This window comes from Callorhinus ursinus, unplaced genomic scaffold, assembly GCF_003265705.2.
Source record: "Callorhinus ursinus isolate GAN/ISIS: 27379988/994484 unplaced genomic scaffold, GSC_fseal_2.0 scaffold18, whole genome shotgun sequence".
NCBI classification, from domain to species: domain Eukaryota; kingdom Metazoa; phylum Chordata; class Mammalia; order Carnivora; family Otariidae; genus Callorhinus; species Callorhinus ursinus.
Genome location: NW_027397080.1, coordinates 30551871 through 30623216, shown reverse-complemented (window position 1 = coordinate 30623216; position 71346 = coordinate 30551871). Strand labels below are relative to the sequence as shown.

At 47.1% G+C, this 71346-nt stretch overlaps 2 protein-coding genes across 2 annotated transcripts; one reads left to right on the top strand and one right to left on the bottom strand.

The window, feature by feature from the left end:
- Positions 1–34193: 34193 nt before the first annotated feature.
- Positions 34194–55507, top strand: CA6 (carbonic anhydrase 6). Its single transcript, XM_025856631.1, has 8 exons — positions 34194–34272; positions 36199–36378; positions 43651–43799; positions 44464–44556; positions 48144–48213; positions 51958–52115; positions 53317–53440; positions 55398–55507. The coding sequence occupies exons 1-8, from the start codon at positions 34194–34196 to the stop codon at positions 55505–55507; spliced, it is 963 nt and encodes a 320-aa protein (XP_025712416.1).
- A 2234-nt stretch (positions 55508–57741) lies between these two features.
- Positions 57742–58241, bottom strand: LOC112812194 (large ribosomal subunit protein eL21-like). The gene has a single exon (XM_073903629.1). The coding sequence runs from the start codon at positions 58222–58224 to the stop codon at positions 57742–57744; it is 483 nt and encodes a 160-aa protein (XP_073759730.1). The 5' UTR covers positions 58225–58241.
- Between the last annotated feature and the right edge of the window lie 13105 nt (positions 58242–71346).

Genomic DNA, 71346 nt, shown 5'->3' with positions numbered 1-71346 from the left:
TGACAGGTCCCTGGGGCACTTTTCTTTTTATCCCTCTCTGTCCCCACCCTCTTCTTCTCCCAGTTCTTAAGGTTGTCACTGGAAGGGAGGCCCAGGCAGCTGTAGCCTTGGCCGAGAAACCCTGTTTGTGTGGCCAGCACCGAGGGCGCCTACCTGTTAGCTGGGCCGGTGGCATTTCTAGAGGCGAGGAGTGTAGGCCCACTCCGAGCTGCCAGTCCCTGCAAAAGAGAGGTCCGAGGACGCGGTGTGAGCTCCCGATGGAAAAGCAGGAGCTGAGTTCTTCCTTCGGAAGGGAGTGGCCCCCTCGTGATTCACCAGGAGTAGGGTTTCCGTGGGGCTTTACAAGGACCGCAAGATAATGAGGAAGTCGCCCTCACCTGCCAGGTGTAGCCCATTTCCCTGTCAACAAGACCACGAACAGGTTCCGTGTGATCATGTCCATGATCAAAGCACGGGGAGGCTGGCTGACTTGCCCGAGCCCGCAGCTAGTGAATAGAGGCACCGAGGGGTTCAGCTCTTCCCCCGACCACTTGGCATCCTGTTCCTCCAAAAGGAAGTTCACCTTGTCCTTGGATTTTAACGAACTGCCGCAACACTGTACTTAGTCCAAGGAGGTTATCTACCCAGGACTATAACTCCCTCATGGAATTTAACTGTAACAGCTTCACATTGAGAAACAAGACTCATGAAGTCTTCCTTATCCGCTAGATACTGTAATTCTCTCCAGAAAGAGTCTGGAGCCGGAAGGAGAAGGCAGCTTGCAGAATCGGAGCACCTGTGACATTGTATTGCAGTTTGAGTTCCAATTACAAGATGTCCCCAACCCCATACTCATGGTGGCATTTGCTGGCATTTTCTAAACAAAAGGGTAGAAACTCTCTCCGATTTTCCACAGACCCTTTACAGTTCTCTTGGAAAGCCAAGTCCCTGGACCTCCCATACTGGAATCCCCTGGCTACTCTTTCTATTCTTTGTGTGATTGCTTCCTGATGGTCAGGAAAGTGGACAGAATGGATTTCAGCACACAGTTGTCAGAGCCTGTCAGGATAGTCTTATGGCTAGAAAGGCGGTGCAGACTGTGTCGATTTATAACTGGCTGACTGGGTCTCCTGAGGGGCTGATCCCAAACTGAAGGCTCGGTTCTTGATGAGGGTGGCGAGGACATGCGGCTAAAAAGTCACAGGTCATCAGAGCTGGGCCGGACAGCTGTGTGAGTGAATGGCTGACTCAGGATTTGCCCCAGACAGGCCAACGCAAGATGCAGGGCTGATAAACTGCCCCCTCCTGAGGAGCTTCTGAGTGCCTGCCATGCCCACAACGCCCATGGAAGGATTTCTCAGATAGGGCAGGTCGTTACCACCGCATGCAGCCAGCTGGAGCGAGGATTAGCACCAGAAGTGGCCAGTGAGCTGGCCTGGCCGGAGAACTCTGCCCGGTAGGAGCATGTCATGATGGCCCGTGGGTGACTGGCCAGCCAAGTTTGAACTCAGGATATGCAAAGAGAATGATCTGATGGTAGAAAGACACAGAACAGACCATAAGCAGAAGCCGTGAGGCTGGAAAGTCCATGAGGAAACAGACTCCATGAGGTGGTAAGAAGTAGTATGGTGTCTGTTGGTTTAAGTCCCACCCTAATCTACTATGACCTCATCTTAACTTTTTTTTTAAGATTTTATTTATTTATTCATGAGAGACAGAGACAGAGAGAGAGAGAGAGAGAGAGAGAGAGAGAGAGGCAGAGGGAGAAGCAGGCCCCCCAAGGAGCAGGGAGCCCGATGCGGGACTCGATCCCAGGACCCTGGGATCATGACCTGAGCCAAAGGCAGACGCTTAACCATCTGAGCCACCCAGGCGCCCTGACCTCATCTTTTTTTTTTTTTTAAGGAAGTTGAGGATTTTTTTTTAATTTTATTTATTTATTTGAGAGAGAGAGAATGAGAGAGAGAGAGAGCATATGAGAGGGGGAAGGGTCAGAGGGAGAAGCAGACTCCCCGCTGAGCAGGGAGCCCGATGCGGGACTCGATCCTGAGACTCCAGGATCATGACCCGAGCCGAAAGCAGCTGCCCAACCAACTGAGCCACCCAGGCGCCCTGCCCTGACCTCATCTTAACTTGATTGCATGTGTAAAGACCCTGTTTCCCCATAGGTCATGTTCATAGGTTTCAGGGGGACATGACGTTTTGGGGGACACTATTCAACAAAGTAGAGCCTCCCATCTTGCGGGGTGTCTCCCTATAGCCTCTCATCATTCCATAGTCGAGCCCAGTGGTTGACAAACTGGCTCACGGACAAAATCTGTTTTTGTAAACAAAGTTTTACTGGTCACAGCCATGGCCCTTTGTTTACGTATTGTCAGTGGCGGCTTTCAAGACGCAAGGGCCAAGTTGAGTAGTTTTAACAGAGACCATAAGGCCCACAGAGCCTAACCTAACCCTTTATAGAGAAAGCTTGCCTCCAACCGCGTCTGTTCCATGTTCTCACATGGCGGCTGTAGCCCAGGAAGCAGCCATCCAAAAGGACAAGAGCTGATGGAGACACTTCTTGCTGATGTCCCATTGGCCGAGGTCACATGCTCAAGCCCAGCATCATTGTGGGTGGGGCTACCCGCAGGCGTGGCTCCCGAAAGGCCTGCTCGTGGGGACCTCAAAGAAACAGCCACAGAGGGCAGGCCAGAAACGGGGAGGCTTGGTGAGGGGACTCTTGCCTGTCCAGGGGACAGACCATGGTGCGTGGTGGCTGCGTAGGTCCCCAGGGTGATAGCAAAGGATGCGTGAGAAGTGATTGGTTCCAGATATATTTGCAAACACAGCTGACGCTTTTGGCGGATGGACTGGATGTGGGCACAGCACACAATTATTTATTCTACCTCACCTACTTCCAAAAAGGACCTGAGAGATTCCTTGAAGAAAGCTGTGTGCAATAAAATCAATGCATACTAAATCAAGATGAGAAAGATTCATACCAAACGGTCAAGAGAATGGGCAAGCAGCCACTGGGGAGGGAAAAGCTTGGCAGCAATGGCTGCCTTGGCCCAGAGGATACTTGTTCCTTGAGACATTTTGCTTCCATCTTAGGAATCAATATGGTTATAATAAAAATACAAAAATGTCAAAAGAAGAAAGTTGGCCACAGTGGGAATGGTGCCCCTTTAGAGGCAGCACCCCTGGATGGTGCATCCTCTGACCGCATGTGTCCAGTGGTCCTGCTTGGGCACTGAGTGGGCTGTAAGCATGGGGGGTGTGATTGGTCACGGTAATACTGAATATATTACAGAAGATTTTGAAAAGACTTACTGATAAGTTCCCCTCTGCTAAAGCTGGGAAAGTAAGATTATATTTGATTTTTGGGGGAGGTATAAGTAGAATATTTACAATTAAAATAACGTGAATTTTAATACACTTAATTTTTCAGTTTTTTAAAAGATTTTATTTATTTGAGAGAGAGAGAGAGCACAAGCAGGGGAAGGGGCAGAGTTGAGAGGGAGAAGCAGACTCCCCGCTTGGCAAGGAGCCCGACACAGGGCTCGATCCCAGGACCCCAGGATCCTGACCTAAGCCAAAGGCAGATGCTTAACCGACCGAGACACCCACGTGCCCCTTACTTTTCAATTTTTATTTTTTTAAGGATTTTATTTATTTATTCATGAGAGACAGAGAGAGAGAGAGAGAGACAGAGGGAGAAGCAGGCTCCCAAGGAGCAGGGAGCCCGACGCGGGACTCGATCCCAGGATCCTGGGATCATGACCTGAGCTGAGGGCAGACACTTAACCATCTGAGCCACCCAGGCGCCCCGACTTTTCAATTTTTAAATAATTCCTCAACCACTTTAATGTCCTGGGGGGAAAAATCAACTATTAAAAAATACATAAACACATGTATTTGGGGGCATACGTTTTTCCTCCTGTGCTGGGCTCCAGTATTGCAGGTCCTCTTATTTAAAATTGTGATATTTGGGTAACTAGCTGGCTCAGTCAGTGGAGCCTGGGATTGACTAAGTTTGAGCCCCACGTTTTGTGTAGAGATTACTTGAAATCTCTGTGTGCAACAAAATAAGATTGTGATATTTTGCTCGTCGTGGATTTTGGTGTCAATTTTGATGTTTTAAGATATGATTTCTCTACATTATTGAAGTTTGAGCCCCCCCCCTTGAATTGTGTGCCCCAGACGAGCGCCTGCTTGTCTCCCCCTAATTCCTGAGGTCCAGGGTGTTACGGTGGCTAATGCTAAAGCAGCGTCGATTGAAGATTCTTTTTTTTTTTAAGATTTTTTTTCATTTTATTCATTTGAGACACAGAGATTACACAGAGAGAGAGAGAGAGAGCATGAGCAGGGGGAGAGGCAGAGGGAGAAGCAGGCTCCCTGCTGAGCCAGGAGCCCCAATGTGGGACTTGATCCCAGGAGACCCTGGGATCATGACCTGAGTCGAAGGCAGACGCTTAACCATCTGGGCCACCCAGGCGCCCCGTCAATAGAAGATTCTTGTCCAGACCACAGAGGACCCTGCTAGGGAGGCAGCATGGGGGGCAGGCAGGACCACCCCACCCCCAGGAGCAGAGCAGACTTCAGGGGCTTGAGACCTGAGAGTCTCGGGGAGACTGGGGAGTCTCCTACAGCTGGATGTAGGAGAAAAATAGGAGGCAACATTTCCAGATGACATGTGGTTCCACTCCTGGGGGCTAGCTGTGCAGGGAGACTCTCCCCAGACTCTGCCATTGCTCTCTTGGCTCCGAAAGGCATGTATGCATACATATTTAAGGCGAATAAATATTAATTTACTGTCAACACTTTTGAGATTTTTAGAAGATCTTTAAGATGATTTGTGAACACTCGGGATTAAAACAAAAAAGAAGAAAACAAACAAAACCCCCAAGGCTGAGAACGAACACCCGCCACGGATTCCATTCATAACAAATGGATTTTTGGATCTAGGAAAGACAGAGATGCTTCTGCAAAGACAAAGACGCTTCTGTAACTTTCCAATTAAAGTGTCCCATTTGGATGCCTTCCTGGGCCTCGCTAATGGGATGCTTGTGCACAGACTCCCGGCAGGGGAAGGGCCCCCGCCGGCCGTGCCAAGGTCCTTCTCTTGGTCCCATCCTAATGGTGTCCTTGGGCTCACTCTAGACAGAAGCTTTTACTCCTGCTGCCAGACCCACAGATACCAGCTCCCCAGGCAGGAGCCTATATCTTGCCAGTGCTTCTTATACTCTGAGTTTAATTTATTCTCATTTACCCAAAGAGTCAATATATAGACTATGTCCCATTTACTGGAACATTTTACCTGAAATACAAAGTCTGGCATTTTGCCCGAAATACAAAATCAGGAGCCTCGCTCAGCATCTTGGTGGGGTTGGGGCAGGCAAGAGGCACCCACCTTAGCAGGCAGCATTACCCCCTGCCAGGAGCAATGCCTTGGGCCAAAATCTATGATAAATATGCCAGGAGAAGAGGGTCAGAAGGGGGGGGGAGGCATCCATTTCTAGCACTCATATTGATAATTTTTTTTTTTTACCTTTTAGAGAGGGTTACATATCCTTTTGGGGTTTGAGGTTCTTGCCCAATAAAAAAATGTACATTTATGTGTTGATTCACACAGTTTTGGGTGTTCTTCGACTTAGCTGGGGAGAAAGCACCACCTTCTTGTTTGCCTTCTGTGTGAGCGATTTTGAAAAGCTCTGCACGCAGCAACGGTTATTAAATGCCTTCCGGGCACCAACTCAGCGCTGGGGGTGGATTCCAAGGTGAGTCAGATGCAGTTCCTGCCTCTGAGGCCCGGGGGCGGGCTGGGCAGGACAGAACACACACAGCTACAATGCAAAATTAAATGTTGAAGGGGTCTGCAATGTGGAGTATGGCACGAGAATTGTTTTGAGCTGAAGGCATTTGAGAATGGGATTTTTTTGTTGCTGTTCTGTCTCCTTTATCTGTCTAAAAGAAGAACCTCTTAAAGGAACTCAAGTTGTCATAAGGAGCAACCAGGGAAGATGGACTCTTACGATAGACATTGTCACAAAATTCCCATCTATTCTCCACAGGGCCCTTCACGCCTCCCTTCCTCTGTCAAGTTCTAATCTCCTTAGTCATGTTTCTCTGTGAACTCCACTACATCCAAAAATGAAAATCTGTCTTTTTTTTTTTTAAGTTTCAGGTATATAATAGAATGATTCAACAATTATGTTACAAAATTTGTCTTTTCTCTGGCTGATCTGTCTTCTGTCAGTTTAATTTGCAGGCCCCCAATGACTAAACACAAGAGAGTAGAGGAACAATCTTTCCTCTCTGACAAGGTCATACCTCTGGTTTCTGATTTGTATTGAAATCCGATTCAGATTACGCACCCTAAAGTTACCTTGCTATTCCTCTGCTGGTTAAGGTTCATTCAGCAAATATTTATTGAGGGACTACTATATGGGTAGGTACTGTTTTAGGAGCTGGATATGGAATAGAGAGCCAGGTAAAGTTCGCGCTCTCATGGCACTTACACCTTGATGTAGGGAACAAGCCATAAGCAAGTAGGACAAAGATAGTCAGTTGGTGGTAAATGCTGTGAAGATCCTTAAAGCAGGAAAGGGAGTTGGAAAGGGAGTACAGGTGGGGAATGGATGATCAGGGTGCTGTGTGATCCATATAAATCAATTTATTAATATAAAATTCTAGCAGTTTATATCTCTAGAGACTCTCCCAGTTCTTAAAATAGGGCAGAAAAAGAAGCAGTTGAGTTTTTTTTAATTAATTAATTTATTTATTTCAGAGAGAGAGAGAGAGCACAAGAGGGAAGAGGGTCCGAGGGAGAAGCAGACTCCCCGCCGAGCAGGGAGCCCGATGCGGGACTCGATCCCGGGACTCCGGGACCATGACCTGAGCCGAAGGCAGTCGCTCAACCAACTGAGCCACCCAGGCGCCCAGCAGTTGCGTTTTTACCACTTCCTTCTAAAACTCCAAAAGTACTCTATACTAGTTATTAAATAATTCAAGCAAAACAGAAGCATACTCATTTCCCATTCCTATTTCAATTGCACTGTTAACAGTCTGGTGTGTGACCCTCCAGATTTTTTCTGTGTATGTTCCGAGAAACATATAGAGATGTGTAAATACTTTTTAAAAAGTCTAAATTGGAATAATACTAGATGTATATATTTGTACCATTTGCTTTCCTCCCCACCCCATTATATCATGTGTATATTTCTCAGTTCATCTGTCCTTGCTCTTCTTAAGGCAACATTGAACATCAGAGTTTAAATATCACACGTGATTTAATTAGTGTCCTGCTGGTGGACATTTAGGTTGTTTCCAAATTTTCACTCTTTTTTTTAAAGACAGGGAGAGAGGGTGGGGGAGGGGCAGAGGGAGAGGGAGAATCTTAAGCAAGCTCCCCGCCCAGCATGGAACCAGACCCAGGACTCAATCTCACAATCCTGAGATCATGACCTGAGCCGAAATCAAGAGTCGGAGGCTTCACCAACTGCGCCACCCAGGCGCCCCCATGCAAGTATTTCTGTAGGACAGTTTCTACAATTTGAACTGAACAAGAATTGGAATTTCTAGAATTTGAACAAATGGCAGGAATTTATACCATTTTCATAGATATTGCTAAAGTGACCATACCAAGACCATACATTGCTGCCCTGTCAGCAGAAGAGAACTCTCCTGTCTCTGCATCTCTCCCAACGTTCAATAACAGCAGTATTTTAATCTTTGCTAGTCTGTGAGGTGAAAAGCATTAACTTGCTTTAATTGGCATTTTTAGGAGCATTGGCTAAATTGAGCTTCTTTTCCTGTCTACTCCTCAGCACTCCAGTCCTCTGAGCAGAGAATGGGGCAAAGAAATTTGAGACTTGCTCTTCTGTCCGCAGGGCAGCCTCCCCTTTCACGGGCTGGGCAGGGATTCCCTTACGCTAATGGAGATGAGCTCCAAAATGTAAGCAAACTTAGTCTATTCTCCAGATGCAGATGTCATTTCTCCACATCCTATCTTCTGGGAAAGAAACGTGGAGCAAGAGGAAGAAGAGAAAGAAACAGCAGGTTCTGGGGGTCTGCTAACCACTCAGGGACGGGGCCACAGAATTCCCTCAGGAGGGGTGGGAATTCTGCACTCAGCGGGAATTATCCAGGGATGAACCTTCTCTCCTTGCATGAGGATAACTTCCTTTCGGGATCCCCCAAACCGCACTCAGGGCCTATCTCCTTCCTTCGAAGAAGGTCTCTTGGCAGCTTCTCTGCATGACTGGAATTCAGATCCCTGTGGTCTTGCTGTACCTAAGCCAGACCCGGGCACTTTCATGGAGCAAAAGCAGGAGCCAAGGGATGTGAAGCGGAAGAGACAGTGGCCGTCCACCCAGAAGGACACCTGTCCGACACCATCCCACTCACCGGTCCTCTGAAGATTCTCCTCGGCTCCGGTGTCTTCCATCCCAGTCACAGCCAGGCCTGCAGGACCTGCTTTCCCGCTGCTTCCTTCCAGGGGGTCTGGAAGAATCTGTGCCCATTGCTGAGGACCCCTGCCTTAAGCCATTCAGCTTCTGGTTTGGCTTCATGTCTGAAGTCTGTGAGGGGCGTGACAATTTTGGGATTTGGTTCAGAAATCTCAGGAACACCAGAGACAGATGCCACATATTTTCGGCTATTATCTCCAATCTAATGGAGGCTTCAAACATAACTGCAAAGTTCAGAGTCCGTGATTTCATCAGAGAACGAAACACCTCCTTAAAATGAGAAGGCCTAATCCTCAATTTCGCTTCAAACGTTCCTTTTTCTTTGTATGAACTAACGTTAGCAATTTCAATTCTGTGTGTTCCAGTTCCTCAGTGGTAAGCTAACTTACTGTATGTATTTACGTCAGAATTCTTCTGTTTGTTTGTCGTTTGTTTTTTTAGAGATTTTATTTATTTATTTGACAGAGAGAGATAGAGCACAAGCAGGGGGAGTAGCAGAGGGAGAGGGAGAAGCAGGCTCCCGCTGAGCAGGGAGCCCAATGCGGGCCTCCACCCGAGGACCCTGGGATCGTGACCGGAGCCGAAGGCAGACGCTTGACTGACTGAGCCACCCCAGGACCCTGGGATCGTGACCGGAGCCGAAGGCAGACACATAACCGACTGAGCCACCGAGACGTCCCATCGCCGTATTTTTTTTAATAACTATCATTTCATAATTTCATCTTGTTTAATATGAAGCTTCCTGGGATTATGTCCTATATGTTTTCACTTTCTGATTAATTTTATGTGAAATTCGCCTGTGATTTTAGATCTGTAAGTTCTGACAGAATGTGCTAGAATGTATACACATTTTATAAGTGAGTCAGATACTTAGTAGGCACTCCATATTTATTAAAATGGTTCATAAATATAGGTTTACTTCGGGCAAAAAGTAATTATTGGAATAATCAACCACTTTCTTCAAAACGTATCCGAATCGTGGTGTAACTTAATCCCAAATGTTTGTTTTATGTTTTAGTGATTCTCAGCATATTTTACAACTTTCATGGTGTTTCTTTATTCCGAAATGAAGAGGTTTTCTTGTTTGTTTAGCTTTTCTTCTCTCTTTTCTTTCTTTCTTTCTTTCTTTTTTGCATCTAAGGGATGGATTACAGCCTTTGCATTCTGTGTAAGAGTAGGAGCAATATATTAATAACAATAAATTTCTCTAATGTCATTTAAATGCTCATTCATAAAACTTTTCATTAGAGCTTTTATGATTGATTGTAATGAATTTTCTGCCCAGTCTTACTGCCATAAAACACATGACAATGGTTCAAAATGCTTGTTTTTCGTGGGCACGCAGTTGCAATTTAAAATTGCAGCTATACAGTAGGATTCCTTTTTATACTTGGAACATCTGTTTTATTCAGAATTTGAGGGGTTAAATTTTCTCTTACTCTTGTTTTGCAACTCCATAACAATGTGCTTCCCTTTTAATGGTAGTTTCCACAACATTAGCTAATTGTGTTTCTGTTTTTCACCTAGGTACTCTATTTTTCGATGAGTTTTCAACTCAGTGCATTTTAAGACAAAATGGGGTTTAATTCAAGTTTGAATCAGCCATCTGTCTATCGTCAGTAAAATTATGTATGTATTTGTCTGTATGTTACCCATGCTTTGTTCATGACTTACCTTGTTCATTTCTTTTGTTGATCAGAGGTCAATGGTTGTGTTATCCTGTCTGGGTGAGTTGTCATAAAACTAGAATTAATTTCATCGTCTATTTATTGATAAATTTATATTCTCTTTGTGTGAGAGAAACACTTTTTTGAATTGAAGGTAATTTTTATAAACTTTTGTACCTCTATTATCCACTTTAATTATTATACTTTATTCTTAACTGTGGTCAAAACACATGACATAAAATTTACCGTCTTAACCAAACAAAAGCGAAAACAAAAATAACTCTCCCCCCCAAAATAAGGACCACCAAACCGCAAGATCACCATTAGTTAGCGCTATTAAACCTGCATGCATTTTTAGAATTAGCTAGAATAATGTCATGTAAACTTCAAACTTAAAAAAAATACTATCAAGGCATCTATTCAAGTCATTAAGTGCGAATCTCTGAAGTTAGCTTCGGATGGAGGTGGAGACCTATGTGCCCAGTGAGCTTTAGGACAAGTCGAAATGAGATTTCGTGGCAAAGAGAGTGTATAGTAAGGCCCAGTAGGACCTAGATAAATGTTTGTTGACTGGTATTAAGTGAAACAAAAAATTCCCTTGTTTTCTGAAAGCAGATGGAGCTTGCGAACCAAGGTCAGAACAAAAGGAACAAAGCTGAGGGGCGCCTGGGTGGCTCAGTTGGTTAAGCAACTGCCTTCAGCTCAGGTCATGATCCTGGAGTCCCGGGATCGAGTCCCACATCGGGCTCCCTGCTCGGCGGGGAGTCTGCTTCTCCCTCTGACCCTCTTCCTTCTCGTGCTCTCTATCTCTCATTCTCTCTCTCTCAAATAAATAAATAAAATCTTTAAAAAAAAAAGGAACAAAGCTGAAATATTCGTATGCATCGTCACTGGAAAACATAATCTTTTAAAAATAGTCCTCATTTTACAAATGTAGTCAAGTTTAGAAAGTACACATGAAAAGAAGCAAATAAAACCCATGCATACATCCACTCATAAACGAGCCTACTAACAACTTGGGGTTTATTTTTTCTCTCCTTGACAACTTTATTGAGATAGAATTTACATAATATAGAATCCACTCATTCAAAGTATACAATTAAAAAATGTCTTACTATGTTCACAGCATTGTACCACCAGCACAATCTCATGTTAGGGCATTTTACCTTCCCTGAAAAAAATCCCCACCCGTTAGCAGATCATTCCTGCTCTCCCCAGCCCTAAGCGCCCGCTAATCTATTTTCTATCTCTGACAAAATTTGCCTATTCTGGATACTTCATACAAATAGCCTTATACGATACGTGATATTTCGTGTTTGGCTTCTTTCACTTACCATAATCTTTCCAAAGATTGTTGTAATATGTGCCAATACTTCTTGTTTTTACGGAATAATATTTTATTCTGGAGACATGCCACATTTTAAAAACATTTTATTTATTAATTTTAAGTAATCTCTATACCCAATGTGGGGCTCAAACCCACAACCCCGAGATTAAGTGTCTCATTCTCCACCGACTGAGCCAGCTGGGCACCCCACATAGACCACATTTTTAATCCATTCAACAGTCGGTGGACTTTTGGGTTGTTTCTACCTTTTGGCTGTTATGAATAATACTTCTATGACCATTCACGCCCATGTTTTTGTGTTTTAAACACATTTCTCTTGTGTTTAAACCTAGAAGTGAAACTCTTGGATCACATTCATCGTTTTTCCTTTACTTATATATTGATATAGGGCCCTCCTCCCCAACAAATGGACTAATTTTGAACATACTGTTAAGTTTAGCTTGCTCCTACCCCCCAACTTAAAAACATACTCTGAGACATCTTTTCATATCATTAAGTATTTCTAACCTATAATCTGAGAAACGAATTAGTGTTTTAGGCAAAATACAGCCTAAGCCTGGAAAATGATATTTAAGGGGTGGAATTGAGGGCAGTTCTCCAGGTGTGCCCGCCCCAAACTATCTGGAAGGTTCTAGTATTATTTTAACAGTAAAGTCAATGCACAAGCAGCCTATGTGGAGCGATGCACAACTTTTAAATATTAACAATCCAATAATAAGGGGGAATCAGGAGTCCTTTTGCCTGGGAGTTTGGGCTACTTATTTCCACTTGGATACCTTCAGCCCCAGGATTCCTTCCCCAACAGAGGCACCGCAGGGAGCCCTGAAGTGTGTGGCTAGTGAGGGGCCACTTGGGGGCTTCCCACTGTCCTCGCGCCTGGGTGACCACTGACCCCCCTGCCCGTGCCAGAGAGGCCTGAACCGGCAACAGAGCCGACTTCCTGAGAGACATGTTTTAGGGATTTCTCAATTCAATTTGTAAATACGGTCACTTTGGGTATGAAAATGTCTAATACCAAGTACATAAAAAGTACCTATGGACGCCTGGGTGGCTCAGCTGGTGAAGTGTCTGCCTTAATTAAGGTCAGGTCATGATCCCAGGGTCCTGGGATCGAGCCCCACATCCGGCTCCCTGCTCCGCGGGAAGGCTGCTTCTCCCTCTCCCGCTCCCCCTGCTTGTGTTCCCTCTCTCGCTGTGTCTCTCTCTGTCAAAATAAATAAATAAAATCTTAAAAAAAAGGACCTAAAATGAAGTGCTGTGATTAAAAATGATTAAAAATAAAAACATTCTACTGGGGTGTAATGCAAGAGACTCGTGCTTCCGCACCAGCCAGTTTGCTCTTGTCCCAAGTGAGGAGGCAAAGACAAGAGATGGAAAGAGGCAGGAGCGGCAAAGTTGTCTGCAGAGACCTAGGCACATCTCTTATTTTTCATTGTTTTGAGTAAATTTTGATCAGAAACAAAATGATATTTTAAAGGTCAGTTACTGTTGAGTGCTGGGAGGACCACCCGGCAGGAGAGAAAGCATGGGGTGGTTCTCGGTGACGACCCCTGGGCCCCCTGCACCCCCATTCCACCCACTCCTTGTCCCCTCCCAGGACCCCAGCGTCCTGAGCTGTGTTTAACCTTCTCTGTACCTTCCTTTTCTTTCCTTCTTCCTTCCTTCCTTCCTTCCTTCCTTCCTTCCTTCCTTCCTTCCCTCCTTCCTTCTTTCCTTCCTTTCTTTCTTTTAAGATTTTGTTTATTTATTTTGACAGAGAGAGAGAGCACGCACAAGCAGGGGGAGCAGCAGAGAGAGAGGGAGAAGTAGACTCCTCACTGACTGGGAGCCCCACGTGGGGCTCGATCCCAGGACCCCTGAGATCATGACCTGAGCCAAAAGCAGATGCTTAACCATCTGAGCCACCCAGGCGCCCCGAGAATAATTTTTTCTAAAGGAAAAGGATTATCACATGACTTCATAACTTAACAACCTGTTTGGCTCACTACCTTTAACACCCATTTCAGATCTATTCCCCTTCTCATCTCCTGGGGCACTTAACAGTTTCCACGGTGTCAGACCGTGTGGCATTTTATCATATCTCATTCACTGCTTTTCCATTTTGTGGCTGACTCGGCTGCATGTCACTCCTCTCTGGAGGAAAGCACCCCCAATTTAGCCCTCAGGGTTATACCAAGTTCAACGAAAGACAAACTCATGAGACATGATTTGCAAACATATAAGGAAACAAGCCACCATGAGTGAGAGTCAGCAGAAACTATGAACAACAGACTAAGGCCAGTGGAAGATTTCAGACTGTGGAATGATCAGATACAGATTACTAGATACCCAGGTATGACAAAAAGAAAAAAAAAAGAGTTAAAAGTTGAGCAACAGAAGAGACTTCCAAAAATGACCAGATGGGGGCGCTTGACTGGCTCAGTCAGAAAAGCAACCTACTATTGATATATAGGTTGAAGGAAAAAGTCCATATGATGATCTCAATATACATGGAAGAGGCATTTGAGAAAAGTCAACAATCATTTATGGTAAGAATGCTTACCAAGGTAGGCATGAAAGGGAAATTCCTTAATCTGAGTGCATTAGTTTGCTAGGGCTGCGATCATGTGGTACCACTGATTAGGTGACTTACACAGGAGAAAAGTATATCTTCCCAATTCTGGAGACTGGAAGTCTGAGATCAAGGTGTTGGCAGGGTAGGGTCCTTCTGAGGCTGTGAGGGAGAATCTGCTCCAGGCCTCTCTCCTTGGCTTGTAGATGACCATCTCCCATATGCCTTTTCCCAGCATCTTCCCTCTGTGTGGCTAACTTTCCCCTTTTTATACGGACACCAAGTCATATTGGATTAAGCCCCACCCCAATGACCTCACTAAAAAAAATTTTTTTTAAAGATTTTATTTATTTATTAGAGAGAGAGAGGACAAGCCGGGGGAGCTGCAGGCAGAGGGAGAAGCAGACTCCCTGTAGAGCAGGGAATCCAGGACCCTGGGATCATGACCTGAGCCGAAGGCAGACACTTAACTGACTGAGCCACCCAGGCGCCCCTAAAAGAATTTTTTAAAAGTAATCTCTACCCCCAACATGGGGCTTGAACTCATGACCCTGAGATCAAGAGTCACGTGCTCTACTGACTGAGCCAGCCAGCCCCCCCGCCCCTCCCCAGTGACCTCATTTTAACTGCATATTATCTCTCTAAAAACCCTGTCCTCATATTGGTCACATTTGGAGGTTGCTGGGGGTTAGGACCTCAACATATAAATTGAGGGGAAGGGGACAATGTAGCCATAACGTAAGCTAGGAAATTCCTTAATCTGAGAAACCATCCTTTTGAGTCAGAAACATAACAATGATCCTCACCATTACCGATTTTTACTTAGTATTAAAGAGGAGGTCTTAGCTAATGCAGTAAGACAAGAAAAATAAATGAAATGTAGAATTGGAAGAAAACCAAACTGTCATCATTTGAAGTTGACATGACTGTCTGCCTATATTCTTGCTGCCCAACAGAACTATAACATGAGCCACATATCCCATTAAAAATTGGTAGTAGGTACATTAAACAAAGTAAAAAGAAGCAGGTGAAATTAATTTTTGTACTGTATTTTATTTAACTCAGTAGATCCAAAATGTCATTTCAATATGTGGTCAATATTAAACGTATTCATCAGATATTTCCATTCCTTTCCTTGGGCTAAGTCTTTGGAATCCAATGTATATCTTAAGCAAACAGCACATCTCACTTTACCCACATTTCTGGTGCTCCATACCCATGTGTGGCTCTTTCTTTAGCAGGAAGGTGCTTCAGAAGTGAAGCAGCAGGACACCTGGGCAGCTGAGTCGGTCGAATGTCCAGCTCTTGATTTCAGCTCAGGTCATTATCTCAGGGTCATGAGATTGAGCCCAGCATCAGGCTCCGTGCTGGGTGTGGAACCTGCCCTAGATTCTCTCCCTCTCCTTCTGCCCTTCCCTCCCACAGCCACCCCCTCCATTCTCTGTCTCTCTCTCTCTCTAAGAAAAAGAAAAAGTGAAGCAGCAGATGTGTTTCTGCTGGTGGGAAGGTCTGTGTTAGGTCAGGCTCTGTGGCAGCTCATACATGTTGCTGATCATTGGCTCACCTCTTTGGAGCGGAGCCGTAGGTTAGCCAAGGCAACGCCAGGTCCTGCCAGATCTCCTCCAGCCAGGTTTGTGTGTGGCTCTGCGGGGAAGGCACTGACTTCTCTTGCAGGTCACCCACACCACTGAAGGCTTTGAAGTGGTGATAGACTAACATGGGTCTGGCTCGTCCTTGTGGGTTCCAGTTACCCTTCCTTTCCCCATTTCACGCCCATCTTTCCTGTTCAACGGCCTGCCTACACAGAAACACAACCACACAGGAACTATGTAATCAGCTCCCCCAGTTACCCAAGGTCAAAGTCACAAAAGAATCCTTTCTTCTGTAGTTGATTCCTGGTGATTCTGATAAATTCTAATGGATACGGGAAGAATAGGAGGAGATGATTGTAGTTAATTCTAGCGTAATAAACGTATGAAAATCCACAAGTCAATGATACCCAAGAGGGAAAAGCTAAAAACAAACAACAACAGCAACAACCAACCCAACTCACTTGTTACCATCGAAAATGACTATAATGCAACCTCCCTTCTGTCAGAACTGGTACTTGAAGGAAAAGAATTAGAGCATTTATCCCAGTATAATATACTCTATATTTCATAGTAACCAAGTAGGCTCAACTGATGAGGGAAAGCTCTATTTAACACAAGAATCCCAGCTAATAAATGTAGAATGAATGGTAGAATTAAAAAATAAACCTTTTCGGGGTAGCTGGGTGGCTCAGTCTTTAAGCATCTGCCTTCAGCTCAGGTCATGATCTCAGGGTCCTGGGATCGAGCCCCGCATTGAGCTCCCTGCTTGGCGGGAAGCCTGCTTCTCCCTCTCCCACTCCCCCTGCTTGTGTTCCCTCTCTTGCTGTGTCTCTCTGTCAAATAAATAAAATCTTAAAAAAAAATTTTTTTAATAAAATAAAAAAACAAGACTTTTCTCTTACCAATGCCCACATGCTTGATCTTCCAGCAGGCCAAAAAGTGTTCTTCCAGCCCCCAAGCCTGGGAATGGACAGTCACTGACTTCGGATAATCAGCCGGTCTTCGATCAATTTCCAGATCTGCAGACCGGAGTTGGCATTGGCGATTTCCTTGGTTTCACTGGGGTCCAACCAGACCTTCTTTTTGCCAAAGCCAAGAACACTGGAGGCAAGCCTCTTCTTCTTCTTCTTTTTTTTTAAAGATTTATTTATTTATTTGACAGAGAGAGAGAGCACAAGCAGGGGAAGCAGCAGAGGGAGAGGGAGAAGCAGGGAGCCCGCTGAGCAGGGATCCCGACTCCGGGCTTGATCCCAGGACCCCGGGATCATGACCTGAGCTGAAGGCAGACACTTCACCGACTGAGACACCCAGGTGCCCCGAGGTGACCCTCTTCTGAAGCCTGAGCCTACTCACGGCTGTGGCCACAGTGGCGAAAGGAAAGGAGAGGTTGTATTTCGAGTGGCGGAGCTGGCCGAGCCCCGAGGAGGGGACCCGCCAACGTTGCGAGGGGAAGCAGAAGAAAGCAAATGTGTGCTGTCCTCCTCTGCATAACATATGGGGCATCCATTCAGTGGAACGGGCCTCCACCATGAACAGAATGATCTACAGTGTATACGTGATGCGGGGAAGGTGTCCACTGTATAGTAAGGGGAAAAGAATCAAAGCTCTGGGCCACACGTGTCACACGAACCCAACTGTGTGTGTGCGTGCATGTGTGCATCCGGAGAATGTCTAGAAGGACACACACCATATGGCTAACAGTGGCGACCCCTGGGGAGGGGTTGAGGGGAGGAAGGAAATGGATTTATTTTTACTCCTCTACACATTGCTGGGATATTTTATTTATTCCTTTATTTTATTTGTTTCGTTTTGTTTACAACAAGCATTACTCCCTGTGGTGTACAATTTTTGGAGCCCACACGTGTTTGCTTCTGGCTGGGACTCAGATCAGGTACAATAAGGGGTGGCTGGGGCAAGAGGGGGTGACATGCCGTGTGTCCCTGGGGCTGGCTACAGGAGGGGAATGACCGGGGGAAGGGAAGAGGAGGCAAAGCAGCCAGCCTAGGTCCTGCTTTTTTTTTTTTAAGATTTTTATTTATTTATTTGAGAGAGAGCAAATGAGAGAGAGAGAGAGAGAACATGAGAGGGGGGAGGGTCAGAGGGAGAAGCAGATGCGACTTCTCAAGGATCATGACCTGAACTGAAGGCGGTGGCTTAACCAGTTGAGCCACCCAGGAGCCCCGATCCAGCTGGGTTTTTATCTTCACTTCCTCCCCGCCCCCAACTGGGTTATGAGGGACAAGCTGGATAGATCCCTTGGTGGCCCCCCCAGCCCCCAAGGCCCACTGTGGTCCTAGGCCATTTGTTTGTTCGAAGATGAGTTTTCCTGCTATGCACAGCTTTCCCTGGGCTCCAGATGTAAATAAAAGTGATCTGTTGCTTTCTTCCCCTCTTTTTGCTTCGTCTTCCCTGGTGGGGTGTTAAGGACAGGCCAGGACCTGTTTTTAAAAGTCCCTTTAATTATTTAGAAAAAGTCCTACATAATTTAACCAGAGGGACCCCAGGAATCGAATGCATCCTTGCCACAGGATGCATTGAACAGAAAGTTCAAATTTAGGGAACAGGGCTGTTTTGATTCACGAACTGCCCAGATCTCCCTGGAAGGGATATCTAAAAGACAGGTAATGCCTTTGCTGGTCCTGGAGGGCCCCTCGGGTCTTGGGTGAGTCCACGCCCCGTGGGGGCCGGCAGTGCCAACCCGGCAGACCGAGTGATCAGGCGACTGGGTCAGGGCTGACTCCCCGGTGACCCCTGGCCTGCTGGCTGGCCAAGCTGAGAAGTTTGCTGTTGTGATTTTTGAGGTTGGGCTGATGGAAAGTGATACAAAGATCCACGGTGACTAAGATCTCTTGAGGGTTTGCCATTTTCAGGGTACTTTGAAGATACATTTTATTAGTTGGGGGACTCCGGAAATCAAGCCGATGCTATTGTTGATTTGTGTGTCTCTGTAGGTCTGTGTGCTCTAAAACTGCAGAGAGTTTACCACCCCCCACCCTGTTTGTTTTCCTAATGAGCTCGTATTGCCTAGCTTCTAAAGACCAAGTGGTCAGCAATGCAGGGCACCCCACCCTCTTTGCAGTTAGCTCATAACGAGAAAAGCATTTCTTCTTCTTCTTCTTTTTTTTTTTTTTAAGATTTTACTTTTTAAGTAATCTCTACACCCGACATGGGGCTCGAACTTACAACCCCGCGATCAAGAGTCACACGCTCTACCGACTGGGCCAGCCAGGCGCCTCAAGAGAGGGGTGTATCTAAGGAGGGGCTTTGGAGTCCTGGGGTCTAAGACTGGTTCCCTTTGAAACACGACAGAGGTTGCCTGGGGAGTCTCTGCGGAGAGATGCGCCGTGGCTGTGAGGAGGGCAGGCCCCGGCACGGGGAGAAGGTGAGCCCAGTGTGGCTGCAACTGAGGCCTGTTCTGTGAGAAAGCTCTGGTCTGAAATTGAGACCGGAGGGCTGGGTCTTTGCATCCCTGCGTCAGCAGGTGGAATATGGGTGCCTGCCCCAAAGAGGGGATCTAAGTGTGACTGTATTACCTCCTACCTCTGGCCCTGACAACTGCATATCACCTGAGAAAGTTACTTCAGATCTCCACGCCTCAGTTTGCTCCTCTGTAAAATGGGTCAAAATACCCTAACTTCCAAGGTTGCTTTAAGGATTAGAGATATAAAATACACCTGGAGCTTCCAGCGCAGTGCTGGTATGGCTAGTAATATGCAAAATACACACTCGATTTCCGAGACTCAGTACAAGAAAAATAACGTACAATATCTCATAAATATCTTAAATATCAATTACATGCTGAAATGATGTCTTGGATATATTGGATTAAATAAATTTATTATTCAAATTAATTTCACCTGCTTTTACTTTTTTTAAACGTGGCTACTAGAAAGTTAAAATCACACACAGGGCTCATCGGATACACACACATTGCTCATACGCTGGCAGGAGTGTCTAGAGTCTAGATTCTAGACAATATTCTTGGCTATTCCACCGATCCATCAGTGAAAACTTATTCTTAGCACACATTATGCTGATTAGCAAACCATCTGGTGTTGATTGGAGATAAAGAGAGTCGAGTGGGCTTTCGACAAGTCTTTCAAACGTAGGTTCTAACTATCTCTGGAGTTTTGCATTTCTGATTGATCAGAGCAGGCTGTTCCCGGGACGTAGACTGAAATTAAGTCACATGTACAAACGGCACTGAAGGATTTTAGAGTAAATTGCAGGCACGCAAGCACCCTTTCGAAGCCCTTCGCTCTCGAGAAGACCACCGTGTTGTCGCTCCAACTGGGCCCGACAAATATGTTCATAATCATATTCAGAATCTTCTGTTTAAGAAGACAGGAAATCGAGTGCTATTTCAGAAAGCAATTTCATCCAAAATTGTTAACGTATTTATAATGGGGGCTTACGGGAACATTCATTTACGCCAAGCAGCTCTTTCTCCACTGTTGTTAAGTCAAGACTATTTTACCGTAGAGGGCGCCAAATACATCCCCCTCATTGTTTTCTCCTTTTAAAGAAAACATGACAAATTAGTGACCCGGAAGATTTGAATAAAAAACACACCAGGGAAATCATTGTTTTGAGAGTTATTTTCAGCTTAATTAATTCACTTTGGCTGTCCAAACTCATTTTAGGTCTGCAGGCTATTTTCGAACAAAATGTTATGACAGAGCTCATACGAAAGATTTGGGGCAAGGATTTCCGTTTGCTGAACTGTCACCTCAAGCTAAACAAATGTCAACAGAGTATCCTTAGGCAAATTAACTTTCCCCTGAATGGGTTCTTTTATCTCATCCATCTGCATTCATTCCCGTGGGTACTTTCAGGCTGGGCTAACGTCTTTAGAAACAAATGAATGATGGAAACTTTAAAAAAAAAAAAAATCAATGGGTCATTTGGGAAAAGTTGGTCCTGGTTTAAATAAATAAAATTCTTCCTCTATCAATTTCAAAGAGTCTAAAAAAAATCTATTTCAATTTCTTCTATTGATTTCAAGGATTCTAAAATTTTTTTCTTCCAAGAGTTAATTAGAATGACCATGTGACCTAGGGATTCCACTCCTAGGTCTATGCCTCAAAGAATCGAAATCAGGTGTTGAAACAAATACTCATACACAGATGTTCACAGCAGCACCGTGAGCAGTGGCCGAATGGTGGGAATAGCTGAAATGTCCATCAACAGATGAATTTGATAAATATACCAAATGTGATATATTTATATAGTAGAATATTACTCAGGCCTAAAAAGGAATGAAATGCTAATATGATGCTATAAATGGATGAACCTCCAACAATTATGCTAAGTGAAAGAAGCCAGACACAAAAGTCAAATATAGGATGGTTCCATGTATATGAAATAACCAGAATGGGTAAATCCACAGAGAGAGAAAGCAGACTGGGGGTCGCCAGGGAGTGAAGGAAGGAGGGAATGGGGGGTGACTGTTTAATGGGTACAGGATTTTCTTGGGGGTGATGAAAATGTTTTGGAACTAGACAGAGGTTGGTGGCTGTACAACATTGTGAATGTACTAAATGCCACTGAATTGTACTCTTCAGAAAGGTTAATTTTACGTTATGTAAATTTCACCTCAATTTAAAAAAATTAAATTTTTTTTTCACTCTTTCTGTAACCGTGTATTGGATGGTGTGGGGAATGGAATTTTCTAAATAGCCAAACGACCTTTTATGGGCATCCGTCAAATAGGTTTCCCGGGTCAGCCTGGACTCTTGCTAACCTTGCAGCAGGGAGACACCAAACTCATTCCTCTTTCATTGTGGATCCTTTATTCCTCTACAGAGCAAGTGTTTGCAATTGCACCGAGGATCGTGTATGAAACTAAGATAAATAGATAAAAACTCTGCACAGTATTTTTCTGACCACTGGATGTCATGAGCGCACAGTATATACCTCAGCTAGAAAAACTGCACTCAGAGGAACTCAGCTTCATTCAACAAGGCGGTGGTCCTCCGTATGTCTGAGCAGAGGGCATGGGGCACGGGATGAGCTGTAAAAGTTTTGTTTGTGCAAGCATGACACTGAGAGGCATTAAGAGTACCTTTTGGCCTTAGACGGTACAGAGCTTCACTCATTCAGCAAATTAAAATAAGGACAAGTAGATGCTTGTCACTATCTTATTTCCCTTTGAATGGTCTTTAAAATTTTTTTTTTTAATTTATTCTTTTTAAGTAGGCTCCATGCCCACCACAGGGTTCAACCTCACAACCCTGAAATCAAGAGTGGCATGTCCTACTGAGTGCACCAGCCAGGTCTCCCCCCTACACACCTCCCCATTGAATAGTCTTTGATTCCTCTAGAGAGTAACTTCTGTGTAAATCATCCTGAGTGCGGTTGATCCCACTTCAGAATCTTACAGCTATGGAATGTTCAGATATACCCAGCTTTGATATCAGTATTTCCTCATTTATGAAAGTACTCTTGTTCCTTCTCTAAGCTAGGGCAGTTAGGGAGGCCTGAGTGTGCCAACCAGCAGCTCTAATTATGCCTCTTGGTTGTGGGAAATCATCTGTGTCAATAACATTGCTAACATTTTTTTTTTAATTAGGAAGGAAGGTCAATGAATTAAGTAGGAAATAAATTTGGGCTCTTGATAGTTTAAATCTCATACTTCCAAGGACACCAGGTTTCCCGCCCCCTCCACAGGTGGGTCTGTCTGAAAATTATAAGGATTTGAATGGTTTGTTAAAAGCCAATTCAGGGGCGCCTGGGTGGCTCAGTTGGTTAAGCGACTGCCTTCGGCTCAGGTCATGATCCTGGAGTCCTGGGATCGAGTCCCGCATCGGGCTCCCTGCTCAGCAGGGAGTCTGCTTCTCCCTCTGACCCTCCCCCGTCTCATGCTCTCTCTCTCTATCTCATTCTCTCTGTCAAATAAATAAATAAAATATTTTTTTAAAAAAAGCCAATTCAGGTTCATGAAGATGGAAGTGTTGAAATCTGGGCTTAGAGAAATTGGAAACAGGGGGCTGGAAACAAACAATATATCCACAAAATTAGATAAGACATCTAAAAAATACATTTTTCTTCCTTTCTTGTTTTAAAGATTATTTATTTGGGAGAGAGAGAGAGAGCGTGCAAATGGGGGGAGGGGCAGAGGGGGAGAGAGAGAGAGAGAGAGAGAGAGAGAGAGAGAGAGAATCCCAAGCAGACTCCCTGCTGAGCGAGAAGCTGGACACGGGGCTCAATCCCAGGACCAATGAGCTCGTGACCTGAGCGGAAACCATGAGTTGGATGCTTAACTGACTGAGCCACCGAGGCACCCCTACATTTTTATTTCTATGAGGTATTCAATAGTAGGTGATGTAAAGTAGCAGCCCAGCACCTTAGCAAACCCAGGAGTGAAGGAAGGGAAGCTTATACTTTAAAAATGCACTTAAATTCTCCCCATCCTTGACACTAACAACTTCTAGTATGGAATAAAGATCAGATTCAGAACTTAAAAAGAAAATCTGATCATTCTTTAGAATGATGGTGCAAGAAGAAATAGGAAGGACCTGGAGTGACAGGTGTATGTTTTGGGATGAGTGGCCAGAGTTACCTTCTCTTAAGAGTTACTCTCCACCAGTAACCTGAATGGGATGAGGGAGGAGTCATATGAATATTTAGGGAAGGAGCTGTCCACACAGAGAAACAGCAGGTGCAAAAGCCCTGTGGTGAGAGCACATTTTATAGGAGAAAAGCAGGAAAGGGGGACAGAGTGGTAGGAGATGGTGTTAACCTGAGTGCGACCAAAGCCATTGGATGGCTTTGAGCAAGGATTGCCCTGAGCTGGTTCATGTTCTAGAAGGTTCTCTACGGCCACTTGAAGAACAGACTATAAGGGAGGACCTGAGTAGAAGTAGGAGACCAGTGGAGACCACTACAGGTATCCAAGCAAGGGAGCTGGTCCCTTAGACCAGACTGGTAGCAATGTGCGGGGGGAAAAAGGTGGTCAGAAATATTTTGAAGGTAGACTTGACAGGGTCTGTTAATGGACTGGGTGTTGGGAGGCCTTCACACTTACTGTGTTTCTTCCCACCTTTGGGTTTTTGCTGATTGCTCTGCCAGGAACAACCCCCCCCCCTCAGCATTTTACTTGGCTCCTTCTTCTCAGTCAGGCCTCAGCTCAAATGTCACCTCAGAGAGCCTTCCCCGACCACCCTGTCTGATGTCCTCCTTCCCTTATCCTCTGCGCCATTATGTTACTTTATCTTCTTAATAAATTTATCGCTATTTGAAATAAAAAGTTTGAATTTTTTTTTTTAAGTAGACTCCATGCCCAGCATGGAGCCCAACATGGGGTTTGAACTCACGACCCTGAGATCGAGACCTGAGCTAAGGGTAGGGACACTCAACAGACTGAGCCACCCAGGAGCCCCTAAGATTTTATTTCTAAGTACTCCCTACACCCAATGTGGGCTTGAACCACAACCCTGAGATCAACAGTGGCATGCTCCACCAACTGAGCCAGCCAGGTGCCCCAATTTTTATTTATTTTCTATTTATTTATTTAATTTATTTTTAATATTGGTTTCCTCCAACCAGAATGTAAGCTCTGTGAAAGCATAGCTTAGAAAAGTGACAGAAATATTGCATATTTGTGGCTGTATCTCTTCGGAATGCTTTCAAATGCACGTGACGGAACTCCCAACTACCAGAGACTCAGACCAAAAGGGGTTATTTGCTCGGATAACAAGAAGTCTAGAGGCAGTTTCCGGCAGTGCCTCAGCTGCTCTATGAAGCCTTTGAGGACCCAAATTCTTCCTCTCATTCTGCTCTGCCATCATTAACATGCTGGCTTTTTACCTTTGTGGTCACAAGATAGCTGCCACAGCTCCATGCATTAGCCCTGAATTTTCGGGCCAAAGAAAGAGGAAGAAACAATTTTGGCAAGATCTTCTCTCTTCTTGCCTGTTTTTGTAAGAAAACAAGAGCTTTGGGGCGCCTGGGTGACCCAGTCGGTTAAGCGTCTGCCTTTGGCTCAGGTCATGATCCCAGGGTCCTGGGATTGAGCCCCACATTAGGCTCTCTGCTCAGCGGGGAGCCCGCTTCTCCCTCTCCCTCTGCTGCTCCCCCTGCTTGTGCTCTCACTCTCTCTCTCTGTCAAATAAATAAAATCTTAAAAAGAAAAAAAGAAACTGTTATTAAAAAAAAAAAAAAGAAAGCAAGAGCTTTCCTAGAAGTCTCCCCAGCCGATTTCATTTTATGTCTCATTGGCCAAAAGTGAGTGGTGTGGCTACTATTAGCCGCAAGAGGGGCTGGGACGTGGGCAAAGGAAAAGGGACGGTTAGTCAGCAACGCTGCCTTCCACGGTTGAGTAAATGAACTAAAAGAGATTGATCAGTAACAAAATGACACTCACATAAGGAACCAAACAGGCCCAGGGAATGCAGACCGAAAACTCAGAAAGTCTTAGGAAGCTTGTTTGTTCACTCGTTAGTTAGTTCATTCTTTCATTCATTCATTCACTCATTCATTCATTCCTGTTTTGTTTCGGGTTTCTGTATCTAAATTCATGAGTGATATTATAATTTTTCCTTATTATGCTGTCCTTGTTAGATTTTGGTGCCAAGGATATACTAACCTTATAAATGAGTTGGAGAGAGTTCTCTTTTATTGGCAAATGTTTTCTGTAAAGGGCCAGATAGTAAACACACTAGGCTTTGCAGATTCTATGGTCTCTGGTGCAACTACTCAGCATGCTAGTCAGTGTTTGAGAGTGGCCACAGACGACAGTAGAACAGACAGGGCCAAATTCAGCCCACAAACTGTGGTTTACCTATCCCTGTTCTAGGCTATGTTTTGTGTCAGTTTAGAATTATTTGTGTCTTAAAATGCTTGAGAAAACACTCTTGTAATACCTCATGGGCCTGCTTTTGATTTGTGAAGATGTGTTTAAACTGTTGATTCAATTTCTTTAAACATTATAATTCTGCTTGTCTCTTTCTAAGAGACATTACATTACATTACATTATATTCTTGTAGAGAGTTGTCCATTTGATCTATGTTTTCACACCAATGGACAAAGAATTGTTCATAATTAACTTGTTAAATTGTGGTTATAAATATATATATAATATTATTATATATGTAAATTTTACTATATCTTACTCTCTATAGAGTAAAATTTACCATTCTAACCACCAAAAAGTAAAAAATTTAATTGTGGTAAAATATTCATGACATAAAACTTACCATCTTAGCCATTTTAATTTTTTAATTTTATTTATTTTTTAAAATATTTTATTTATTTATTTGAGAGACAGCGCGAGCACAAACGGGGGGAGGGGCAGAGGGAGAGGGAGATGCAGACTCCCTGATGAGCAGGGAGCCCGACACGGGACTCGATCCCAAGACCCATGAGATCATGACCTGAGCTGAAGGTGCAGAAGTGACCACTGGAACCATTTTTAAGTGTACAGTTTGGTGGCATTAAGCACATTTACACTGTAGAAGTAGTCTTTCTCCAGAAGTTTTCCGTCTTTCCAAGTAGAAACCGGACCCACTCAACAGGCCCTGGTAACTTCTATTCTAGTTTCTGTGTCTATGAATCTGCCTACACCAGGTACCTCACGGAAGTGGAATCATACAGTACGTGTCCCTTTGTGTCTGGCTTCTTTTACTTGGCACGTTTTCCGGGTTCATCCTGGTTGCAGTGTGTATCTGTCAGAATTTCATTCCTAGCTCCCACTATGGTGGTAATGATTTCGTGATATATACATATATCAAGTTAATACACTGTCCACCTTAAATTTACACAATGTTAGATGTCAGTTTTATCTCAATAAAACTGGAAAAATAAATAAATAAGAATACTTTCCTTCCTTTTAAAGGCTGAATAAATAATATGGCATTGTATATATATGTGCCACATTTGGTTTATCCATTCATCCGTCAAAGGACATTTGGGCTGTTTGCACTTTTTGGCTATGATGAATAACGCTGCTGTGAACATGGGTGTGCAAGTATCTGTCTGAGTCCCAGCTTTCAATTTTTTGGGGTGTGTATCAAGAAGCAGAGGGGCTCCTGGCTCAGTCAGAAGAGCATGAGATGTTTGGTCTCCGGGTGGTGAGTTCGAGCCCCACGTTGGGTTTAGAGATTACTTGAATGAATGAATAAATAAATAAAAACTTTAAAAAAAAATGGAATTGCTGGGGCGCCTGGGTGGCTCAGTTGGTTAAGCAACTGCCTTCGGCTCAGGTCATGATCCCGGAGTCCCGGGATCGAGTCCCACATCGGGCTCCCTGCTCGGCGAGGAGCCTGCTTCTCCCTCTGGCCCTCACCCCCCTCATGTACTCTGTCTCTCATTCTCGCTCTCTCAAATAAATAAGTAAATCTTTAAAAAAAAATGGAATCGCTGGATCAGACAGTAATTCTATGTTTAGCTTGTTTGAGGAATTGCCAAACGGTTTTCCTTCATTATTAACTGTTTGATTGAAGTTTTATGCATCGGTGACTGCATAAATCAGACATGCACACTTCACTCAATCATCTCAAATCAATGCCCAGGTCAGAATCCTTGCTGGCTCTCCAGGAGGCTCCTTGTGTTCCCTTCCAGTCACCCCCACCACCGGAGTTTAGTTTTGCTTGCTTTGGAACTTTATATAAATAGAATCATTTTTCATTTATTCTTCTGTGATTGCCTTCTTTCATTTAACATATTGTGAGCTTCCTCCATGTAGTTGCCTGTAGCAGTAGCTAATTCGTTCCCCTGTATAATTACACCATCACTGGGGCGCCTGGCTGGCTCATTCGGTAGAGTGTGCGACTCTCCATCTCAGGGTTGTGAGTTTGAGCCCCATGCTGGGTGTGGAGTTCACTTAAAAATGTTTTTAAAGTTTCATTTTCTGTTTGTTGCTGTTATATAGAAACACAATTGCATTCTGTATACTGTCCTTGTATACATCCACTTTGTATACTCACTTATTAACTGTAATAATATACTTGTTGATATTTTGGATTTTCTATGTACTTAGTTATGTCATCTGCGAATAAGACAGTTGTATTTCTGCCTTTCTAATCCCGAAAACTTTCCCTACTTTATTGCACTGGCCTGGACTTCCAGGTAAATTTTAAATTTTAAGCTGGGGTAGCAAGTATCCTAGTCTCTTTCATAATGTCAGAGGAAAACTTCCAATGTTTGACCAATAAGTATGATGCTTGCTCTAGAATTTTTTGCAGTTATTCTCAATCAGATTGAGAAAATCCCCCTTTCCCCTAGCTTCCTAAGAGGCTTTTCAAAAAAATCATAAGTGGATTTTGATTTTCTCTTTTGGATGGTGAATTTTATTGATTGATTTTCTCTGCATACGCTGAAATGTGTTTAATATCTTTTTCTCCTATTTTTTGTTACATTGATTTTCGGATGTTAAACTCATCTTGCATTCCTGGGACAAACCCAACCTCTGGTGACATATTATCCTGTTTATATATATCCCTGTCTTGGTGAGCTCTGATGTTTTCCAAGAGGTTTTTAAAAAAACTAATTTGCCCTCGGGGCGCCTGGCTGGCTCAGTCAGAGGAGTGCGTGACTCTTGGTCTTGGGGTTGTGAGTTCCCGCCCCTCGTTGGGTGCAGAAATTACTTAAAAATAAAATATTAAAAAAAACTAATTTGTCCAGCATTTCTAGTTTTCTTGGTGGAAGTATTGGTAAAAAAAAATAAGTTAGGCTTCCTTTGCTGAAGTGGAAAAATGTTAAAGATTTTAAATTTCAGTCTATCTGTTCCACTCCCCTTTTCACGCTTAGATGGATATCGCAGAGGTGTGTGTAAGCACAAGGCAAAGGACACTCTATTTCTGATGCAGAGGCTGTCCCTCTACGCCAGACTGTGACTCAGGCCAAAAGGTGGCTCCTCTGTCCCTCTTGATGCACATCAAGGGGTGCTGGTCCTGCCCGCTCCTGGAAGATGACCACACTGGGTCTTTGACACCCTCTCCTAAAGTGCTACTGACACTTTTTCAGGTTACCGGGTTGCTGTACCGGTCCAACCAGCTGACCCTGGTCATACCATGGTGACCGTTAAGAGCTCAGAGAAGTGCCCAGCAATAGGTACTCTCCCCACAGATCAGCCCTGGTCCATCTTGCTCCCCCACAGCCCCTGTGGGGGGACACACATTCCTGGCGTGTTTCGTGACATTGAGTCTAAATCCAGTTTTCAGTGGCTCAAAGTTTCATTTAGCTTGGTGAGTCCCTACCTCCTTCCTTGTGGTAGGCTGAATCTTGCCCCCTGCCCCAAATGACCATTTCCTATTCCCCGGAACCTGTGACTGTCACAAGAGACTTGCAGATGTGATTAAGGACCTTGAGATGGGGAGATTATCCTGGATTTTGGGGGTGGATCCTACATGCAATCTTAAGGATCCTCATAAGAGGGAAGCAAGAAGACCCAAGGGGGACGTAGGAGGTGTGATGGTTGAAACGAGATGGGAGGGATTCTGGGAGGGAGGCCAGTGGCTGCAGGAGTTTGGAAGGGTGAGGGAATGGATTTTCCCCTCGAGCCTCCAGAAGGAACCAGCCCTGCCAACACCCCAACTTGAGCCCAGTGAAACTGATTTTGGATTTCTGAGCTCCAGATCTGTAGGAGAGTACGTTATGTTGTTTTGTGGCAGTTTGTTGTAGCAGGAACAGGAAACTGATACAGTCTACTTCCATAACCATTCTCTTGGGGGTAAGGGGAGTGTCAGGACTCAGTATAGATTTGGAATTGTTTACTCACTGATTTCGGGGTGGAGCTGAAAGGCATGTACCTGTCCTCCAGAAGGCAAGTGGGCATGGTGTACGTGAAAGGGATATAAGCAAGACTCTGGCCTGCTCCCAAGAAGTAGAAGATCCATCCAGCAGGGGCAAAAGGGATGACCGATTCCAACAGCAGGTCCTATGGTGAGTTTACACAGATAAGAGGCTCAGAATGTTGACGGCAGGCTGGGCTGCAAATGTTGTTAGGAATTTGATTCCAGTTTTGTTAATACCTAAACTAATAATAGAGAAGAGAATTTCGGGCGCCTGGGTGGCTCAGATGGTTGGGCGTCTGCCTGCGGCTCAGGTCATGATCCCGGGGTCCTGGGATCGAGTCCCGCATCGGGCTCCCTGCTCCTTGGGAGCCTGCTTCTCTCTCTGCCTCTCTCTCTCTCTGTCTCTCATGAATAAATAAATAAAAATTAAAAAATTAAAAAAAAACAGTTTCCACACTCAGAGAAGAGAATTTCCACCAGGATTTTGGTCTGGGTGTTTTTTTGATGTGGGTTACTGGAAGAAGGGTAGATATGATGGAGGAACATGCCTGCTGGTAGACACCCTAAGTGCTGAATTCTAGGGGAACAGATGAGTTGGAAGATACCCTGTAAAACCGGGTCTCTTCCCAGGGAGGCTGGTGAGAGAAAGCATGAGCATCCTCACTGATTGTGGGTGCATATGGCTGAATATGCTGCAAGCAGATTATTTAACATGACAATTTAGTTATGTTAATGCTTCACTTATATGGACATAGCTGAAAGTCAGAAAGGAAATAAAAATCTTTTGGGTAGTCAAAAAAGATGTTTCAGGGGTGCCTGGCTGGCTCAGTTGGTCAAGCATACGACTCTTGACCTCAGGTTGTGAGTTCAAGCCCCATGTTGGGTGTAGAGCTTTCTTAAAAAAATAAAATAAAATAAAAGATACACTAAAAAAAAAGATGTTTCAGGGTTTGCATATTTTGGTTTTAGTACACTCTGTGGGCTCTCAGTTCAGCTCTATCCATTCTTCTTGTGCATGTAATTCTAAGATGTGTAGTCATCTGATTTCTGGCCAAACAGATAAAAAAACAGTACTTCTTAGGAAGCCAGAAGATAAGGGCAGGCAAACAGACGACCCTAAGAGGAAACAGTTGGCAACCTGTGTGAGCAATGCTAACTGCAAAAAGTAAACATATACACAGTGGTATCTCCAGACACTCTTGTTGCCCAGCCCTGCTCCAGCCTCACAATCTCCATACAGTCCACCAACGAAAGGGTTAACTCCTGGCAAAGCCCGGGGCTTCCAGACCTTGCTATAGCACCAAGTATCACTTCTGTCCTGATTGGTCATGCCTTGGCCCTATCGATGTTAATAATTAGAATATCACTCAGGAACATCCAATGTATATTGCTTTAATAATTAAGCTAGCTAACTTTCCCCCCTCAGTATCTAAGAAATCCAAAAATAAAACAGTTAGGGGTTGTTTCATGTAGGGAGAACAGTCTTATATAGTTATAGGCCCATGGGCATTTAATATATGACAATGCAGGATAATTGATTTTTGTATCAGCGAGCCTCAGTCATTAAGAAAAACTTAATTACATTAGCTTAATCTGTTTAGGAAACAGGCATGAGTGTGATACATTTGAGAAGTTAATTTTAATCCAAAAGAGACTGTGTATTGGTACTTATATAGAATTGAGCCTTTAACCATCTAGAAAGTTCACTTGTCCAGAATGATTCATTCTTCAGGATTCCAGAGCTAGCACTCCTGAATGAAACAAAATGATGGCCCGTCTGTATTACCACAACCAGAATGTGCATATTCTTGGGTAGCCAGATCCATTCTTCTATGCTAGTCTTTTTTTTTTTAAGATTTTATTTATTTATTTGAGAGAGAGAGTGAGCGAGAGAGAGAGAGAGCACAAGCCAGAGAAGAGACAGAGGGAGGGAGAAGCAGACTCCCCACTGAGCAGGGAGCCCGATGCGGGGTCCTGGGTCCTGGGATCATGATGCAAGGATCATGGGATCACGATGCACGGTCCTGGGTCCTGGGATCCAGGGTCCTGGGATCATGACCCGAGCTAAAGGCAGATGCTTACCTGACTGAACCACCCAGGCATCTTATGCAAACCTGATCATTGGCTCACCTGGGCTGGCCCGACCACCCCTCCATGCTCACCTGGGCTGACCACCCCTCCCTGCTCACTTGGGTCGATGGTGCTTCCCTGTTTACCTGGGCTGACCATACATCCTTGCCCCTTCCTTTTCTTTGCCTCCGTGGGTCTCCGTCATGGAGCTGTGGGGGCACTGAGGAAGAACAAAGCTCCCTTCTCATTTTTGACCTGATGTTATGATGAAATTGACTACCTGACAGCTCATCTCAGCCAGTCGCTCAAGCCATAGGCCTAGAAAAACAGGAGTTTAGAATAAGACACAGCCTTGAGCCGGAGATGTGGTCGGATGATGGCAAAAGTGAGTTCAGAATCAAATGTGACACCCTGAAAAAACAAATTAAAATGAAGGAAAAACCCGAACCAAAATAAGCAACGTGCTTCGCAAATACAAGAAGGAGGAAACTCATGTTCAAAGTTAATGGAAAATTTTATGGTTGAAGAAGACAGTGAGTTAGAAAGTAGGCAACGGAAGGGACCCTGCTCGACTCTGTCGACTATGTCCTTGGAGTCTGCCGCCGGGGAGAGGGAGGGACCCTCTTTCTCCAGTAAGGTGCCCTCCTTAGCAGGTGGGTCCTGCCTGGTCCGATCTCTTGGTGAACTCATTCCTCACTCTAACCCCCTCTTGTCCACACTGGTCAGCTGCACAGCTTCCCAGCCCGCCCTGGCTCTTGCCTGAGCCAAGGATTTGGAGAAACCAGGGCAAGGCTGCGGGTCTGATGGATGAGTATATTGCAGGATGGCTCCATGGTGAGGTGGCTAAAATCACAGACTCACATGCGCTTACTGTGAGGACTCTGTGGGGGCAATAAAAGGGCCAGGGCTCCCTGGGCATCCCCAAAGTGCTAAGCACAGGACGGGGGCCCCAGGGCAAATGGAGTCATGGGTAGTAGCAGACGCCCTCCAATTCCCCAGCAGGCAGCAGACACCTGCTCCTGGGGGGCCCTCCTTACTGTGAGTACGGGTCCTGTCTCCTCACACTGCCCCGGGCCACCTCCTCCCTCCCTGCCTCCCTCTGCAGGCCGCCTTGACCCCTCACTCAGCACCACCCCCCCACCCCCCCGCCGCCTCCTGCCTCCCTCGCTCGGGCTCTGCACCCCCAGCAGCCAGCAGGCCATGACCTTTCAGGCTCCCTCTGCGCTCCCTCTTTCCCCAAGTCCCACTTCAGATTCCCAAGAAAAATGCTCAGACGCCTCGATTTGTGTTTCCCTGCCCTTTGGACGTCAGGGGTCCCTGGCCTGTGGGAAGGTCCCTGGCATCCTTGCTGTCCTCAGGAGAGGAGGGCTCTCACCCAGGGCCGGGGCCCCGCAGGCAGGGCATGACCCACTTTGCAAAGACAGGAGAGTGGGCTTCTAATTTCTGAAAATGTGGAAGAGAGTTCCAGGAGGGGAAGAACGAGCCCCTCATTTTTGTCTGTAGCTCCCTCGCGAACAGGCTGGCTGATGATGAGAAGTCCCTTCCTTTCTTCACAAAGGGAGGGATCTGAACAGAGGATACAAGCCATTCGCCACACACCCTTCCTTTCGTGGAAGCCTACTCAGGGTGGGGAAACAGGCATAGAGCGGGTGAGGAACTTGCTCGGGGTCACACACGGCTCGTCAGAGGCAGAGCGGGGATCTGAACCCCATCAGTCTGGCTTCAGAAGAACCCTTGCTCTTGGCCAGGCTCTTTTGGCACTGGCACGTAGCGGGTCCAGCGTCCCCGGGCTCCAGGGCTGAGCTCGGGTAGCGGGGGTCCCGTTAGCACTGCTCTCCAGAACAGGACGGTCCTCTGTGTCTGGCTAGTGCCCCACGTGCCCTGCGGGGACACCGCCTGCCTTGTGCCTTTGCCCTCTCGGAAGGGCATGGGAAATGCTGGCCTGTCAGCAGGTATAAACTCAAAAAGTTTCTCCCTCAGCTGGTTTCAAGGACTGTTTACCCAAGTAGACACAGGAGGATTAGGCACACGGCTAATCCAACCTGTTTGGGTCTGACCAAGCGCCCTGCAGCTGTCAGAACGAAGGCTTCCCATGGAGGAACAGGATGCCCACACTCCATGGCCCCGAGGCACGCCCTGGGACGTGGTTCCCGAGCTGGGGCTCCAGGGTCTACAGGCGATTCAAGAGTGAGGCTAAGAACCCAAGGGCCTCCAGGCGGGACTCTCGGGCCCGTGCCCAAGTCCAGGGGGCCAGGCCATTTCCCAGGACAGCCGGCCGAGGCGGCCCAGGTCTGCAGGGGCTGCCCGTGTGGACTGCTGAGATGGGCAGGAAATAGCAAGCCGAATCCAGCTAGGGCTTCCAGGCCCCCCGGAGATGGCCCTCACCCCTTCTCAGAGTCCCCGCTTGCCAGGAGCAAGGGCACAGGAAGTGTCATTGTCCCGGGAAATCTTCCCCATCCTGATTCTCTGCCTTGGGCCTTTGCCCTGTCCTGTGGCCACTCATCCACAAAGGGCGCACTGTGTGGTCCTTCAAGTGAGTTTTCATAAGGTAGGACACGGAACAACCCAAACCGTGGGCTCAGGGCCCGTGGTGGTGACGCCAGTGGGGCTCGGGCGAGCGCACCACCCGGCCCCGCCACCCGAGTCACAAGGACCATTGTGGGAAGGTGTTATTGTTTTAGTGGGTGCAGCTGAGGGTGGGTTAGTCAGTGAGACTCGGTAAATTGTTATTTACAGTTTCTGAGCTTTTAAAAGAAGAGTGTGGCCCCAGAGTCAGCGTGATTCCAGACCCGAGGCACCATGATGGCTTCGGCACTGCTGCTGGTCCTGCTCGTGCTGGGGGCCAGGGCCCAGCACAGTTCGGAGTGGACCTACTCAGGTAAGCCCCCACCCCAGGGGCTGCGCCTTTCCTCGTTACCCTCATCCCTGCTGGGCCGGCCCTTCCTGCCTCCAAAGAGCACACTGAACTCAGACCCCTGATCGGAACAAGGCGAGGTCGCTCTCCTTCCCCGGACCCCCCCCGCTGCCCCGGCAGGTGTTTCTGCTTTAGAACCTTCTCTGGCCACAGTGCTGGCTGGAGAGCCTGCCTGCCGCCTCTGACTGCGAAGCCCTTTGCTTTCCCCGGCTCTGCACGTGGAGGAGGAGGTTGCTAGAAAGGGCTTCCTGCCATCTCACAGAGGGTGTGCGGGTTTGTGAGAGCTTTCTTCTTGGAGAGCTGTGGTCTGAGGTTTACCCAGAACATCCCGACTTGTCGAGAACCCGGCAACTTTGCACGGCCCCTAGGCTGCCGTCTCCCAGTGGCCATGACCCTGCTGAGGCCCAGATCTGCACATCTGGACCCGAGTCACCCCTCCCATGGGGCGGTGAAGAGAGCTCCTGCCCCTACCCCCCTTTTCCTGCACTGCACCCAGGATGGGGCTCTGGAGGACCCTCAGGGCCGCTGGCTGACCCACTCTCCACATGGCGCCCCCCAGCTTTGGACACCAGCGGAAGCATACATTCAGGGTGGATGGATGTCCTGTTAAGTCAAGGGCAACAGAATTAAGGACATCATGGGAGGCTCAGAGAGTCCAGTGTCAGAGGACAGGACCCCCAGCTCTGACCAACCGTCCTGCTCTGGAGCAGAGGAGGCCACGTACGGCCAGTGCCACAGAGGCCCTGCTTCATGTGGCTTGTTGGTACTAGGGGTGGTTCAGACAGGTAAGCAAGAGAGAGAGAATTCCAACAGTCAGGTCTTGTCCTTTCCAGGCTCAGCCCAGTCTCTGAGACTGCGGGCCTTCTGGAAAGCCACAGGGCCCCAGGAACACTCGGGGCAGCTACTTCAAAGGCCTTTCAGGAATATTTGAGAAACCCACACCACTGCTAGGGACACAGGCCAAAGCCTCTTGATCCCTGCAAGGGGCTGTGCTCGGGGCCTCTGGCCTTGATCCTGGCATCCCACCTCTGGGAAAGAATTGTTTAAATATTGATTTGTAGTATTAAATCAAGAAGAGCAGAGAAATAAAAAACTGACTTTTCTGTTGATTGCAAAACCGAGTAGCTGTGAGGGGCCCCAGTACAAACATCTTCCTTAAAACAAGCCAGGCACTTGCCGTGCAGCTACCCCCTAATGGGGGAGAGAGCTTGGGTCCCCGACTGCGAAGGGGTGGGCCTGTTACAGGAGGACTAGCTTTCCTCCTCTCCCTAGAATTATTGCCCACCTTAAAAAAAGAGGCATTTCCTTACTTTCATGTTTTTCAACGAATCACTTTGGTCATCTTTGAACATGATGCTTCCCCTTCTTGCCCTGAATCCATAGGTCTCTACCCTACTGGGACCCAATGAAAGGGGCTGGAGCAAGTCACCAGGTGGGGGGTCCTGCCGTTGGGGAGGGGACTGCAAGATTGTTGGGGGAGGGGAAGAAAGACTGTGCCCTTAGGAGGAAATGGGGACAGGACCCGTGGGAGCAACATGGCAGTGCCAAGCGCCAGGGAGCCTTCCAGTGCATCTATCAGCATATTCCCATGCCAGGGAAAACTAAAGCTATATATTAAAGACCTTCGTTGTTTCCCAAGCGCCGACTGTTCTCGGCGCCAGTGACAGCAACAGGGGAGTCTGGAATCCGTGTCAAAGCCCCTGAGACACCAGGTTCCACGGAGCGGACCTTGACGGCGTCCTTCCCACCTCCTTCTGGGGGTCAGGCTCTGTTTTCCAGAAGGCAGACCTCTGGCCTTGGTCCTGGTCTCCCACTGGGCAGACCCTGCTAAGGGCTAACCGCCCCCCTGCCGCCCAAACTCTTACTCCCCTTGGCTCTCTCCTGTCACAGAGGGGGCACTGGACGAAGAGCACTGGCCAAGGGAGCACCCCACCTGTGGGGGGACGAGACAGTCACCCATCGACTTGCAGAGGAGAAAGGTTCAGTACAACCCCTCCCTGAAGGCTCTGAAACTGTCAGGCTACGAGGTCCAGGCAGGCGAGTTCCCCATGGTCAACAACGGCCGCACAGGTAAGGGGCAGGCGGCAGGACGCCGTCCACAGGCGCTCGGCAGCGGCGGCAGATGCCAGAAGCCAGAGCGGCACACGGGGGATGCAGAGCACAGGTTGGGAGCTGCAGGCCCCAGGCGGGGGGTGGCCTCCACCCCAAGCCGCGAGGGAGGGCCTCTGTCTTTGGCCTCAGTTCCTGGCTGGCTCCTTCCTTCTGTGCGTTAACCTCTCCCCAGCTCAGGCTGACCCAGCCAGCATGCAATCCAGCTGACCGAGGCACTGACCCGCCTGCCATCTGTCGTCTGTGCCCTGGTCTGACTTTTCCATATTTTCTGTATTGAGTCTGATTGGCTCAAAATGCCTGACAGGTGGGCCCAGTATCCCTCAAAGGTTTTATTTATTTATTTATTTAAAAAATTTTTATTTATTTATTTGACACAGAGAGAGAGCACAAGCAGGGGGAGGGGCAGGCAGAGGGAGAGGGAGAAGCAGGCTCCCCACTGAGCAGGGAGAACTTGATCCCAGGATCCTGCGATTATGACCTGAACCGAAGGCAGACATTTAATCGACTGAGTCACCCAGGCGTCCCTCAAAGGTTTTACAAAGAGGCTCTTGAGGTCTTGAATTGGGTCTTCTTCTAGGAAGAGGGTGGAGGCCAGATAGGAAAAGGCTGACCTGGGTCTTGGACACACCACCCCCCCTTTAGAAGCCTGGACTGGACAACTGGAAAATCCATGCTTTATGTTTACTGAACACACTTCTGAGTTTTCCAAGTGGGCCCATCTCCTCTGAGCTTCATGATACCTCCCACTCCTGGCAGGGGGCCTTGTTTAGGCTGGAGGCCAGGGGCCTTGGGAGGCTGAAGGACTTAAGGTCACACAGTCTCTGGTGGCTGAGCCGGACCCAGGCCCCTCCCCTTCATGTCTGATTCCTCAACCACGTCCTCCTTGGACACCCCCCCGACTTCCACCTGGGCAGAGGTGCATGGGGGTCACAGGATTTAGATCTCCCATTTGCACAAGTGAGAAGATAAAACCAGTTGCCCTTAATGAGGCTGGTGGACACAGGAGAGTGAAGATCTATAAAAGGCCTCAGGCACACCTGGCCCAGATCCCTGAACTCCACAAATAATTCATGAAAGCCTGATTTTATCATTAATGTCAAGCTCCTGTTTCCAAAGTTGCTCCCTGAAGCCTCCAGCAGGTTGGCAGGTTGGAGCTTCCTCTGCTCTCCTTGCCCTCGAGGAAGAAGGGCCAAAGGTGGCAGCTTAAAGGCAGGGGAGAAGCTTGGTTGACCCCCTCGGACAGGCAACCAGAAGTATTGAAGGATTGAAAACCCCCACTGGTAGGGCGCCTGGGTGGCTCAGTTGGTTAAGCAACTGCCTTCGGCTCAGGTCATGATCTTGGAGTCCCTAGATCGAGTCCCGCATCGGGCTCCCTGCTCAGCGGGGAGTCTGCTTCTCCCTCTGACCCTCCCCCTTCTCATGTGCTCTCTCTCATTCTCTCTGTCTCAAATAAATAAATTAAATCTTTAAAAAATAAATAAATAAATAAAAAGAAAACCCCCACTGGTAACATGGGCTGTTTGTGTTGCATGTCTGCTGGGAAGGGCTTTGTGCTGAGGACCCAGGAGAGGGGAGGTGTTAGGAAGGTCCCAGCTTCCCCGGGGGAAGGCGGGGGTGGGGGGGTTGGGGGGGGGCGAAGCTTACAGTGGCTCCCTCTTCCCAGTTTGGAGAGGGCCCTGGACCTTCCTCCTATGGGCTGTATTGGGCTCTCTGGAGGCTGGAAGCCTATACGGTCCCCAATCTACCCTACGTCATATCAAACATATTGGAATGCACTCAAACAGCTCCCATTACTTGTATTTTTTTGATGTCAAGGATTTTGAAAGATTTTTAGAACTCTTTACAATTGGCTTTACATTGTCAGCAAGCTCCAAGCTTCAAGAATTCTACTGAAGGAAAAAAAAACAACACCCTAATCAACAAGTTTTCAAATCTAATAACATTTTGGTGAATCAGTTTAGAACAATAAAGTTGATATGATATAAACACTTATTAATTTTTATTTTGCAGGGTTCTTTTTAGATCTTGGAACCTAAGATATAAATATATATATGTATTTATATATATATTTTTTTAATTGACTTCATTTTTTAGGGCAGTTTTAAGTTCATAGCAAAATTAAGAGGAAAGTACAGAGATTTCTCATACACCCTCTGCCCCCACATACATTGTCCCCCCCATTATCAATATCACTCACCAGAATGGTATGGTTTTTTAAAAAGATTTTATTTATTTATTTATTTATTTATTTATTTAGCGAGTGAGCAGGGGGAGGGGCAGAGGGAGAGAGAGCAAGAATCTCAAGCAGACTCTGTGCTGAGCATGGAGCCCCACACACGGGGCTCCATCCTATGACCTGAGCCAAAATCAAGAACCAGTTGCTTAACCGACTGAGCCACCCAGGCGCCCCCAGAATAGTACTTTTTTTTTTTTTTTTTTTTTTTTTACCAGGGACGAACCTACCTTGACACAACATAATCACCAAAAGTCCAGAGTTTGCCTTAGGGGTTGCTCTTGGTGTTACACATTCTATGGGTTTGAGCAAAGGTAGAATGGACAGTATTCGTCATTACAGTATCATACAGAGTATTTTCACGGTCTTCATTATCCCCTGTGCTCCGCCTGTTCTTCTCTCTCCCCACGGCCACCCTGGCAGCCACTGATCCTTCTACTGTCTCCATAGTTTTGACTTTTTCAGAATGTCACAGAGTTGGAATCATACAGCACGTAGCCTTTTCAGATTGGCTTCTTTCACTTAGTAACGCACTTAGGGTTCCTCCGTGTCTTTTCACGGCTTGATAGCTCACTTCTTTTTAGCATTGAATAATATTCCATTGTCTGGATAGCCCACAGTTTATCCATTCACCTACTGAACGGCATCTTGGCTGCTTTCAAGTTCATAATTCAGCAATTATGAATAAAGCTGGCATAGACATCGGGTGCAGAGTTTTGTGTGGACGTTAAGTTTTCAGCTCCATTGGGTAAAGACCAAGGAGCATGATTACTGAGCTGTATGGTAAGACTGTGTTTAGTTTTGTCTTCCAAAGTGGCCGTGCCATGTTGCATCCCCCACCAGCAGTGAGTTCCTGCTGCTCCACAGTCTCCCAGCATTTGGTGTTGTCAGTGTTCTGGATTTTGGCTGTTCTGATAGGTGTGCTGTGGTATCTCACTATTGTTAATTTGTATTTCCCTGATGACATACAATGCGGAGTCTCTTTTCACATACTTATTTGCCATCTGTCTATCTTTGGTGAGGCGTCTGCTAAGGTCTCTGGCCCATTTTTTAATTAGGTTGATTGTTTTCTTATTGTTGAGTGTTAAAGGGTTCTTTGTATATTCTGGCTAGGAGTCCTTTATCAAGTGTGTCTTTTGCAAATATTTTCTCCTAGCCTGGGTTTTACCTTCTAAGTCTCCTCATAGTGTCTTCTACAGAATAGAAGTTTTTATTTATTTTTTTTAAAGATTTTATTTGAGAAAGAGAGAGAGAGGGAGAGAGCACAAGCAGGTGGAGGGGCAGAGGGAGAGGGAGAAGCAGACTCCCCGCTAAGCTGGAAGCCCAACACGGAGCTCGATCCCAGGACCCTGAGATCACAACCTGAGCTGAAGGCAGATGCTTAACCAACCGAACCACCCAGGCGCCCCTTACAGAATAGAAGTTTTTAATCGCGATGGAGTCTAGCTCGTCAATTATTTATCTCATAGATACTGTCTTTGATGTTATGTCTAAAAAGGCATCACCACGCTCATGGTCATCTAGGTTTTCTCCTATGCTAGGAATTTTATAGTTTTGCATTTTACATTTAGGTCTGTGGTGTATTTTGAGCTAATTTTGGTGACAGGTGTGAGGTCTGTGTCTAGATTGGTTTCTTTCCACATGGATGTCCAGTTGTTCCAGCGCCATTTGGTGAAGACTCCATTGTATTGTCTTTGTTCCTTCGCTAGAGATCAGTTGAGTATATTTATGTGAGTCTATTTCTGGGCTCTCTGTTCAGTTCCATTGACCTATTTGTCTCTTCTTTTGCTGATACTACATTGTATTGATTATTGTCACTTAATAGTAAGTCTTCAAGCCAGGTAGTGCCGGCCCTCCGGCTTTGTTCTTTTCAATATTGTCCTGGCTCTTCTGGGTCTCTTGCTACTCCATATAAACTTCAGAACCAGTTGGTTGATATCCGCAAAATAACTTGCTGGAATTTTGATTGCATTGACTCTATAGATCAAGTTGAGAAGATCTGACACCTTGGCAATATCAACTCTTTCTACCCAGGAACACAGAATATCTCTCCATTTATTTATTCTTTGATCTCTTTCATCGGAATTTTGAACTTTGCTCACATAGATCTTGTATGCACTTTGTTAGATTTGTACGTAAGAATTTAATTTGGGGGAGTGCTCATACAAATAGCACCCAGCTTTTAATTTCAAATTCTACCTTATATTTACATTTTTAGGTACCCCATGTTTTATTATTAGGTCCAACAGATATATAATTATATTTCAGTAAAGAGAAATTGAAAACATAGTTGGATATTGAGACAAACTTAAATTGCTACAAAAGTTTCCAAAACTTAGTCTCAATTTCCCTATTTAGTTGTGGACTAGTAAAAGTACCAGTACTAGTACTGGGTGGACCAGTACTCATTGATTAATATATATATTCTTTATCCCCTAAAATATATATTCATAGGTTCCAGAGAAGCTTACAGGACTGAGACATGGGCCTCTACAGGTCAGTGGGAGAAACAACACTGTTGTCTTAGTAGGTACTATTAGCTACTCCATTTGTTAGGCTCCTTGAAAGGATCTCTCATTCACCCTTCTATCTCCATACCTGGCACAGAGCCTGACATGGGTCAGATGCACTTACGTGTGAGAGGATAAATCCCAAGTAGACGCCCATGAGTGATGTAGGCTTCTCAGCAGGTTTCCATCTCTGAAGGCTGAGGGAGCAAGGCTGGTTTTGTCTTTAATAAACAAGAACAACAACAACACAAAACAAAACAAAACAAAACCACTTTCATTTTGAAATAGTTTTAGACTAGAAAAACTGCAAAAATAGTACAGAGTTCCCACATACCCTTCTCCCACTTCCCCTAATATCAACATCCTATAACCTTACTACCTTGATAGTACAACGCGATCGACTACTTCACAGACCCTTGTGAATTCCATCACGTTCCCATAGATGTCCTCTCTCTGCTCTGAGACCTCATCCGGGATCCCACAATCCATGGAGCTCTCCCATCTCCTTAGTCTCCTCCAACCGCGGTCAGCTCCTCCGTGTTTCTTTGACCTTCACGACCGGGACACTTCGCTGTCGTTTTCTCGGGCACAGAAAATGCTTTCTTTCTTTTGGCTTGAAAAGAACTTGAAGAACTTAGTTTTAAACAAAGAGGAGCACCTTCTGCTAACAGTTAAATCAATGCTCAGAATCTGGGAGGTTCAGCAAGTTCACCTTTGGGGACAAGTATTTGGCTTCACCTTTCCAAAGGCACGGTAACATGCTCTGAAGTAACATGCTGCCATTTTTCAATCCAGCCCATGCGATCCTGTCGATAAAACCTGAGCGGCAAAACGCTCTGTCTGCAGGGAATTACGATTGGGGGAAACATCCCTGTCAGGAGTTTTGTCATTGTGCACGTGGGGCTAACTGTCCAACTAGAAAGTTCTGGTCTGGTGTTCTGCTTTCCAATCTCTGGGCACAGATGACTCTGCGTATCTTCTTTTAAAGGCTTTTCCATTTTTTTTTTCCCTATGAGCATTGATTTGGAGGCAGGCTGCATTTTAAGCACTAAATAAATACAAAGCTCTGCCAAAGAGCATGTTAAACCCTTTGGGGTCAGATTCCTGTTTTACAAGCATATGAACTTAATCACAGCTCCCTGCTGCTTTCGACAAACTGGAAGGGAAGAAGGGCACATTATGGATAGATAGCAAATCCCTAACGTTTACTCTTTAAGAAAGCCCGCTTGTTTATAATCCTCTTTGATGACTCTAAATAGAAAGACCTGGCTAACAGCATAGATGCTGCTTGTCCCTGTCCCAGTCCTAAATTATGTACATCCTCATAGATCTTTTTCTTCGTCACTCTGCTGTCACCCTCCTGTGTCTCCCTTTGGCCTGGCTCATTCCAAAACTTAGTGATGTCTCTGAGGGCTGAGCCAGTGAAGCGAACAACTTTAGCTAGGTGACCAGAGTGACCTCCCTGGGGCCAATCTGTAGGTCATGGGGCAGGAGGAGAAAGTGGGACGAGTGGCCCGTTTTCCCGTCGGCAAGAACTTAACACTTGAACGCATCCACTGATAAGAACGTCAAGTTAAACCCCAGGCCAGGGGTTCGTGCGTTTCCTGATTTGCTGTAGAATTTGGTCTCTAGTCTTCTGAAGACAAGTGGAGGCCTGTGATACAGGTGACATCATATCCCGGCCACACCCCGTTCTTGGCCTGGTCTGCCCCCGCCCCCCCCACTGGACCTCTGCGCCTCCGAGCAAGGTGGAAACCTTCCCAGGTTGGCTCCCTTGTCCAGAAAATAAAAGCACTGAAGCCTGCAGGGATGCTCCCTTTTATGGAATGGAGCTGGCTGTTCGTTGGGCTATTTCTTTTATTTATTTATTATTTTTTTTAAAGATTTTATTTATTTATTTGAGAGAGAAAGAAAGCATGCGTGGGGGGCGGGGCAGAGGGAGAAGCAGGCTCCCCGCTGAGCAGGGAGCTCAGTTGGGCTATTTCTAAGAGGCTACCCAGGATGACTGTATTAAACACCTCAACTTGGCCTCATAAACAGTACTCTGGGAGTAAAAGTCATCAAACTAGTCCCAAGAGGTCCCCTACCCCCTTCCTATTCCTACGCTGTGGGAAAATTACAAAATTGGCCAGAAGTGGAGAGTACAATTCTGGGGCACACCCACTGGCCGTTATTTTTTAGGGCACCCTCCTTCTCTAGGGCTGACAAGCTGGCCCTGGCACTCCGTGGTCCTGCCCCTGACCTCCGGTTCTGGGTAGGAGGGCGTGTGCCCTGATGTGGGCGCCTGCCCAGCCCGGCTCTCCCATCCTGCCCTGTGTGCCAGTCACATCCTCCCCACGGGCAACCCTGCTTATGGTGTTCTAAGCCAGTGTAGTCCTGGCTTGCACCAGAAGTGGGCAGGGGAGCGGGGGAGCTGCCTGGCTAGTAGACCTGACCCAGCCATACCCATCTGCACCACTTGCAGCCCTCGCTTATCTTCTCCCCCAGTGCAGATCAGCCTGCCCCCGAACATGCGCATGACGGCCAGCGACGGCACCCGGTACATAGCGGAGCAGATGCACTTCCACTGGGGTGGCGCGTCCTCCGAGATCAGCGGCTCCGAGCATACCATCGACGGGATCAGATTTGTGGCTGAGGTACTTTGAGGACCCCGGCCAGGTCCTCTTTCCTCTTTCAAATATCACTGTCACTTTCCTTATGAAAACAGCCACAGAGACTGCATGATGACAGTCAAGTCACCCTAAGGTTGATTTTTTTTTTCTCATTCATTCACAGCTACTTATTGATCCCTGCTATGTGCCAGGGGTTCAGGCAAGGTCCCGGCTCTCACAGAATGCACAGCAAGGCAGGAGTTTACAGCCCATAGAATGGGGCAAGCCCTCTTTGGTTTCAGTTGAATTTCTATGTGTTAGATTTTCAGGGTTCTCTCTCTTGCATAGATCTGTCCTTAGGATGACCATGGTTTACAGTGTCCTCCAGAGCAAGGTGACTCATGCCCACTCTGGGAGACCTCAGGAGAACCCAGTGGCCTCATCTGAGCCCTCCGGACACTGCCAGATCATCTGCCTGGAGGGAGGTGGGGTCAGGGACATGCCCTTGAATTGCCATCTCCCCAGAATCCCACTCACGCTCTTTCCATTCCTAGAGGACTTTCTGGTCTTGATAGATCTCATGCCCAGATGGGAGGAGGTTGGAGTTGTTTAGGAGGGACAGTCTCTTGCTTTTCATTCTCCCCTGAAAACCTGAAGCATTTGAAGTCTGTATGGGCCACCTTTGACTTACTCTTTCTTGCTCCCACAGATTCACATTGTTCACTACAATTCTAAATACAAGAGCTACAACATAGCCCAGAGGGAACCAGATGGTTTGGCTGTGCTGGCAGCCCTCCTCAAGGTAGGCTGAAACGACACATGTGAAGTCATAGATTGGCGTCCACAGTATCAAGGGTAGACAAAGGGTCTTCCTCCCTGTCCCTCCTCATCTGTGTCTGAGCTCACCGTTCTTGAAAAAACTCTGACCCAGTGAAGCCCTTGCTCACAGTCACTGGGTTCCTTCTGTGGGACCAATCTCGGAGACCTTGGATAAGTGTGACAGCTGACTTAAAAGAGCTAGGATCACAGCACAGTTGACCGAACATAAACCAGCCTGAGGGCAAGGGGGAGCCAGATGAAGTCAGCACCTCTGCTTTTCTCAGAAAGTCTGGAGGGCAGGACTTGTGGCTATAGGCGGCAAGAAGTGGTCAATGAACTCAGTTTCCCCCAAACAAGTATTAAGTTGGATAAAATGGCCAAAAACCACTATATCCCTACTCTGGAAATGGACTAAAGGCAAACAACGCATTGAGGCATTTATTTTTGAAAAGTGGCTAGAATTTTGAATAAGAACAATGGCGCTATTCCTATCCCCACCCCCTAACTTGGTCAGCAAGGCAGTTTTACTGGGGCAGGCTGGACAGGAGAATGAGCAGCCTCACTGCCTGGGGGCAGGCAACTCACTTGATTTGGAGTGTGAGTTGAAAACCCATGCCCCAGGCTCTAACAGTAAAAGTACTGGAAAGCAAAAGCTGAGGCTGTCCTGATAACTGTCTGATCTCTGAATGTGCTTCTTAGCTCACAGATCCATCAGCAGAGGGTGCGAATCTGATGGGCTTGAGGGGTTTGAACAACAACCTCTGCTAAAATCATGGACTGACCACAAAGCTCTGCTGACCCTAGGCAGTTCTTAGAGGGCCCTAGGAATCCAGGCCAAAAATTAGATTTAAGAACAGAGTGGAGATATCACCTGGTGTACATGGCCAGGGAGACACATCCTGCAGATGAAGGCCAAGCAAATTCTTAAACAGATACACAAACAAACAAAAAATTATCAGGACAATTTTTAAAAATCAGAGTTCATATTTACTATCGTATATTATTTAAACGTCTAGTTTCCAAAAAAAAAAAAATCTGGGCATGCAAAGAAATAGGAAAATACGATCCATATTTAGGAGAAAAAAATGTAGTCAACAGATAATGACTCTGAGTGGACTCAGTGATTAGCAGACAGGATTTTCAAACAACCATCATAAATGGGTTCAAGGAATTAAAAGAAACTGTTCAAAGAATTAAAGGAAAGTATAATGACAATGACTAAAAAAAGGGAAATCTCGATAGAGAAACAGAAATGATAAAAATGCACCAAATGGAAAGTCTAGAGTTGAAGAGTTGAAAATTCGTGACATGGTCTCCAAGCAGATATGAGGCAGCCGAAGAAGGAGTCAGTACATTTGGAGCGAGATCAAAGAAATTATTCAATCTGAGGAACAAAGGGAAAGATTGAAGAAAAATAAGCAAAGCCTTAGAGATTCACGGGAACAAGATCACACAGCCCAACATACACCTAATGGGAGTCTTGGAGAGGAAAAAGAGAAAGTGATAGAAAAAATATTGCAGAAACAATGGCCCCAAATTCCCCAAATTTGATGAAAAAACAACAATTCACTAAACTGGGTAACTGAACAAAACTCATGTCTGATCAGAGTCGAAGTCAAACTGTTGAAATCAACAAGAGAAAAAGGATTTTTTTATAAGTAGGGGACTGACAGTACAACTAATAGCCAACTTCTCTTTAGAAACAAGTCATCAGAAGGCCATGGAAGGACAGTCAGCCAGGAATCCTAATCCAACTAAACACCCTTCAACAACAAGGTGAGACAAAGGCATTCCCAGATACAGAAAAACTGAGATAATCGTTAACAGATCTGTCTTGCAAGAAATATTACAGGAAATCCTTCTGGCTGAGAGGCAATGACAATAGACAGTAACTCAAATCCACAGAGAGAAATGAAGAATGCTGGAAATGGTAACTATAAAAGACTATGTACATATATTTTTGTCTTGTCTTTAAAAATTTTCTTTTAAAAAACCCACAGGATTGTTGAAAGCAATCATTATACCACTTGTTGTTGGGTTTACAATATAGGTAGATGTAATGTCAGTGACAAAAGTGGGAAAAATAGAAATAGAGCTAGCTTGGAGCAAAGTTGCTATATTTTATGGGAATGAAATTAGTATTAACCTGACGTAGGTTGTGATAAGTCGTAGATTGAACAGTAGTTCCCCCTTATCCTTGGTTTAACTCTCCCAGGTTTTAGTTACCCTCGGTCAAGTGCAGCCCAGAAGCAGACGTTCCTTCTAGTGACGTATTCCAGGAGCCTAATGCTAGGTCACAGCACCTACATCATTCACCTCCTTGCATAGGCATCACCTATCATCACGCATCATCACGAGAAGAGTGAGTGCAGTAAAATAAGATATTTTGAGAGAGAGAGAGAGAGACCACATTCACATAACTTTTATTTCAGTATATTGTTATAATTGTTCTGTTTGATTATTAGTTATTGTTGTTAGTCTCTTACTGCATCTAATTCATACACCGAACTTTATCACAGGTATGTATAGGAAAAAATGTGGTATATATCTGGTTTGGTGCTACCCGTGGTTTCAGGCATCCCCTGGGGGTCCTGGAATACCTTCCGTTCAGATAAGGGGGGACGGCTGTAATCACTAGAGCAACTACTAATAATTAAAAATGGCTAAATGGGGGGCACGCGGGTGGCTCAGTCGTTAAGCATCTGCCTTCGGCTCAGGTCATGGTCCCAGGGTCCTGGGATCGAGCCCTGCTTCGGGCTCCCTGCTCATCGGAGAGTCTGCTTCTCCCTCTCCCACTCCCCTGCTTGTGTTCCCTCTCTCTCTGTCTCTCTGTCAAATAAAGAAATAAAATCTAGAAAAAAAAATGGCTAATGGTACACGGAAAGTATTGGTTTCACACAGAAGGTGGAACAGAAGAACAAAAATCCACGAGGCACCTAGCAAAACAAACAGCGAGCGACTGTCATAGATCCAAGAAATCGGAATTCATACACAGCGGAAGAAGAACTGGATCAATACCACTGACTGAAAAGAACCACTGAAAATTCACCTTTTTCACCAAAAGTAATGTTTCTGACTTCTAAAGAGTCAACACTCACACTAAACAATGGTGACCCAACAGGGGGCAGAACTGGAGCAGTTTTGCCTTGGACAGAGGGCTGTCCCCAGCTCAGTCACGAGTCCTGAGGTTGGGGAAGGGGGCACATGAGACGAAGCCCCCCTCATCACAGGGAACCGGCCTGAGGTGAACCCTGCCCAGAGTCCCTGGGGGGTATGGTGACAGTGACTTTGGGCCATGCCCTGAGGGCCTCGCGGGTCACCGCCGAGAAAGCTCTTTCTCTGGAAGCTGTAAAATGCTTCCGTCCTGTCTCCCTGGAAGAGACTATTGAGCCCAGGCAGTTGGTGGCAAAGAACAGCCAGATGATCTCTCCCCGCACAACAGGGGCTGTGGACGGGCTGCCTCCTCCCCGCCCCCCAGGCTCTGCCCAGGCAGCAGGGACACCAAACAGCTGGGTTACCAGACGGAGGTCCCTTTTCCATTTGATGCACCGCTCTGTGTTTCTCCTCCAGGTCTCGGATTATGGTGGAAACACTTACTACAGCAACTTCATTGCTCACTTGAACAACATCCGGTATCCAGGTGAGGAAAGCCCACAGCAGCAGCAGGGGGGCCGGGAAGGGGGGCGGGGGACGTGGGCAGGCAGGGTGGCACACAGGCCCCGCCAGGGGAGCGCCCTTCCCTGGGCCAGGGCTCTCGTGACAGCGATTCCTGCTGTCGGCTCAGGCTGCGAACACCTCCAAGAAACGTGTTCACAGACCCCACCTGCTGATTCCCACAGCTGGAGGCTGGGGCACCACGGACTGGGGATAGCTTCGCTTCACCTCTGGTTCCAGTGAGTAGGGATGACCGTGGGCACTAGAGAGGGAGAGAGGGAGAGAGAGGGGGAGGAAGAGAGAGAGAGAGAGAGAGATGTCCGTGCCTGGACAGGGCTGGTCTCCCTTTCCCCTGCCTCCAGAAGGCAGAAATCTTGTCTGAGAGGCCACCTATCCCTACAGCCTGTGACCCGAGCAACAACCACATCAGCTTTGACACTGGCTTTGTGCTTCTGACTTTGGCCGCCTCGCCCAGACTCCGGTTCCCTGACTTCAGGTCCCGCTCCTCCAGGGGGTCCCTTGACCTCCGACCCATGGGCCTTCTGTTCTCACCAGTGCGTGAGTGGGGGTGGGGGGTGGGGGGGAGGCAGGAGGAGAAGCAGGGGGAGGAGCCCACTCCCCTCTGAGCGTGGAGCCTGATGACGTGCGGCTCCATCCCAGGACCCTGGGGTCACGACCTGAGCCAAAGGCAGATGCTTAACCCACTGAGCCACCTAGGCGCCCCCAACTGCTGTTATTTTTATTCATAGCTACAAATACGAGCATGTATTAACACTGCCTGGAAATCCTAAACTACTCATCTGGGCCTTTGCCTTTTCCTCTGCAGAATGCTTATTTCACATTTTCTCCCTTCCCTCGAAGCCCCTCTACCCTGGCCCCAGCCTCCCCCTTGGAGCGGATCAGATGCCTTGTTCCCGCTTCATCGAGAAGGTGGTCAGACGCTTACTCATCTTCTTAACGCATGGGCACCTGCCTAGCCCCACGTCCCCTCCTCTGTTACAGTGGGTGAGAGTCCGTGCTCCCTACCAAGACCCCAAGACTGGCCCCTCCACACGCGCACCCCCCGCCCCTCCCTCTCAGGGTCCTTCCACCTGCTCGCCTCTCTCCCGTCCCCCAGCGCCAATTTCTTACTGTTCATCTGTCATCCCGCTCAGCACACAAATCTGTGCTCTAACACCTCCCGGTTCAAAACACAAGCAAACACGAGTGTCTTTTGACCCAGCCACTCCCTCACCTTCCTCCCAGCTCCCATTCGAAGCTCCCTTGAATGTGTTGCCTCATGGTCCTGTTCTGTTTTCTCACTCGGGGCCCCGGCAGGCCACCATCCCTTTAAAGTCACCTCTGTTAGATTGCCTGGTCTCTTCTCTTTTCTCTTAATTGACCTGGAAACAATGATCCATCACACCTGGCTCTCGTTCTGGCCACACTCTGGCTCACGCCCAGCTCCGCTCTCTTTCTGCTCCTGCTCTAGATAGTGGGGGGCACCGGCCCTGCCTTCCCCGGGGGCCTGATTCCGTCCCATGGCCTCGATTGCCCTCTCTGGGCCGTGGACTCCAAAAATGTGTATCTGGTCCTCCATGCAGTGATAGTATCAGGCGGGGCAGGTGAGGCAAAGCAGATGCAAAAACCAGCTGGCTATTCTACGGACCACTAGCAAGGCCAGCTGGAGAAACCACAGGCCTGTGGTCTAACTGAGGCATTTCCTTGAATGCACGGACCTCAGATATTCTGTTTTATGAACTGACCCAGATCCATTTCCTTTTCCAATCCAATAAATTGTGCTTCTGATCAATACTGCCCAAAACACTGGCCTCCCTCTCAACTCTGGATTCCTCTATCCAACAACTTCCTTGATACTGCCCTCTGAATCTAAAACTTAACATGGCCCAAACCTAAATGGGTTCCCTACCACCCATCCCCAGGCTTGTCCCTAAACCAACTTCCTCATCTCAGCAAAGAGCATCATAATCCATCCCATTGTTTAAGCCCCAAATTCCAGAATCACTCTTTTTTTTTTTTAACTTTTTTAAAAAAAGTATTTTTAAGGGGCGGCTGGGTGGCTCATGACCTTCAGCTCAGGTCATGATCCCAGGGTCCTGGGATCGAGTCCCGCATTGAGCTCCCTGCTCGGCAGGAAGCCTGCTTCTCCCTCTCTCACTGCCCCTGCTTGTGTTCCCTCTCTCCCTATGTCTCTCTCTGTCAAAGAAATAAATTAGTCTTTAAAAAAAATTATTTTTAAGTAGGCTCCACCCCCAATGTGGGGCTTAAACTCATGACATCAAGAGTTGCGTGCTCTACAAACTGAGCCGCCAGGCACCCCTCCCAGAATCATTCTTGATTTTCCTCTTTCCATTATCCTTCATACCCAAACCATCAGCAGGTCTTACTGTTTTCACCTCCCTGCTTTCAATCCTCTTGCCTATAGGCTGAGAAGTAGAATTGCTGAATCATATGGTAAGTCTCTGTTTAATTTTTAAAGTCGCCGTCATATCATTTCCCATAGCGGTTGCACCACGGTTCTGGAATTCTTGACTCACTTAAATATATTACAGTGATGAAACTATGTGCTAGAGCCTTTAGAAGGTTGTATCTTGAAGCCTTTCCAATAACACTAAAATTTAGAATTCTTTTTGCCTATTCATGGGATTATGCACTACCAGACTCTGACGCCTTGGTTTAGCAAGCCTATTTACAGCTATGTAAAAACTGTGACCTCTTTGCCATTAAAAAATGCAAAGTGCTCAGGGAAAGTGAAGCAAAATTCAGCTCAACTCCGTGTTTCTTCGATGGTGTCATGCTGAGCTCAGGGGCTCGGAGTCATGACAGGAACGGAAGAGGGATCCTCTAGATGCACTGATGGGTACCGGTGCTGGGAGTCTCTGGACACCCTGCTGAAGCGCTTCTCCCCACACCCCACCCGTGGCTGAGCTTGGTTTCCTTGGGGCACGGCAGAAGGAGCTCAGGACCGGGTGCCTGCATCCCCACTTGGTTCTGAGTCTGCCTTTCTAATCTCTATCCACCCCTTTCTTTTTTTGTTAAGATTTTTATTTATTCACTTGAGAGAGAGAGAGCGAGAGAGAGAGCACGAGACGGGGGTGGGGCAGAGGGAGAAGCAGACTCTCCGCTGAGCGGGGGGGGCCTGATGTGGGACTTGATCCCAGGACCCTGGGATCATGACCTGAGCCGAAGGCAGATGTTTAACCAACTAAGCCACCCAGGCGCCCCTCTATCCACCCATTTCTAAGTAAGCCCAAACCAAGGAATTTTGTTATTTCTTGGAGAGTTCTTACCCAGAAGCCCCTAGCAGTCATAATTCTTTCATTTATCATAAAGCGTATTCTCTACCCAACAGTCTTGTAATGACAGGCTCATGAGTACTTTCCTATGCGCAAGTTCAATGGCCAGACCTTATAAGCACACCCCTCCCCCTTTATCCTTGTAGCAATCCTATTGAACATTCCCTTGTCACAGATGAGGGAGCAGCCTTTGAGGAGTGAGCACCCGACCAGTGCCACGCAGCTAGGAGGAAGTATCTGAGTGGGTCTCTCCCCAAAGTCTTTGCTCTTACCCCCTTCTAGGAAGCAGCAGGCTGGGGAAATGTTTCTAACGTTCAGCTTCTATGTTCTGGTGAATCAGGAGATTCGAACATGGAGAGGTCTGAGCCTGAGCTGTCCTCCCAAGGGACACCAGTGGCCCCTCAGCTTCCTTTATCTTTTGTCCTCTCTGTTAGGACAAAGCACGGTTCTGAGTGGCCTTGACATTCTGGACATGCTCCCCGTGAACATCCACCACTACTACAGCTATAGGGGGTCACTCACCACTCCTCCCTGTACCGAGAACGTCCACTGGTTTGTGCTGGTCCATCATGTCCCGCTCTCCAGCGCACAGGTAAGGCATGGCATCACCTCCCAGTCTCCCCTTCTGACTGCCTGGCTGACAAGAGTGCTCCCCTACATCTCACCTCATGCCAACACTTGGCTCCTAGGGTGCTTTCATGCCCGGGGCTACTGTGCCTCACCTCTGTGGCCATGTGTGATCTTACCAGCCCCCTGGCAGAGATGAACAAGTTGAGGCATCAGGGAATCCAAGGAGCCCTGAGACCTTGGATGCAGCAAAAGGACTGGGACCTGACCTCAGTCAGAGAAGAGCTGCATGGTGGAGGCAATGTTTACTGAGCAGATGCTCCCACCAGGTACTGTTCTAGGCCCTTGACGGACAGAACCCCCTTCCTCACGGAGCTTACATTCTAACTTCATAAATGGCTTTAGGCAAGGACATATTGACATACTGACATCGTTAGCTCTTTACCGTGCTAACACTCCTGCAGCCCTTTGAGGAGAAGAGCTGTATTGGCTACCTTTTGTTCCCCACATAGCATGGTGCATAAGAAATATTTGTTGCGTTAATGAAAGGACAAATGTAACTGAGGTCGCAGAGGCAAAGCTACATTTCCTTCTGAGTGATGTTCTTCCTCAGGAACAAATAGACCTTTTTCTTAAACTTTTCACTTCCCCAATGCAGGAAAAGGTGGAAAGACCCCTATTCAAGGATACTCACACACAAATCTGTTTGCTTCTTTTCCTCCTTTCTACTGGTGATCATTTTTTTTTAAGATTTTATTTATTTATTTGAGAGAGAGGATGAGAGATAGAGAGCACGAGAGGGAAGAGGGTCAGAGGGAGAAGCAGACTCCCTGCCGGGCAGGGAGCCCGATGCGGGACTCGATCCCGGGACTCTAGGATCATGACCTGAGCCGAAGGCAGTCGCTTAACCAACTGAGCCACCCAGGCGCCCCTCTACTGGTGATCAAATATTCATAGAAAACAATTAAAAGAGATGTTTGGAAGAATGGATGGATGGTTGGAAGAATGGATGGATGGATGGATGGATGCATGGATGGAAGGATGGATGGATGGAGGGATGGAAGGATGGATGCTCTGCCTGCCATATAGCAGAACTTGAGATCTTCTCATACCTGCTTTATCAGGATTATAGAAGTAAACCCAAGCTCTAGTTCAGCGGCTAATTATGCTCTTTTAAACCACCCAGTACCTCTTCCCCTCCATAATTCACTTCATGTGGCCTGTAGATTTGGAAGCTAGAGAATTCCATAGTGGATCACCAGAACAAGACCCTCCAAAACAACTACCGGAGGACCCAGCCCCTGAACAACAGAGTGGTGGCAACCAACCTCATCAATCTCCCTAGCCGGGGTAAGATCAACTCTTGTTTATCCTTTGCAATTTTTTGAGTCCTGTTTTCTTCCTTCCCTGGGTGGACACATCTCTTCTGGCAATAGTAGGGAAGGGAGAGTCATCTAAAGGGCAGGAGGCTCGGATGGGCCAATCTGTACAGGGCATGTGTGGGCAGAAGAGATGGCTCATCTCCCCAGTCCAGGCAGTGATGCCAGTGGGTAGAACAGAGACCCCAAGGATAGACAGTTACATGATTTATTTCCTACTTGGTCTTGGCCAGAGGCAGCAGGAGAAGCAAGATGCTCAGCAACCTCCTGACGCTCCCATAAGAGTGTAGGCTCAAGGTATCCTTATTAAACACAACTCAAAATTATTTCCCTCACACCTCTATCTTGGTCTGTTCCCAAGCCCATCCCCAATTCCCACACATTCCCTCAAGGTGGGATTAGCTAGAGCATGTATTGTTTACCAAATTTTCTTGGGGATCACGCCCCAGACACCAGGGTGCTGGAAGTAGGCATGACCAGTCCGGCCTCCCTGGGACCCTCTAACCCACTGGGTCAGGCTTCTTGGCTCACCTTATTGCTGTGGTTGCAAGAATGCAATTATTCTGCAATTTTCCCATCTTTATTTTATCTGTTTCTCTGTAAAATTGTGGTGATCTGTAGACATTCCCTGAATTCATTGTCTTTACAGTCTATTTCTCCTAACCATTCCTGAAACCTTTACATCCTCTAATACAATAGAGTTGGTCTCCAATCAATATTGCCCACTCAATATTACCCCAACTAATTTTTTTTTACCCCAACTGATTATATGTATTTTTCAAAACTTTTAAATATCCAGACATGCCCTCCCCTTCCGTCCTCATCAGTAAAGGCCTGTTTGTGATTTTGTCCCGATCTTTCCTTCCTGGTTCATTGATTGTTTTCCCTTGCATTTGGTTGCTCCTCCAACAATACTAACAGAGGAAAAAGGACACCAGTTATAACGATCACTTCCCCATATTACACTAATACGATATTAATAGTGCCCATTCCTTTTCCAAAGGGTGACATCCTGCTAAGAAGGTCCAAATGCTAGCAGCCTAGCCAAAGGGAGCATAGACCCACTGATCCTCCTCCTTGTTCTAATCCTGCCATGTTCCCATTTTCCCTGCAGATTGTATAGTTTCCCATATGGCACACCCCAAATGCTCTTTCCACAAGGGGGGTGTGTCACTCCAGTTCACCCTCAGGAGGGCGCCCAGGTGGCTTAGATATCCGACCAAGATGCCCCACATTGCAGTTTGCCTAGATGTCCGTTGTGCCCACCCTTCTGAGACTCACTGTTTAAGATTATTACTTCAGCTCCCAGTAGATAGTAAGAAGGCTTCTTCCCCCACTTGCAGCCAGGGCACCGGAACGACAGCCTCCCTCTGTGTTAAGAGAACAGAACTGGGCAGCATCTTGCCCCACCTGACCTCAGACCCAGACTTCTGGGGAGCAGCTCTGGTCTCGGGTCAGCGAGGTTGTGTCACCCACCTGATGCCTCACAGTTCCACCGATTTCCACCCCCTGATGGGTTAATATGATCAACCCATCAATAAGGAATGACCTGACAAAGAAGCAAGGTTACAAAAGCAAGATAATGGCCAAATATAGATGTTTTGCAATTCATTTGTTAGAAAACACCCACGTCCCCTTAAGGTCAGGGCTCCTCAGCATCACATGAGAAACCAAGGTCCAGGCGTAGAACCACCTTTGACATCTCAGCCCTTGGATTCTGGCAGCTTACACACCTAAACTCAGACAGTGTGAAGGTGCTTGAAGCCAATGGGATGGGAACATGGAGGGCATTCTAAGGAACCTAAACTCCTTCCCGTAAGTACAGGTGTGGGGAATGGTGTCTGGCTGTCCCACATTCTGTTTTCACAAGGACCACCAAACTTTTGACCTTTCTGTATGAACTCTTCTTTTTATAGGATATAATCTAGGTCCTGAGTTCCAGCTTTATGTAAACAAGCTCAACGATAAGCTGGAATACTTGAGAAGACTTACTGACAAGAAAAACACGAAAGAAAAACGCTACAGGCAGCAAGCTTGAACACGGGGGGTGTACAGGACGAGGTGGCCCTCCCCCGAGCCCGCGCCCTGCCGGGCTCGGCCCGGGTCCCCCCGGGCTCTGAGAAATCGCATGTCAGAATGGCAGCCTCCCCGAGGCTCCTGTTCAGCTTCTGAGTTAAGACATGGGAAACCATCATCCGTGAGAGTAAATGAGGTAGTTTAAGGGTGTGAGAAGGGGTTTGTTAGACAACACCAATGGGAATTGATTGGAATAGAAATTTAAAGGAAATGGAGCCCTAAGTATCTTCCTATCAAATCATGCGTGTTGATCTGTGTAAATTACAAAGCAGCCCGGCCTGCCGTGTGGGATTTAGGTGTAATAAAATGTCTTCGGGAATTTGTCATTTGAACATTTCTCTTTTCTCTTCCTTTGTACCACTCTGAATATGCCTTCTTTGCCATCCCCCCAGGGACACCGGCGATGGGACAGAGATCAAGGTGGGAGGGGTTCCAGGACCAAGTTTAGGAAAAAGGAGAGAGTCTTACCTTGGGAACTTGTCGGTGGGGAGGCCTGGAGCCCTAGCCAGGCTGTGTGAGCAAAGGAAAAATAGAGGAGCAGGATTGCAGGCTCCCAGGAGAGATGGTGCAGATCTCGTCCTCATCAGTCAGATGGTGGCTGGGCCTTGTCAGTAGAGCTGGGTTCAAGGGCCAGTTCTGCCGCTTACTGTCATCATCACTTACTGCGATAATCGCTGAGGTTTGGGTACACTGATGCGTGTTTTTGACTAAGGCCCCTTTCTCACCACTGGCTCTTCGACTCTCCCGTCTCCGGCCCAGCCCCCCATGTCCTTCCCAGTTCCTTTGTCCACTCTCCTTACTGGCTTTGTTCCCGCACACACTGTCATCCTTAACCTCTGACTTCCTTTACCCCTCAGCGGAGCTGCATTTCCCCCAGTTTACTGAAACAGAAGCCAAGATGCAGGACAGCCCGGTGACTCGCCCACCATCTCCCAGGGAAAAGATGGTAGAGCCAGGATCTGAAGACAGGTCTTTTGTATCCAAGTTGTTTTAGCTACAGAAGGCTTCCCTTTCATTTATCCAAGCTTTGTAAAGCACCTGCCACTTGCCAGGCGTGGAGCTGAGGACTGGGCCACAGAGATGGGGCGGGAGGGATGGTTTCTACACTGGGAGCTCAAGTCCCGTGAGCAGGACAGACCTTGAGCTAACCCATCACCCTCTCCCGGAAAGAACAACTGTGTGTGACCTCCGCAGAGGGGCTGGTGCTTGGCCTGGGTTGAAGGAGTTCACCTGGGGAGCCCAGCGGGAAGGCAAGGGGCGCCGCAAGCGGGAGTGGGGGGTGCTGGGAGGGGTGGTAGCTTGTGCTGAAGGGAAAACACAAGGGAGGGAGAGTTTGGTGCCGCTGGAGGAGCAGGTTCAAGGGAGCCGGCAGGGAAAGGGGGTAGGGGGGAGGTCAGGCACACTAGCACCTCTGTACCACTGAGGTGTTTTGGATCTTCTCCTGTGGGTGATGATGGGCGGCTGCTGCAGGATGCTCAGCCAGGAAATGGCATTCGCTGTGGTAAGATTCATCCTCTCCCCCAGCAACGAGGCTCTGCGATGAACTGGAGTGGAGACAGTGAGCAGCGCAGCCCAGGGGTTTATGTAAACAAGTGAACGAAGACATAAACAGGATTACACATGCCTGTCTGTGCTCAAAAACAAGGGGAAAATGAACCAAAAATTAATTATAATGGTTACCTAAAAGGGGAGGCAGAAGAAGAGTGGAGGACGGGGCTGGAAGTTGGGCTTTTCTGAGCGCACCCTGTTCGGTAGTTTTAACTTTGGAAACTTCCTTTTTACATCCCTTTTTATATTTATTCATTTGAGACACAGAGATACAGAGAGAGAGCATGAGCTGGGGGAGAGGCAGAGCGAGAGGGAGAGGCAGGCTCCTCGCTGAGCCCGGAGCCTAACATGGGGCTCGATCCCAGGACCCCGGGATCGTGACCTGAGCCGAAGACAGATGCATAACCATCTGAGCCACCCAGACGCCCCCTGTTTTACATCCTTATAAAACAAAATTAAATTTTAAAGATCTTTTTAAATCCCTAAAACTTAACTTAAAATGTGAAAACATAGTACAATGACCGAATAGTTGTATATTGAGTTGTTAGCATACACAGAGAAGAATTTTTCCAAGTTATTTTAATTTACTAATTTTATTTTATTTATTTATTTTTTTAGTCTTGAGGTCTTTTATTTTCTTGACATTTATCATGCCATGAATTCATAGGGAATGGGTTCCAGCAGTTCGGGCTCCTTTGCATTAGTTCTCACACAGTGGGCTGCTCTGGGTGGGGCCGGCTGGCGCTTCAGCTGAACCCAAGGACCTTTCTCTTTGGCTCCCTTCTTTTTCTGATCATTTTCCTTCACACGCTTCAGGAAGCTGTCTCGGCTCTTTGCGTGTTTAATATGCTCAATGCGTACATTAATTCTCTTGGCAAGAATCTTGCCCTTAACTTGTTTGTTTACAACACTGCCAACAGCATGCTGAGCAACATTGTAGACTCTTCCAGTTTTGCCGTGGTAACATTTGCGGGGCATTCCTTTTTGAACAGTGCCCATTCCCTTGATGTCCACAATACCACCTTTCTTATAGATTCGCATGTATGTGGCCAAAGGAACAACTCCATGTTTTCTAAAAGGTCTAGAGAAGATGTAGCGGGTACCTCTCCTCTTTCCCTTTGTGTTGGTCATTTTGGCAAATTACTGGAAGATGGTGGTTCCAGCTGAAAGGCAATTTACTAATTTTATTTTTTAAAAGATTTTATTCATTTATCTGAGAGAGGGGGAGCGCGAGAGGCAGGAGGGTCAGAGGGAGAAGTAGATTCCCCACTGAGCATAAAGCCCAATGTGGGGCTCTATCCCAGGACCCTGACATCACGGCCTGAGCCAGACACTTAACCAGCTGAGCCACCCAGGCACCCCTAATTTATTTTTTTAAAGATTTTATTTTTAAGTAATCCCTACACCCAACATGGGACTCCAACCTACAACCCCGAGTTCAAGAGTTGCACGATCTACCAACTGAGCCAGCCAGGCCCCCACCCAAGTTATTTATTTATTTATTTATTTTAAAGATTTTTATTTTTTAAGCAATCTCTACACCTAATGTGGGGCTTGAATTCATGACCCTGGGATCCAGAGCTCCATGCTCCACCGACTGAACCAGCCAGGCGTCCCATCCAAGTTATCTTTAAACATGGTGATTTTACTATCACACCTAGTGGGGTAGGTGTGTCCTAAGGACAAGAAGAACTGCAGAGAAATCCAAACAGTACTCAGGAATCTTGTCAGTATCTGGTCAGTACAAGTATTGTTACTTTGAAGATGTATGCCCACCTGTGTGTAATTGCTACACTATGTTACTATATGGACATAATTATGTTTATGCCCTCAGTAACAAGATTTTCAGGATAATATAACAGAGATCCAAATATAAAAGCAAAAAGCTAAGTAAAAACCCTGTAATTTTAAATTCGAATTGGAAATATCAGCGTGACTTGATAAATTCTTTTTCTAAAGGGCTTGTATTTTATAGCCTTATGTACTTCTCAGGCCTGGAAACAACCATGAGCAGCAACAATGGACACCTTGTGCCTGGACAGTGGTCTCTCTCTTTCCCACCATGAGGAACCAGGGCTCCTTGGAGAGATGCCGAGTCCAGATCTGGGGCAAGGATATACAGGATGGGTCTGGGGTATCTTTTTAGGCCAGAAAACAAGAAATTTACCTAAAACTACTGGAGTCATGCCCAAAAGACACAGGGGCCATCTGGAACGGGCTCTTGGGACAACCTAAGCATCAAAAAAAAGAAAAAATCAGAGAAAGAATAAAACTGCAATGGATCAAAACATATCAAATATACAGAAAATTCATGAGCTCATATGGTGCTAAAACAATGAAAGAAAACTCACTGGTCAACTTTGGAGGTTGCTAGGGGAACAACTTATTATTCTATAAAGTGAAAACAGAGGAGAAGAAGCAGGTGTTTGTCCTGCCTTTTCTGTCCAAATTGTATTTTGGAGAAATCTCATAGTGGGTTCTGGGCTGCTGTAGCCAATGACCACAAACTGCCTGGCTTAAAAGAACAGAAATGTATTTTTTTTCCACAGTTCTGGAAACCATAAATCCGAAATTAAGGTATTGGCCGGGCCAAGGTCCCCCCAGGCCTCTAGGAGAGAGACCTTCCCTGTTTCTGTCAACTCTGATGCCTCCAGGCTCTTCTTGCCCAGGGCTGCCGGTCCCCAATCTCTGCCTCTGTCTTCACTTCTCTGCTCTCTGTGTCTGTGTCCCTCCGTCTGTCTCTTACAACACTTGTCATCGGCTCTAGGGCCCACCCGACAATCCAGGATGATCTCATCTCAGAATCCCTCATTAAAATAAAATTAAAAGTCCTTAATGGCATCTGCAAAGATCCTTTTTTTCAACTAAGGTCACATTCACAGTTTTCTGGGTGGATATACCTTTTTTGGAGGGGGCACCATTCAATCCACTACAGTTGGTGAATGGAAATTCTTCTTGGAGCAATTCCAGCTGGTAAATTCAACAGGAATCGTTTGGCAACCGCAGTGGAGAGGTGGACCCAGGTGATGATCCTCATCAGCTCCTAGCACCTGTAGGTGGAAGGTTGAGAAGGTCTTTGCCCAACAGCCTGGTTGCGCCGGCCACCTTTGGAGATACTCAGCAGTATTAACATCACTCCACATGAAATAAGCTAACATTCTGTGCCTCTTGGCGTACACAGCAGTGTCAGTCTAAGACGAGCTGCAAAAGAGAATTTTTTTCTGAGCCTGAATCTAATTAAGCCTGTAACTATGAGCAGTTTTCGGAAAATGCAGGGGATAGAAGACTAGGTGTTCACTGGGGAAGACAAAGGCTCCATGAAGACTGTCCTTCCCAAGAAACTATTCCAAATACCTGAGAAGAGTAGCTGGCGTCTAAGGGTGCTCAGTGACAATGTGCTGAATGAATGAATCTAGACTACAGAAAAAATTCCTTTTTTTAAATGTTTCCCTTTTTTTTTTTTAAGATTTTATTTATTTATTTGTGAGAGAGAGCGCGTGAGAAAGAGAGCCCAAGAGCGGGTAGAGTCAGAGGGAGAAGCAGACTCCTTGCTGAGCAGGGAGCCCGATGTGGGACTTGATCCCGGGATTCCGGGATCATGACCTGAGCCGAAGGCAGTCGCTTAACCAACTGAGCCACCCAGGCACCCTAGACTACAGAAAAAATTCCTAAAACGCAGCAAGAAAAGGACTAGCAACCTACAAGAAAAATCATAAACAGGGACAAGCTGACAATTTACAGGGGAGGAAACGGGAATGCCAATACATGCATGAAAAGGCTCGCTCTCACTAGTAATGAAGGTAATGAAAATGAAAACCACAATAAGGTGCCGTTTCACACCCCTAGCCTGGCACAAACTTCAAAAAGTCTGACAATATCAAGAACTGCTGAAGACAGGGGCCATCTTCATCCTCTGCTGGTAGGATTGTCAATGAAAGCAGCTTGGTGATTGATACCTATAATATGGAACACGTGCATGTTCTATGACCTAGAAACCCCACTCGTAGGAGTTTACCCTAGAGAAGCTTGATGTATGCACCAGAGACAAGAGTGTTCGCATCAGAATTACCTGGGCTTGAAACATACGGGAAACATCCTAAGCGTCTGGGAACAGGATAATGTACAATTATCATCTAGGTAGTAGAGTAGGAAAGAATGAATGAACCAGAACCACACATATCAACATGGGAGACGTTCACGAGCATGATGAGCCATAAAAGCAAATAGCAGGAAAAATATATAGTGTAATATTATTTCTAAAAAGTTGAACAATCATAGGGGCACCTGGCTGGTTCAGGCTTGATCTTGGGGTCGTGAGTTCGAGCCCCATGTTGGGTGCAGAGATTGCTTAAGAATAAAATCTTTAAAGAAAAAGTTGAACAATAACAAAATAATTATGTACATATATAATCTTGAGGTGGTATAATACACAGTAAAGGTGATTCATAAGAAAAACATCAAATTCAGAACAGTGGTGGTGTTCATTATGGGAGAGACGGAGGGGAACACAGGGATTTCACTTGTATCTACGATGATGTATTGCTTAAAGTGTATGGTGGACACATGGGTGTTCATTACTCTTTATTAATTATTATTAATACCTTAAGAAATATGAATCTCATCATGTCACTTTCCTACTCAAAACCCTCCAATGGTTTCCCATTACACTTCAACCAAATACCAAGGCCTAATTGTGGTCTCTACCATTTGGCCCCTGATTACTTCCTGGATATCATCTGTCCCTTTTTTTTTTTTAATTTTTTATTGTTATGTTAATCACCATGCATTACATCATTTGTTTTTGATGTAGTATCATCTGTCCCTTTTGCTTCTGAACTCGGGCTATAGTGTTCTTCAGACATACCAAATATATTGCAACCACAGGGCCTTTGCACATACGATTCTCACCACACTGAATGTAGGGCACAGGCTTCTGTTCTTTTTTGCTGTGCTTCTCCACCCACATCACCAGAAAAGCCACCAGGCCATCTTCTGTTTTGCCCCAGAGATTGACAATGAGCTTGAGATGACCCTGGCTGTCTCAGGTAACACTGTGGTGGGCTGCTTCACCGTTTTGCCCTGATCTGCAATTCCAGGGTTGGGGCCATTGCTATGTGATCCTGTTCAGGGCAGAGTCATCTGTGGATTGGGAGAAGAGCTTGCAGAATGGCGCTAGGAAGGATGCGCTGTGGAGGAGGGATGGCCTGTCATCCAAGGTAGAATCATGGTGGTCTCCAGAATCCTCTCCAGTGGATTCCTGGGCCGATGAGCCTCATGCTCCCTCCAGCCGCCCTGGGCCACTGGCAGATTCAGACAAGGGCCCAGGGCACAGCTCCAAGTGCAGGGAGTGAGGCTGGTGGGGGCTCAGCGCTGACCCAGCTTCTGCGGGCGTGTTAATTATAAGGGTCACTCACATTTGTGTTGTGCTTCAAAAGTTACCGAAAGTTCCCATAGACCTCATTTCCCCTTGAGCCTCACAGCAGTGCCATGTGGTGGGGACTCTGACTCCCAAATTCGAGGCAGGGAAATTGAGGCCCAGAGTGCCTCAGGGATAGAACTGGGATTCTGTGTCTTTCCACTGTCCTGTGATACCTCCCTTTGGGGCGGGGAGGAAGATCAGGCAATGCTCCCACCAGGGGTGGGAAAGGTCCAAAAAAACGTCATGGCTTTCAGCACTCAGGGAGCAACTATGAGGACAAAAACCTCAGTTTCAGGCACACTTGCTCCTGAGCAAGCTTATTTCCCCCGCACCTCTTATAGACCCGTGAGGACACTGACTCGTATTTCCAGGTCACGGGCCCTCCCTGGCACTACGTGTGGTTTCTCACCGAGGCCCAAGGGTTTGGGAGGGAGCTCGAGGAAGGCAGGAAGCCGCTGGTCTGACCAGAAACTCACTCACACGCTAGTGTTCCCGGGGCCCCACCAGGCCACGGCCACACTCCTGGGAGTCACAGGAGGCGGCGGGAGGCAGGGGCACCTGTCACTGCCACGTGAGCATGTGGGGGGGGGGTGCCAGGGACGGAGCTTGCTGGGCACAGCAGTGGGAGGGGTGGGAGCTGGAAAAGAAGGGGAGGCTGGGGCAGACGGGGTGGCACGAGTTGTCTTTTTAGGGAGGTGTCCACAGCCATCCGGCCTGGCCAACCTGCTCACCAGCCCGGCTGGGAGCTTTGGCCTCCTCACTGTCCAGGGCCTTCCAGGGGCTCCTGGGGGAGGGGAGGCCTCGGGCCTGAGGCAGCAGAAATGAGAGGGAGAGACCAGGAAGTGACCCTGGGAGGGGCTGTCCACCCTGCAACGCTTGCAGGTAAAATTCTTCTATTGAAGTTTTTATTTTTTATTATTACTATATTTTTCTATAAAAGTTTTTAAACACCTTAGTATGTTTCAGCCCATTAGGCTTGCTCAGTTTTGATGTAGCAAGAAAATGGGAATTTTGCAAATGTCTAACCCTAAAGAATTCATCTGAAGACCGGGCGGGCATGACATTTGTGTGTGCGTGTACAAAGAGATCCGGAAGTTTCCACACCAAGGATTTAAATCAAAGAGTCTTCTTGGGTGGGTTAGAGTATGACATTTTCCTGACTCATGAACGAGCATTACCTCTGTAGTGAGAAAAACACACACACACACAACAAAAGAAAGAAGGAAAAATCTGGAATCTTCTAGCATGATCAATTTTTCCACTTTTCTGTGGTCAATTAAATTGTGTTTTAATTGTATCAAAAGGTTGAAAATGAAAGTTTTTCATCATCCACTGACATTTTTACAACTTCTCCGGAAACTATAAATATTACTGTCTAATTGTGTTACTGCTTTACTGTTAATTTATGATCCCAGCTGTTCACTGTTACAAACAACACACACCAGGAATCTAGCTGAATTTAGTTTAAAAACGAAAACAAACAAAAACACCCAAGAAGAAAACTTAAAAGGCTTCAGGCGGTATTAATTTCAGGCTGACGTTATTTCCCTCAGAGTGTCCTCGTGAACACTTTTTGAAGTAAATTGCTGGGGTCAATTTTGTTTCCCCCCAGCTTTTCCCCCCAGCAGTGGTGGAAGGTCCCAGGGCACATCCTATCTCAGGGACAGCACAGAGACTCTGCTCCTCAAACAGCCTCAAAACCAGCTTCACGCTGTCACTGGACAAAAGCCACGGGCGGCCGCCCCCTCGGGGCCAGACGCGGCCGGTCTGGGAGCAGAAGCGGGAAGACCCCCTTGGCAGGCCCTGAATCCCAATTCCAACATTCCAGGATGGGGCTTGTGTGCCTTCAAGGTCCTCGAGAGCAGTCGTGAGTAACACAACATCCCTCAGACACAGCCCGTTAGCAGTTCCAGGGTGCTCTCAGCGGGTGTTTCTCTCGTCAGTGCCGGAACTTTCCACAAGGCCTTCTGTGTTGGTGCCATTTTGTGGAAAACTAAGGAAAGCAAAGGTTTCGCTGCAGACGGACGGCCGTGCTGAGCAGGTGGGCTGGGTTTGCAGACGAGTTGTTGCCCCCCAGTGGCCACTCTGAGGATGGCGGGGCCCCTTGGAGAGCTTTCCTCCCATTTTTCACATTGGTAAACTGAGGTACGGGGAACCCATAAAGGTCTCGGGGTAAGTTACAACCACCACAGCGCATGTCCCTGAACTCCTGTTCTTATTCACACAGGAAGGCGGGCGTGGGACTGCCCTGGGCTGTGGTCCCTCCTGCCTCCACCATTTTCTGAATATCAAAGCACCTTCACACCTGGCTGACAGATGCCCAACTCTTCCTATCCACCCTCTTGTTACCAGGGGCCTGCCTCCCCCCAGCTGAAAGGGACAGGCCGGCCATTCAGATGCCCCTCTAGAGCCCCACTGACATCTGAGGACCTAGGCCATTCAGAGGGAGCCGGCACGGGCAACCCCGGGCCTCCCACGAGTGGACGCTCAGGTTGCAGACATCAGGTCCTTCCGGAGACAGGTGCTGTGCAGAGAGAGGGAGGGTCAGTGTGGCTGAGGGCTGTGGGCAATGAGCCGCTGGTGACGGCTGGACGCCCGCCCTCGGCTTCCACAGAAATTCCCCATGAGGCCTCCATGGAGCCGATTTAATTGCATTTCTGCTCCTCACAAACACACACTCTCCAACGAGGACACAACACAGCTTTCATTTTGTTTGCGCCTCAGAAACAACCAGGGAGGCTGGAGGGCCTGGTTAGGAAACTGAGACCAGAGAGTGTGCTCTGACACACAGCCTCTTAGTGGACAAGTGGGAACTCAACTCCAAGTCCTGTGCTCCAGCCACTTTCTCGCTGACCCTTCGGGTCCCTGGGACTGGCCTAGGGAACAAGTCAGCAAGAAGAAGGGGGTGCATTGGGGTGCATCCCAGCAGCCTCACCAAAGGAGACCCCTTGGGCTGAGGTTTTGGGTGTTGGGACTTGAGCATCTTCCGAACTCGTGTTAGATGTTCCATTGGCCCCTACTCCAGAGTTCCCTGCCCCACGCCTGGCAGCCTAACAGGTGCCTGTGGTTGCAAGCTGAGGGGCGAGGGATCCCCAACCACTCCAGGGTGGGCCTCTCAAATGTTGGTCTCTGTTTCAGTGCGGACATGAGAAAAGCCTGCTGACGCACATCCTTCTTCTTCTTCTTCTTTTTTTTTTTTAAGATTTTATTTTTAAGTGATCTCTACACCCAACGTGGGGCTCAAATCCACAACTCTGAGATCAAGAGTTGCATGATCTACCGACAGCCAGCCAGGCACCCCTGATGCCCACCCATCCTAGAAGCAGACAGAGATGGATAAACAGAGCCCTGGACGGGGAAAGTAAAAATCCAGATGGGACCGCTAGCCCTTGTCAAGGATAAAAAGCCCCACGTTCACGGAAGGGGTGTCTGAGGCGGTGCCCCACTGCCCATGCTCAAGAACAAGGGCACCATACGTTCTGCTCACTCTGTCCGCCAAACCCAGTCCACCTGGTGAGCTCTCCACATTTAAGAACAAGGAACAGAGGTGCAGGGACATTAAGCAACTTGATCCAGGTGTCTTGGGTATGAAACAGCAAAGCAAGATCTAGAACCTAGGTCTTCTGTGTCTCAGGCCGGTGATCTCTCTACTACATTTCCCACCTGAGCGGACCTTGTAGGGCTCCTGTCAAAGGTTCACCATCAGAGATTAAAAATCCTTTATGGTCGGGGTGCCTGACTCTCTTGATTTCAGCTCAGATCTTGATCTCAGGGTTGTGAGTTTAAAATAAAAAAAAATCCTCTAGGGGCGCCTGGGTGGCTCAGTCGGTTAAGCATCTGCCTTTGGCTCAAGTCATGATCTCAGGGTCCAGGGATCAAGTCCCGAGTCGGGCTTCCTGCTCATCGGGGAATCTGCTTCTCCCTCTGCCCCTGCCCCTCCCCCTGCTCGCGCTCTCTCGCTCACTCATTCTCTCAAATAAACAAATAAAACCTTTAAAAAAGTCCTCTATGGTCAACAAGCTTCTCTTTGAAAGTGAAAACACTACAGGGCAAGCTAATAGTGTAGGTCTAAATCTCTAGTTGGCAGTGAAATATTGCTCTGACTTGCTTTGTTCTTTAGGGAACTATTTTATATAAGACTGTTTTCAGAGACAGCAAATCCAGATCAGACAGGTTTTAGCAGCAAAGGAAGTCTATTGGTTTACCTAACTGGAAAATTCAGGGGAGGTCTGGCTTCGAGCAGAGCTGATCCCAGTGCTCACACCATGCCATCAGCGTGGAGCTCGTTGTCCCTCAGCTCTGCTCTGTCTCGTTCTCACGTGAGCCTTCCCCCCAGGGTGGGCCCCAGCAGCTGCAGGATTCCCTCCTCTCAGCTCCACAGCCAAGGGGGAGACCTGGAATAGAGACCCGCATCCAAAGTGGGACCCTGGAGAGAAGATCTTCAGCAAAATGGAGACCAGTAAAGAAGTCCACCCAGTGACAGGAGATGGCGAGGAAACCTGACGGTCCAGGTCTCAGACACTGAGGGAGGGGTAAAAACGTAGGCCTTGCGGGGGGCACCTGGGTGGCTCAGTCGTTAAGTGTCTGCCTTCAGCTCAGGTCATGGTCCCAGGGTCCTGGGATCGAGCCCCGCATCGGGCTCCCAGCTCCGCGGGAAGCCTGCTTCTCCCTCTCCCGCTCCCCCCGCTTGTGTTCCCTCTCTCGCTGTGTCTCTCTCTGCCAAATAAATAAATAAATAAAAATCTTTAAAACAAAAACAAACAAACAAAACAAATGTAGGCCTTGGGCATTCCAGAAGCACAGGCCGGCCCTCTGCTGGCTTTAGGGTTCAAATGCACATGATGTGCATGTTAAAAGAATACAAAAATAAAAGCAGGGAAGAAAAAAGTAAACCAAAAGTTTGACAACAACTTCAGGTGACTGACGGGAACAAACACAAAAATATTTTGGGCATAATTGCAGATATTTAATAATGACCAGCGATTTTAGGTGACATTAAGAAGTTCTTTTGAATTTTGGTATATGAAATAGAGGTATTGTATAAAAACAAGGCTTTATTTTTTTAAGATTTATTTGTTTATTTGGAGGGGGAGGGGCAGAGGGAGAGAGAATCTCAAGCAGACTCCGTGCTCAGCACAGAGCCTGACATGGGGCTTGATCCTGTATCCCTGAGATCATGACCTGAGCTGAAATCAAGAGTCAGATGTTCAACTGACTGAGCCACCCAGGGACCCCAACAAGGCTTTATTTTTTAGAGATCCATAGTATATTTCAGGATGAAATGTCATGATGTCTGTAATGTACCCTTAAATATTTCAGCAAAGAAGGAGGAGAGGAAATATGGCAAATTTATAAGTTGGTTTTTTTTTTTTAAATCATTCCTTGGTCGGGGGGGAAATGGTCATTACGAGGATGTGTCTAGGAGTCGTAGGTGTTTGCAGCCTTTCTAGACTGAGAATAGGAACAGAGACAGCAGGGCAACAAGAAGTGGGGCCCGGGACCCTCACGGTTGGTCACATCCTGTCCCCTTACAGGAGCAAACAGGTGAATTGCAAAGTCAGGCAATTTGACAGGAGCCCTGACCCCTGTTCACGCCCCATTTCCAACCGGCCAGTGGTGCTGACCCACCCCTCTCAGAAAGCAAAGCGCTCAGGTCCTTCCTTCCCTGGTGACCCCGAGACAGGGCCAGGGTGCTGGCACCCACCAGTCCATGTAGGTACAGACCCTGCATCACCCAAGAAAAGGCTTTCACTCTGAGGCTCTTGTCCGGAGGATGGAAATGATTAGTGGGGCTCCCTTTCCACCAGGACATGGCCTGGGGGCAGACTCTGGGGACAGAAGGTGGCTGAGATGGCAGGTTCCCTTGGACCTGAATGACAAAGGGGGGTGTGATGTCCGCGTGCCCTCACCCAGGTGCCGAGCAGGGGTCTAGGACGGGACCAAGGGACGGGGGTCATACAAAGGTGGGGACTAAGGGCTGGGCTCCAAGCAGGAAGGCTGGGGACCCGTGTGGGAAGGACATCCAGCTGGGGGAAGCTGCCTGCTCTCACTCACACTGAATACTTGGGGTCACCCACCACGAGCAGCACTCTGCAAGCTGACTGAGTTGGCTTCCCCAGAAGCAGAGCCTGATCGAGGATTCCAGGGCAAGTCGGTCATTTGGATAGGGGAAGAAAATGAGCAGGCATCCGCTGCTTCAGCCCCCAGAGTTGCACAAACGTGTAGAACACCCTCAGACTGATCCCACCGGAGGGACGAGGGCACCCCGAGGCGTCTGCACATCAACTCCGCCGGCAAGTGGGGGACAGGGCTGCCACAGGGGCGGCCACCCCCAGCTCTCGTGGGTCACCCTGGGCTCAGAAGACCCTCTGGGGAAAGAGGAGAGCAGAGCCGGGATTCACAGCTATGCTGTCTGGCTCCAGAGCCCAGCTGGAATGGGCTGGGCTGTGTTTAGAGATGGCGAATTGCCCGTCAATGAAGGCATTCATGCAGAGGCCTGATGACAACAGTAGGAATGTTGAACAAGGGATTCCTACCAGGGACAGGGACTAAGAGACAAAGTCCCTTTCAGTATTGAAATCCATGATCTTTTGAATGGGTAGGGCTCGGGGGAGGCTAAAACGCCCCCCACCCCTTGAGTGGGCTCCAGGAGTTCCACAAATACACCCCCGCCCCCTCGAGTTCACACAGGACCCGCTGGGCAATTAACTGACATGCGGGCTGGTTTTCTAGCAGACTGACCACCAAGCAGGCAGTGAGGGCCTGCCTGGGAGACACCTGGCCCCACCCCTGGGGGACAGCACATCGGAGCCCAAACCCTGCTAGCCGTGCAATCAGCCAGCCCAGAGGCCTCTCCCCCAAGCCCTTCCTGATGCCCGTGAGCCCTGTTAGCCTCAGGGAAGCTCAGGGCTGTCCAGACCCCACGTGGACAAGGCTGGCTCCACCTCACCTCCTGGGCTCAGGGTTCTCATCTGTAAAATGAGGACAATGATGAGACCATCACCGAGGTCCCAACTTTCAGGGACTGTGGGGTTCAGGCAAGGGAGTGGCGGCCAAGCCTGGGCTTCTAGAACAGCTCAGTCACTCTTGGTGAAGCTGAGAATAGCACAGTCTGAATTACAAAGAAGCCTGGGTTGTGGAATCATTACAATATGCTCTATGTTTTCTTCATTCAAGTACACAACATATGGCAGATTGTTAATCAAGTACTTAGAACCCCGAGATCTTGGCTCACGCCCTTCCTTCTGGGAACTTTGACCTAAGCAACCTTCCTTATCTACAGAGTCACCTTCTTGCAGCACCTGGGCTTAGGCATGAAGATTGCTGTGTTAACCAAGCAAAGTACAAAGAACTAGTCTTCATTCTCACACGAAGCACGAGACAGGGGCATGTGCAGTGACTCAGTCTGAACCCCAAACCTCAGAACAACAATGCTGCCAAGGCCGCCCAGGGAGGGTCTGCGGCTGTTGCAGCTTGGAGCCCCGGGTCACCTGGTTGGGAATTAAACCCAGTCAATAAGCACTTATTGAGCACCTGCTGGAAGCGCTGGGAAGGCATACGCTAAGTGCCGTCAAGCACCCTGCTCTCCAAGGCTGTGCCACCTGCATGGGGTAGCTGATGGAGGGAATGCTGTTCGGTACAATGGACATGGGGAAGAAATCCCAAGAAATTTAGGGCCTTGCTTCTAGGACATGGGAGTCTGTGGCCGAGTGGGGACTAGACTTTAGGCCTCTTGATTTCCAAGATCACACCAACTCTCCACCGCATGCACAATGCCTAGAGACAGGTGGTTTACCGAGGTGAATTTTTAATATATTTTTATTAATCATTTCTTTTATTTAAAATGTACAAATTGATATTTGGACATATACATACATCCGTGATATTACCCCACAGTCAAGATAATGAACATTTCCATTATTCCAAAAGTTACCCCCAGGCAGCGACTGATCTGTTTTCTGTAACTTTAGATTAGTTTGCATTTTTAAGAGATTTTATTTATTTGAGAGAGAGGAAGGAGCAGAGGGAGAGGGAGAGAGAATCCCAAGCAGACTCCCTGCTGAGTGTAGAGCCTGACTCGGGGCTTGATCTCACTCACGACCTGGACTGAAATCAAGAATTGGAAGCTTAACTGATTGAGCCACCAAGGTGCCCTGATTAGTTTGCATTTTCTACAATTTTATATAATTGAAATAATACAGTATGTACTTTTTGTGGGGGGCGGAGTCTGGCTTCTTTCACTCACCAGAATTACCTTGAGATCCATGCATATTGTAGCACTTGTCCATCATTCCTATCTTTTTATTGCTGAGTAGTACTCTGTTGTATGGATGTACCACAATTGGTTTATCCACTCACCTAGGGATGCACTTTTACATTGTTTCCAGTTTGGGGCCGTTACAAATAAATCGGGTCTAGACATTTGCATACAAGCCTGTGTACGGACAAATGCTCTACTTTGGGTAAATACATAGGAGTGGAATGCTGGCTCACTCGTAGATGTACCATTCCCTTTTTAAGAGACTGGCAAACTGGTTTTAATTTGCATTTCTCTAATTACTAATAATATTGCTCACCTTTTCCCATGCTTATTTATGATCTATTTCTTCTTTGGTGAAGTATCTAAAACTTTTGCCCATTTTTTTATTGGGTTGTAAGTTTTCTTATTATGGAGTTTTGAGGATTCTTTATACTTTAATCCATCTAGATGCCAGTCTTTCTCAGCTATATGATTTGCAAATATTTTCTGCTGGTCTGCTTGTCTTTTCATTATCACAACAGTCCCGTGTATCAATATTTACTTTTACGAATTGTATTTTCCGTGCTGTCTTCGT

Coding starts and splice junctions, on each gene's coding strand:
- CA6 (XM_025856631.1), top strand. CDS start 34,194: ATGATGGCTTCGGCACTGCTGCTGGTCCTGCTCGTGCTGGGGGCCAGG. Junction 36,379..43,650: donor GGTCAACAACGGCCGCACAG/GTAAGGGGCAGG, acceptor CTTCTCCCCCAG/TGCAGATCAGCCTGCCCCCG. Junction 44,557..48,143: donor TGCTGGCAGCCCTCCTCAAG/GTAGGCTGAAAC, acceptor TTTCTCCTCCAG/GTCTCGGATTATGGTGGAAA.
- LOC112812194 (XM_073903629.1), bottom strand. CDS start 58,224: ATGACCAACACAAAGGGAAAGAGGAGAGGTACCCGCTACATCTTCTCT.